The following is a 72089-nucleotide window of genomic DNA, read 5'->3' as shown; positions in this document are numbered from 1 at the left end:
TGCAGAAGGTACTTGCAGCCACATTCTTATTGTCATGTGGACAGCTGGGTCAGCACAGGCACTTAACTGAATGGCCCAGAAATTGGGCAACTTACCGCCACGAGTTACCGCCACAATCCTGTACAAAAATGGCGGCCGTCACTCTAACACCCTTCGCTGGCGTGGGATTCGGCAGGCCGTCATTTTGGTAAGGGCCTTGGTGTTGCAGATAGCAACGCTGGCCCTGAGATGTGTGCAGAGTATGGAGTGTGTAACGTCGCACTATGTTAACTTGGACCTTAGCACTGAGTTTAGTGTTGGGTCCGAAGCTCGTTCAGAAAAGTGAGCTTTCAGCTGTCGCCTTACAAAAAAACAATTCTTTAGGTACTTATCCAATTCCCATTTAAAAGCCACGATTGAATCTGCCTCCGCCACACTTTCAGGCACTGTATTCCAGATCATAACCGCGTAAAAAAAGTTTTCCTCATGTCGCCTTTGGTTCTTCCGTCAATCGCCTTAAATCTGTGCCCTCTGGTTCTCGACCCTTATGCCAATTGAAACAATGTGTAATCTGCAAATTTTGAAATTGTGCCCTGTATACCCAAGTCCAAATCATTAATATATTTCAAGAAAACTAGTGGTCCTAGAACCGACCCCTGGGGAACACCACTGTATACCTTCCTCCAGTCCAAAAAACAACTGTTCACCACTACTCTCTGTTTCCTGTCACTTCGCCAATTTTGTATCCATGCCGCCACTGTCCCTTTTATTCCATGGGCTTCAACTTTGCTGGCCCTTATTATGTGGCACTTTGTCAAACACCTTTTGGAAGTCTATGTACACCACATCAACCACATTGCCCTCATCAACCCTCTCTGTTACCTCATCAAAAAAACATAATCAACTTAGTTAAACATGATTTGCCTTTAACAATTCCATGCTGGCTTTCATTAATTAATCCACACTTGTCCAAGTGACTGTTCGTTTTGCCCCGGATTATCGTTTTTAAAAGCTTCCCTGCCACCGTGGTTAAATTGACTGGCCTGTAGTCACTGGGTTTATCTTTACAACTTTTTTGAAAAAGGGTGTAACATTTGCAATTCTCCAGTCCTCTGGCACTACACCCCCGTATCTAAGGAAGATTGGATGATTATGGCCAGTCCCTCCACAATTTCCATCTTTACTTCCCTCAGAGTGTAGGATGCATCCCATCCAGGCTTGATGACGTATCTACTTTAAGTACAGCCAGCCTTTCTAGTACTTCCTCTTTATCAATTTTTAGCCATCCAGTATCTGAACTACCTCCTCTTTCACTATGACTTTGGCAGCATCTTCTTCCTTGATAAAGACAGATGCAAAGTATTCATTTCGTACCTCAGCCATGCCCTCTGCCTCCATGCGTAGGTCTCCTTTTTGGTCCCTTAGCGGCCCACCGCTCCTCTTACTACCCGTTAACTATTTATATGCCCATAGAAAACTTTTGGATTCCTTTTATGTTAGCTGCCAATCTATCTTCATACTCTCTCATTGCCCCTCTTATTTCCTTTTTCACTTCCCCTCTGAAATTCCTATATTCAGTCAGATTCTCACCTGTATTCTCAACCTGACATCTGTCATACGCTTTTTTCTGCTTCATCTTACTCTCTATATCTTTTGTCATCTAGGGAGCTCTGGCTTTGGTTGCCCTACCTTTCTTTCCCTGTCGTGAACTATTTCCTCTTTAAAGGTAGCCCATTGTTTGATTACAGTTTTTCCTGCCAATCTTTGATTCCAATTTACCTGGGCCAAATCCATTCTCAACCCACTGAATTTGGACCTCTTCCAATGACGTATTTTTACTATAGATTGTTCCCTGTCTTTTCCACAGCTCATCTAAACCTTATGATACTATGATCTCTGTTCCCTAAATGTTCCCTTACTGACACTTTCTCCACTTGACCCACCTCATTCCCCAGAGCTAGAAAAGCTTCCTTCCTCGTTGGGCCAGAAACATACTGATTAAGAAAGTTCTCCTGAACACACTTCAGAAATGCTTCCCCCTCATTTACACCATTACTATCCCAGTCTATATTAGGATAATTAGAGTCCCCCCATTATTACCACTCTATAGTTGCACCTCCCTGTAATTTCCCTATAAATTTGCTCCACTGTAACCTTCCCACTAGTTGGCAGCCTATAGAATACACCTAGTAGTGTAATGGCACCTCTATTGTTTAACTCTAACCAAATAGATTCTGTCCTTGACACGTCCAGGACATACTCTCTCTCCAGCACTGTAATATTCTCCTTAATCAATACTGCCACCCCACCTCCCTTCTTTCCTTCCCTCGTTCCTGAACACCTTACATCTAGGAATATTTAATATCCAATCCTATCCTTTTTTGAGCCAGGTCTCCATTATCACCATGACATCATATTCCCATGTGGCTATTTGCGCCTGCTGCTCACCAACCTTATTTAACCACGCTTCGTGCATTCACACGTATACACTGTAAACCTATCTTAGACCTTCTTTTATTCTCTCTTAGTCTGACCCCACATAATACCGTACTATTTCTTACTCTAGTGGTATCTGTCTCTCCCAATCATTTGTTCACCTCGTTTCTCTTTTGTAATGCTGCATGCTGGTGCCCATCCCCTTGCCAAATTAGTTTAAACCCTCCCCAACAGCAATAGCAAACCACCCCCCGCGCACCCCCACCCCCCAACGCCCCCCCCCCCGCCCCTGCCGCCTCTGTGAGGACATTGATCCCGGCTCTGTTAAGCTGCAACCCGTCCAGCCTGTACAGGTCTCACCTCCCCCATAACTGGTTGCAATGTCCCAGGAATCTAATACCTTCCCTCTTGCACCATCTCTCCAGCCACAAATTCATCTGCTCTATCTTTCCATTTCTATACTCACTAGCTCGTGGCACCAGGAACAATCCAGAGATTACTACCTTTGAGGTCCTGCTTATTAATCACCTTCCTAGCTCCCTAAAAGCTGCTTGCAGGGCCTCATCCCTCTTTCTATCTATGTCGTTGATACCAATATGGACCACAGCCCCTGGCTGTTCACCCTCCTCCTTCAGAATGTTCTGCAAGCACTCAGTGACATCCTTGACGCTGGCACCAGGGAGGCAACATACCATCTTGGAATCATGTCTGCGGCTGTAGAAATGCCTGTCTGTTCCCCAAACTATTGAACCCCTCATCACTATTGCTTTCCCGCCTCCTTCCCCCTGTACAGCTGAGGCACCCATGGTGCCATGGACTTGGCTCTGGCTGTACTCCCCAGAGGAACCAGCACCCTCACCAGTATTTAGAACTGAGAGTGAGATGCACGCAGGGAATTCCTGCACTACCCACCCGGTCCTCCTTGTCTGACTGGCAGCCACCCATTCCCTATCTGCCTGCACACTCTTAAGCTTTGGGGTGACCACCTCCTGAAACATGCTTTCCATGTAGCTCTCAGCCTTGCGGATGCGCCGCTGTGATGCCACTGCTGCTCAAGCTCAAACTCAGAGCTCGAGCTCCTCCAGTTGACGACATTTTAGGCATTTTATTTCAGATTTACAGCATCTGGTCGCAGAAGTAAAAGGAATATGAAGAAGAGGTAGACCCAGAAGAGGAAGACCCAGAAAAGGAGGAAGCAGAAGAGGAGGAAACAGAACAAAAAGCAACCCAGTCAGCCCCTTTCTGACCGGGATATCCAGGATGGGATCATCCGCCTGTGACATCAGTAACCACGACCCCATTTCCCCTTTGAACATTTGTCCCACACCTTACCTTCCTTCTGTTACTGACCATCACAGCGTCCTCTTGGCCAAAATGCTGAATTAAAAGTCACCACAAACTCAAACTTTCTCATCCAACTTTATACATCTATCCATCCAATATGACATCAAAAAATCAACTCATCACCCTTATGCATTTCCTTAGTGACTGTCTTGTCTGTGCCTTTTCCTATCCTTCTGATGTCACACAGAGCTGCCCCAGTGGCTGCTGCATGGCTGGTGGAAGGCTGATGACTTTCAGTGGGGAACACTGCAAATGGCCTTGCTGGTCGACTTTGAGGAGCTGGTGGCTGAGAGTGTCAAATCAAGTGACGGTGTTCCTTCTTCTTCACTCTCCCTCTTCTTGGTCCTTACTGGCTAGGAAGGCTGTGTTTCTTGGGTGTTTAAAATGAGGAAGGTAGTTGTGCTGAGGGGACACACACACATGCACAGATAAACATACCAAAAAAAAAAGCAAAAAACAAAAAATAAAAAAAAATCACAAAATATTCACAAGACACTTAACTATCAAATCGCAAAAGAATTAAAAAATAAAAACTTTAACTTCCCTTTTTTGCAGGTCTTCATACCTACCGCTGTCCCAAGGGCTGCAACGCAGGTTTTTCCCGTGCGCTATTTTTTTTTCCAACTACGGGTCACCGCTGAGCCAAATAGGTTTTCGGATTCGCGACGTCGGATTTCTACAAAATTGGACAGCACCCTCATGGTACTTACTGCTGTAGTCAGTGGGAATGTATTGGTGAAGCTGAACAAAGCATTTGTCACCTTTTGATAAATTGGCTGATATATTTCAGCTCTTTCCTGAGCTAATGGAAAAGAGGAGAGCATTCATCACTGGAGAGAGAGAGAATGAAAGAAAGAGAGAGAGAGAGAGAGAGAAAGAGAGAACGAGAGAATGAAAGAAAGAAAGATAGAAAGCCAATGAAGTACTTTTGAATGCTGTTGTAATGTAAGCAACGCAGCGGCCAATTTGCACACAGCAATCCAACAAACAGCATAAGATAATGATCAGATAATCTGCTTTAGTGATGTTGGTTGAGGGATAAATATTGACCAGGTCACAGGCCACACCAAGTCCTGCTCACCTGTCACTCCTGTCCTCAATGACTCGTATTGGATCTTAGTCCCCCAGTGCTTCTAATTTAAAATTCTAATCCTTGTGTTTAAACCGCTTCACGGTTTCTCCCTTCCCTAACTCTGTAATCTCCCGAACCCTCAACCCTTCCCCTCTAACCCGAACTTTCCGCTCTGGTGACTCTATCCTCTTGTGCATCCTCTCCCTTCACCCCACGACTGATGTCCATGCCTTCAGCCACCCAGCCACCCAGCTTCTCCGAAAGTTATGCGGAAACCCCGGAAAAACAAAGTAAACAACGTTTCGGCAGCACTTCCGCCAAAGTCACCGCATCTGAATGGGAGCACCCCAAAGGAACTTCATGGTGATCGTTTAGCAAGAACTTCAAGGAAGTGATGCATTGTGGGCAATGCTATTGCTTCTTTGTTTGTTCAGATGGTTGTTAATGGTCCCACCACATTTCTGACAAAGACGAGGAATTTCCCTCATGTCTTGCTTAATATTCCTCCCTTAATCAATATCACCAAAGCAAAAGCAGATTAACTGGTTATTCAACTCATTTGGCCCGAAATTGGTGGACATACCGCCGCATAACGCTTACGGACCGCCGACAAACCGCCCAAAATCACGAAATTCATCGAAAAATACTTGCATACCATTCGCCGGAAAATTCATCAGCGACATACTGCTGGGTGGTATGCATACCATCCGCCCATGCACACCGCCAACATACCGCCCAAAATAGCAAAATTCATCACTTACCACCAACATACCACCAACCCTGCAGATCGCCCTGGAAAAGGTGGTTTTAAGTTGATCTTCTGTCGGCGGTATGCAACTTTTTCTGTAAATTTTTTTTTATCTCTCACCTCCCAGTCTCTCCCACCCCATAGTCTCTCCCCCACACCCCGCCCCCCCCCACAACCGCCCCCACCCCGCCCCCCACAGCAATCTCGTAGAAACAAAGAAACATAGAAAATAGGTGCAGGAGTAGGCCATTCGGCCCTTCGAGCCTGCACCACCATTCAATAAGATCGTGCCTGATCATTCACCTCAGTACCCCTTTCCTGCTTTCTCTCCATACCCCTTGATCCCTCTAGCCGTAAGGGCCATATCTAATTCCCTCTTGAATATATCTAACGAACTGGCATCAACTCTGCGGTAGTGAATTCCACAGGTTCACAACTCTCTGAGTGAGGAAGTTTCTCCTCATCTCGGTCCTAAATGGCTTAAACCTTATCCTTAGACTGTGACCCCTGGTTCTGGACTTCCCCAACATTTGGAACATTCTTCCTGCATCTCACCTGTCCCGTCCCGTCATAATTTTAGATGTTTCTAAAAGATCCTCTCTCATTCTTCTAAACTTCAGTGAATACAGGCCCAGTCGATCCAGTCTCTCCTCATATGTCAGTCCTGCCACCCCGGGAATCAGTCTGGTGAACCTTCGCTGCACTCTCTCAATAGCAAGAACGTCCTTCCTCAGATTAGGAGACCAAAACTGAACACAATATTCCAGGTGAGGCCTCACCAAGACCCTGTACAACTGCAGTAAGACCTCCCTGCTTCTATACTCAAATCCCCTAGCTATGAAGGCCATCATGTCATTTGCCTTCTTCACCGCCAGCTGTACCTGCATGCCAACTTTCAATGACTGATGTGCCATGACACCCAGGTCTCGTTGCATCTCCCCTTTTCCTAATCTGCCGCCATTCAGATAATAGTCTGACTTCAAAGTAGATAACCTCACATTTATCCACATTATACTGCATCTGCCATGCATTTGCCCACTCACCTAACCTGTCCAAGTCACCCTGCAGCCTCTTAGCGTCCTCCTCACAGCTCACACCGCCATCCAGCTGAGTGTCATCTGCAAACTTGGAGATATTACACACAATTCCTTCATCTAAATCATTGATGTATATTGTAAATAGCTGGGCTCCCAACACTGAGCCCTGCGGCACCCCACTAGTCACTTTCTGTCATTCTGAAAAGGACCCGTTTATCCTGACTCTCTGCTTCCTGTCTGCCAACCAGTTCTCTATCCACATCAATACATTACCCCCAATACCACGTGCTTTAATTTTGCACAACAATCTCTTGTGTGGAACCTTGTCAAAAGCTTTTTGAAAGTCCAAATAGACCACATCCACTGGTTCTCCCTTGTTCACTCTACAAGTTACATCCTCAAATAATTCTAGAAGATTTGTCAAGCATGATTTCCCTTTCATAAATCCATGCTGACTTGGACCGATCCTGTCACTGCTTTCCAAATGCGCTGCTATTTCATCTTTAATAATTGATTCAAAAAATTTCCCCACTACCGATGTCAGGCTAACGGGTCTATAATTCCCCATTTTCTCCCTCCCTCCTTTTTTAAAAAGTGGTGTTACAGTAGCTACCCTCCAGTCCATAGGAACTGATCCAGAGTCGATAGACTGTTCGAAAATGATCACCAATGCATCCACTATTTCTAGGGCCATAGAATTCTACCATATTAGATTTTTTTGTGTCCTCCTCACACATTGCTTTTCCTCCCATCTTTGTATCTGTTATATATGTGGACTTGTATTTACTCTGTACAGCCACCAGAGGGCTCATTCCCGGAGTCCCAAGGGATCCCATAATCCCTTGGGAGCACAGGTATTTAAGAAGGCTTCACAGGTTGGAGAGGCACTCTGGAGACCTGCAATAAAAGACTAAGGTCATACTTTACTTTACGCTCACAGTGTTCAGTCTGACTCTTTCTCCATACACAACTGAATCATCAGCAAACTTGGCTACGTTATACTCAGTCCCTTCTTCCAAGTCATTAATATAGATTGTAAATAGTTGGGATCTCAGCACTGATCCCTGCAGCACCCCATTAGTTACTGGTTGCCAACCAGAGAATGAACCATTTATCTCGACCCTCTGTTTTCTGTTAGTTAGCCAATCCTCTATCCATGCTAATATATTACCCCCAACCCCATGAACGTTTATCTTGTGCAGTAACCTTTTATATGGCACCTTGTCAAATGCCTTCTGGAAGTCCAAATACACCACATCCACTGGTTCCCCTTTATCCACCCTGTTCGTTACATCCTCAAAGAATTCCAGCAAATTTGTCAAACATACTTCCTCTTCATAAATCCATATAGGAGGGCGGGTATCACTACTGCCCTGTAGACCATAAGCTTTGAGGTCCTGGTCTTCTGAAAATTCAAATATACTACATCAACGGGTTCTCCCTTATCTAGCTTATAAATCACAACCTCAAATATCTAAAATAGATTTGTCAAACAGAATTTTGCTTTCATAAAACCATGTTGACTCTGCCTAATCATATTTTCCAAGTGCCTTGTTACCACATATTAATAATAGATTCTAGCATTTTTCCTACTATTGATGTCAGGCTAATTGGACTATAGTTCCCGGTTTTCTCTCTCCCTCATTTCTTTCTTAAACAGCGGGGTTACATTTTCTACCTTTGAATCCACAGGGACCATTCTAGAATCTAGGGAATTGTGGACGGTCAAAACCAGGATCCACCTGGGAAGGCAGATGGGGCCCCGGTTTAATGTCTCATCCAAAAGATGGCACCTCTGACAATGCTTCAGTAATACACTGGAATGTCAGCCTAGATTTTGTATCTCTCGAGTGGCACTTGAATCCACAATCTTCTGAGATATGGCAATACACAAAGTGGGTGGGAAGCTGGCATGCTCCTTGCATAGCTCACTGAGTTCCTGTCGGCAAAAGTATTCTTCGTAGCATGAATTTCTAAGCTTATTTGTCTTCTCTTTTTTGTCTTATTTTAACAGTGGAAAATACATCAGCATTACTTGCTTACACAAGGGAGTGATCTATCTTTTCTCACTTACTGTACTATTACACTGCAAAGTTTGTCAAAATATAATGAAGCAGGATTCCTATTTACAAATGTGATGTGTATTCATGAGTTTTGACCAGTGAGGTTCTCCTTTAAATGTAAAGGATTGTTTGGACAAATGAATAATGAGGAAACAATGTATACTCCAATTGTAATTTCACAGTTACTGTGTTCTGATACTGCTATTTAGATTTTATGTATTGGAAATGGAAAATTGATTTTTTTTTACATTGACTTTAATTGCTACATAAACAAAAATGAAAAGACAGCACGGGAAAAGAAAACATACACATACACACTTTATTTCCACAAGATTTGATTCCTCACAATATGAAAGCATCACCGGTTCTCATTGCGTAAGCAGCTGGTAGAGTGACAGCTGCTGCTGGGACTCCAAGTACAACCTACAACCACAACAATATGAAACTGGATCACTGCTAATTTTACTATGATATTTATTTAGTGTTAGCAATGGGAAGTCATTTTCCATTGAACTCAAGTCTGGCAAGTGGGAGAAAGGGTAACAGGTTTTCTGTTATTACCAGTTTTCTCAGCATATTACAGGCAGTTCTGAGAGTGCCCGGAAAGCCTTTGCCCCATATATTTCTTTCTGCTATACTATACTTCCACAAAGATGATTTCTCATTCCTAATGCAGAACAGACCATTTTGTAATTCACAGTATTCTTCGTCTAAATTAAAAGAAAACTGTAATCTAATTTATGACCCTGCTGTTGAAATGCTGCTGCAGTCATCACATCACATGAGTTAATGGCTCTTAACATTGCAGTATTAGATTTAAAGGCTTCGAATTCCCTTCCAAAATCTTTCTTTTTAAGATATTTATTGCATTTTCCGGTGTCTACTCCTTTCAATGGTCATGATTCATTACAGGTTAACTTACAGATGCATTTCGAGTCGATCTCACATAGTTCTGTACATTTTAGTATGAACAATAGGCTGCCTTTAAATAAGAGATGGTTCTTATACAGTCGAAATACATTTCCACGTGGGAAAGCTAGAGCAACCAAAGTCAGAGTTCCCTGGATGACGAAAAAGAGAGAGTAAAGGGACATATGACAGATGACCTCGCTGACCTACATTGGCTCCTGGTTAAGCAACGCCTCGATTTCAAAATTCTCATCTTTGGTGTCAAATCCTTCCATGGCCTGACCCCTGTCTATCTCTGTAATCTCCTCCAGCCGCACAACACTCCCCCACACCCCCGCCCCAGCCCCCACCGCCCCAAGATATTTGGGTCCTCTAATTCTGCCTTCTTGAGCATCCCTGATTATAATCACTCAACCGTTGGTGGCCGTGCCTTCTGTTGACTAAGCTCGAAGCTCTGGAATTCCCTGCTTAAACCTCTCCACCTCTCTCTCCTCCTTTAAGATGCTCCAAAAAATCTACCGTTTTGACCAAGCTTTTGGACACATGCCCTAATTTCTCCTTATGTGGCTCAGTGTCAAATTTCTTTGTCTCATAATACACCTGTGAATGCCTTGAGACGTTTCTGTTTTGTATGTAAACTTGTGTATACCTTGTACCCACTATCCCTTGGTAGCACAGGTACTTAAGGAAGCCTCACAGGCTGGAGAGGCTCTCTGGCGACCTGCAATAAAAGACTAAGGTCACACTTTACTTTGAGCTCACAGTATCCAGTCAGAATCTTTATTCATATACAACAATTGGCAATGAGATACAGATGACGGACCCAATGATGCAGAGAACAGTCGGCATCCTGGAGAAATTCTTGGAGGGAGATGATTGGGAAACCTTCGTGGAGCTACTCAACCAATACTTCGTAGCCAACGAGCTGGAAGGAGAAGCGAACGCTGCCAAACGAAGGGCGATTCTCCTCACCGTCTGCGGGGCACCAAAGTATGGCCTCATGAAAAATCTGCTTACTCCAGCGAAACCCACAGAGAAATCGTATGATGATTTGTGCACACTGGTCTGGGAGCATCTGAACCCGAAGGAAAGCGTTCTGATGGCTTCTATACCTACAAGAGGTCTGAAGGCCAGGAAGTGGCAAGTTATGTCACCGAGCTAAGACGCCTTGCAGGACATTACGAATTTCAAGGACATTTGGAGTACATGCTCAGAGGCTTTTTCGTACTTGTCATTGGCCATGAAGTGATACTTCGCAAACTTTTGACTGTAGAGACCGCAACCTTGAGTAAGGCCATAGCGATAGCCCAGGCGTTCATTGCCACCAGTGACAATACAAAGCAAATCTCTCAGCATACGAGTGCTGCTACAAGTACTGTGAACAAAGTGATGTTGTTTCCAAATCGCAACGTACAGGGCAGGCCCCACATACCTGCAGCTGCACGTCCGCAGATGTCTCAGAGTCCACCATCAAGGGTGCTGAATGCAAGGCCATTAACACCTTGTTGGCGCTGCGGGGGAGATCATCGTTTCCATTCATGCCACTTCAAAGGGTATGTTTGCAAGGTCTGTGCAACAATGGGACACCTCCAACGTATGTGCAGGCGAGCTGCAAACCCTGTTAATCCTGCAAACCACCATGTTGCAGAGGAGGACAGATCCACGGCGGATCACGACAACCCAGAGCCTCAGACTGAGGAGGCAGAGGTATATGGAGTGCACACATTTACCACAAAGTGTCCCCCAATAATGCTGAAGGTTGAATTAAATGGACTCCCGGTGTCAATGGAGTCGGACACAGGCACGAGCCAGTCCATTATGTGCAAAAAGACTTTCGATAAATTGTGGTGCAGCAAGGCCTCAAGGCCAGTCTTGACTCCAATTCGCACCGATGTTGAGAACTTATACAAAGAAACTGATTCCCGTAATCGGCAGTGTGACTGTAAAGGTCTCCTACGATGGAGCGGTGCACAAGCAACCACTCTGGGTGGTACAGGGCGATGGTCCCCCGCTGCTCGGCAGGAGCTGGCTGGGAAAGATACACTGGAACTGGGATGACGTCCGAGCGCTCTCGTCCGCTGACGACACTTCGTGTGCCCAGGTCTTAAACAAGTTCCCTTCGCTGTTCGAACCAGGCATCGGTAAGTTCAAAGAAGCAAAAGTGCAGATCCACCTAATTCCGGGGGCGCAACCCATCCATCACAAGGCGATAGCTGTACCGTACATGATGAGAAAAAGGGTAGAGATTGAGTTGGACCGGCTGCAACAAGAGGGCATCATTTCACCGATCGAATTCAATGAGTGGGCCAGTCCGATTGTTCCAGCCCTCAAGGGAGACGGCACCGTCAGAATCTGTGGTGATTACAAAGTAACTATCAATCGTTTCTCCTTGCAGGATCAATACCCACTACCAAAGGTTGACAACCTTTTCGCTATGCTGGCGGGAGATGTTCACGAAGCTGGACTTGACCTCAGCCTACATGACGCAGGAGCTGGAGGAATCATCGAAGGGCCTCACCTGCATCAACATGCACAAACGTCTCTTCATTTATAGCAGATGCCCGTTTGGAATTTGATCAGCCGCGGCGATATTCCAGAGAAACATGGAAAGCTTACTGAGGTCAGTCCCGTGCACGGTGGTCTTCCAGGACGACATCTTGGTTACAGGTCGGGACACAGTCGAGCACATGCAGAACCTGCAGGAGGTTCTTAGTCGACTCAACTACGCGGGGCTCAGGTTGAAACGCTCGAAGTGCGTTTTCGTGGCGTCTGAAGTGGAGTTCCTGGGGAGAAGAATCGTGGCGGACGGCATCAAGCCCACCGATTCGAAGACGGAGGCAATTGAGAATGCACCGAGGCCACAGAATGTGACGGAGCTACGGTCATTTCCAGGACTCCTGAACTACTTTGCTAACTTCTTACCGGATCTCAGCACACTGTTAGAACCACTGCATGCCTTACTGCGTAAAGGAGACGAATGGGTTCAGGGCAAAAGCCAAGAAAATGCCTTTGTAAAAGCGAGAAAATTGTTATGCTCAAACAAATTGCTTGTGTTGTATGATCCATGTAAGCGTTTGGTACTAGCATGTGATAGAAACATAGAAACATAAAAAATAGGTGCAGGAGTAGGCCATTCGGCCCTTCGAGCCTGCACTGCCATTCAATAAGATCATGGCTGATCATTCCCTCAGTACCCCTTTCCTGCTTTCTCTCCATACCGCTTGATTCCCTTAGCCCGAAGGGCCATATCCAACTCCCTCTTGAATATATCCAATGAACTGGCATCAACAACTCTCTTTGGCAGGGAATTCCATAGGTTAACAACTCTCTGAGTGAAGAAGTTTCTCCTCATCTCAGTCCCAAATGGCCTACCCCTTATCCTAAGACTATGTCCCCTGGTTCTGGACTTGCCCAACATCGGGAACATTCTTCCCGCATCTAACCTGTCCAGTCCCGTCAGAATCTTATACGTTTCTATGAGATCCCCTTTCATCCTTCCAAACTCCAGTGAATAAAGGCCCAATTGATCCAGTCTCTCCTCATATGACAGTCAAGCCATCCCTGGAATCAGTTTGGTGAACCTTCGCTGCACTCCCTCAATAGCAAGAACGTCCTTCCTCAGATTAGGAGACTAAAACTGTACACAATATTCCAGGTGAGGCCTCACTAAGGTCTATACAACTGCAATAAGATCTCCCTGCTCCTATACTCAAATCCCCTAGCTATGAAGGCCAACATACCATTTGCCTTCTTCACCGCCTGCTGTACCTGCATGCTCACTTTCAGTGACTGATGAACCATAACACCCAGGTCTCATTGCACCTCCTCTTTTCCTAATCTGCCGCCATCCAGATAATATTTTGCCTTTGTATTTTTGCCCCCAAAATGGATAACTCACATTTATCCACATTATTCTGCATCTGCCATGCATTGGCCACTCACCTAACCTGTCCAAGTCACCCTGCAACCTCTTAGCGTCCTCCTCACAGCTCATACCGCCACCCAGCTTAGTGTATCTGCAAACTTGGAGATATTGCATTCAATTCCTTCATCTAAATCATTGATGTATATTGTAAAGAACTGGGGTCCCAGCACTGAGCCCTGTGGCACTCCACTAGTCACTGCCTGCCATTCTGAAAAGGGCCCATTTATCCCGACTCTCTGCTTCCTGTCTGCCAACCAGTTCTCTATTCACGTCAGTATATTACCCCCAATACCATGTGCTTTGATTTTGCACACCAATCTCTTCTGAGGAACCTTGTCAAAAGCCTTTTGAAAGTCCAAATACACCACATCCACTGGTTCTCCCTTGTCCACTCTGCTAGTTACATCCTCAAAAAATTCCAGAAGATTCGTCAAGCATGATTTCCCTTTCATAAATCCATGCTGACTTGGTCCGATCCTGTCACTGCTTTCCAAATGCATTGCTATTTCATCCTTAATGATTGATTCCAACATTTTCCCCACTACTGATGTCGGGCTAAGCGGTCTATAATTACCCGTTTTCTCTCTCCCTCCTTTTTTAAAAAGTGGTGTTACATTAGCTACCCTCCAGTCCATAGGAACTGATTCAGAATCGATTGACTGTTGGAAAATGATCACCAATGCATCCACTATTTCTAGGGCCACTTCCTTAAGTACTCTGGGATGCAGACTATCAGGCCCCAGGGATTTATTGGCCTTCAATCCCATCAATTTCCCGAACACAATTTCCTGCCTAATAAGGATATTCTTCAGTTCCTCCTTCTCACTAGACCTACTGTCCCCTAGTACAATCGGAAGGTTATTTGTGTCTTCCTTTTTGAAGACAGAACCAAAGTATTTGTTCAATTGGTCTGCTATTTCTTTATTCCCCATTATAAATTCACCTGAATCCGACTGCAAGGGTCTTCACTAATCTTTTTCTCTTCACAGATTTATAGAAGCTTTTGCAGTCAGTTTTTATGTTCCCTGCAAGCTTCCTCTCGTATATTTCCCTCCTCTTAATCAAACCCTTAGTCTTCTTCTGTTGAATTCTAAATTTCTCCCAGTCCTCAGGTTTGTTGCTTTTTCTAGTCAAATTATATGCCTCTTCCTTGGCTTTAACATTATCCTTAATTTCCTTTGTTAGACATGGTTGAGCCACCTTCCCCATTTTATTTTTACTCCAGACAGGGATGTGACATGTGATCTTTAAATGTTTGCCATTACTTACCCACCGTCAACTCTTTAAGTATCCTTTGCCAGTCTATTCTAGCCAATTCATGTCTCATACCGTCGAAGTTACCTTTCCTTAAGTTCAGGACCCTAGTTTCCGAATTAACTGTGTCACTCTCCACCTTAATAAAGAATTTTACCATATTATGGTCACTCTTCTCCAAGGGGACTCGCACAACAAGATTACTAATTAGTCCCTTCTCATTATACATCACCCAGTCTAGGATGACCAGCTCTCAAGTTGGTTCCTCGACATATTGGTCTAGAAAACCAGCCCTAATACACTCCAGGAAATTCTCCTCCACCGCATTGCTACCAGTTTGGCTCGCCCAATCAATATGTAGATTAAAGTCGCCCATGATAACTGCTGTACCTTTATTGCACACATCCCTTATTTCTTGTTTGATGCTGTCCCCAACCTCACTGCTACTGGTAGGTGGTCTGTACACAACTCCCACTAGCTTTTTCTGGAATTCCGCAGCTCCACCCATACCGATTCCACATCATCCAGGCTAATGTCCCTCCTTACTATTGCATTAATTTCCTCTTTAACCAGCAACGCCACCCCGCCTCCTTTTCCGTTCTGTCTATCCTTCCTAAATGCTGAATACTCCTGGATGTTGAGTTCCCAGTCTTGGTCACCCTGGAGCCATGTCTCCGTGATGCCAATTACATCATACCCGTTAACTGCTATCTACGCAGTTAATTCATCCACCTTATTCCAAATACTCCTCGCATTGAGGCACAGAGCCTTCAGGCTTGTCTTTCCAACACACTTTGCCCCTTTAGAATTTTAGTGTAATGTGGCCCTTTTTGTTTTTTGCCTTGGGTTTCTCTGCCCTCCACTTTTACTATTCTCCTTTCTATCTTTTGCTTCTGCCTCCATTTTATTTCCCTCTGTCTCCCTGCATAGGTTCCCATCCCCCTGCCATATTAGTTTAACTCCTCCCCAACAGCACTAGCAAACACTCTCCCTCGGACATTGGCTCCGGTCCCGCCCAGGTGCAGACTGTCCAGTTTGTACTGGTCCCACCTCCCCCAGAACCGGTTCCAATGCCCCAGGAATTTGAATCCTCCCTACTGCACCACTGCTCAAGCCACGTATTCATCTGAGCTATCCTACGATTCCTACTCTGACTAGCCCGTGGCACTGGTAGCAATCCTGAGATTACTACTTTTGAGGTCCTACTTTTTAATTTAACTCCTAGCTCCCTAAATTCATCTCATTGGACCTCATCACATTTTTTACCTATATCATTGGTACCTATGTGTACCACGACAACTGGCTGTTCACCCTCCCTTTTCAGAATGTCCTGCACCCGCTCCGAGACATCCTTGATCCTTGCACCAGGGAGGTAACATACCATCCTGGAGTCTCGGTTGTGGCCGCAGCAACGCCTATCTATTCCCTTTACAATTGAATCCCCTATCACTATCGCTCTCCCACTCTTTTTCCTGCCCTCCTGTGCAGCAGAGCCAGCCACGGTGCCGTGAACTTGACTGCTGCTGCTCTCCCCTGATGAGTCATCCCCCTCAACAGTACTCAAAGCAGTGTATCTGTTTGGCGGGGGGATGACCGCAGGCGACTCCTGCACTATCTTCCTTGCACTGCTCTTCCTGTTAGTCTTCCATTCCCTATCTGGCTGTGGACCCTTTACCTGCGGTAAGACCAACTCACTAAACGTGCTATTTACGTCATTCTCAGCATCGTGCATTCTCCAGAGTGAATCCACCCGCAGCTCCAGTTCCGCACTGCGTTCCGTCAGGAGCTGGAGGCAGATACACTTCTCGCACACGTAGTCATCAGGGACACCGGAAGCGTCCCTGACTTCCCACATGGAACAGGAGGAGCATAGCACGTGTCCGAGCTCTCCTGCCATGACTTAGCCCCAAGATAAACTTAAATTGGCAACAACAATGCTGAAGGTTACTTACTGATAAAGAAAAAAGAAAAGAAAAGCTACTTACCAATCACCAGCCAATCATTTACCCCTTTGGCTGTGACATCACCTCATCACCTTTCGATTTCTTTCTACTTCTTTTTTGCCTTCTCACCCTGCTGCAGCTGTACTGGGCCTTTATAGGCCGCTCGACGCTCCTCGGACTGCCTGAGCTCCTCCGACTGCCGACTCACCGACGCACTGGGCCTTTATAGGCCGCTCGATGCTCCCCGGGCTGGCCGAGCTCCTCCGATGCGTCGTCATACGGTGTTGGGTGTGTATTGCAACAAGCAAATGAATCTGGGAAATTGCAACCGATTGCTTATGCATCCAGAAGTCTGTCTAAGGCTGAGAGAGCCGACAGCATGATTGAAAAAGAAGCGTTAGCGTGTGTCTGTGGGGTAAAGAAAATGCATCAATATCTGTTTGGGCTCAAATTTGAATTGGAAACGGACCATAAGCCATTAATATCCCTGTTTTCCGAGAGTAAGGGGATAAATATGAATGCATCGGTCTGCATCCAGAGATGGGCGCTCACGTTGTCCGCATACAACTACGCCATCCGCCACAGGCCAGGCACAGAAAACTGTGCCGATGCTCTCAGTAGGCTGCCATTGCCCGCCACGGGGGTGGAAATGGCACAGCCCGCAGATTTAGTCATGGTTATGGAAGCATGTGAGAGTGAGCAATCACCCGTCACAGCCCGACAGATTAGAACCTTGATGAGCCAGGACCCCTTACTGTCCCTAGTTAAAAATTGTGTACCAGCGGCGCAAAGATGAAATGTCTATCCAGGCAGACTGCCTTCTGTGGGGATATCGGATAGTGGTCCCCAAGAAGGATAGAGACACTTTCATCAGTGACCTCCACAGTACCCACCCAGGCATCGTAATGATGAAAGCGATAGCCAAATCCCACGTGCGGTGGCCCGGTATCGATGCGGACTTAGAGTCCTGCGTGCGCAGATGTAACACATGATCGCAGTTAAGCAATGCACCCAGGGAGGTGCCACTAAGTTTACAGTCTTGGCCCTCCAAACCATGGTCCAGAGTCCATGTCGACTATGCAGGCCCGTTTTTGGGTAAAATGTTCCTTGTGGTTGGTTGTAGATGTGTACTCCAAATGGATTGAATGTGAGATAATGTCGGCAAGCACATCCGCTGCCACCACTGAAAGCCTGCGGGCCATGTTTTACCAGTGCCGAGTTCAAAGAATTCATGACCCGTAACAGGATCAAACATGTCACTTCTGCCCCGTTCAAACCAGCATCCAATGGTCAGGCAGAGAGAGTAGTGCAAACTATCAAGCAGGGCTTGAAGAGGGTAATTGAAAGCTCACTGCAGACTCGCCTATCCCAAGTTCTGCTTAGCTACCGCACGAGACCCCACTCGCTCACTGGGATTCCACCTGCTGAACTGCTCATGAAAAGGACACTTAAGACAAGGCTCTCGTTTGTTCACCCTGATCTACATGAACAGGGAAAAATGCAGGGAACAGCGCCAGTCCTTATAGATGGCCTTCTTTGACCTTACAAAGGCCTTTGACACTGTCAACCGTGAGGGTCTATGGAGCGTCCTCCTCCATTTCGGATGCCCCAAAAAGTATGTCACCATACTCCGCCTGCTCCACAACGACATGCAAGCCGTGATCCTTAACAACGGATCCATCACTTACCCAATTCATGTCCAGACCGGGGTCAAGCAGGGCTGCGTCATCGCCCCAACCCTCTTCTCAATCTTCCTCGCTGCCATGCTCCACCTCACAGTTGATAAGCTCCCCGCTGGAGTGGAACTAAACTACAGAACCAGTGGGAAGCTGTTCAACCTTCGTCATCTCCAGGCCAGGTCCAAGACAACTCCAACCTCTGTCGTCGAGCTACAGTACACGGACGACGCCTGCGTCTGTGCACACACAGAGGCCGAACTCCAGGACATAGTCGATGTATTTACCGAGGTGTACGAAAGCATGGGCCTTACGCTAAACATTAGTAAGACAAAGGTCCTACACTAGCCTGTCCTCACCGCACAGCACTGTCACCCAGTCATCAAGATCCACGGCGCGGCCCTGGACAACGTGGACCACTTCGCCTATCTCGGGAGCCTCCTATCAACAAGAGCAGGCATTGATGATGAGATCCAACACCGTCTCCAGTGCGCTAGTGCAGCCTTCGGCTGCCTGAGGAAAAGAGTGTTTGAAGATCAGTCCTTCAAAACTGTCACCAAGCTCATGGTCTACAGGGCCGTAGTAATACCCGCCCTCCTGTATGGTTCAGAGACGTGGAGCATGTACAGTAGACACCTCAAGTCGCTGGAGAAATACCACCAGTGATGTCTCCGTAAGATTATACAAATCCTCTGGGAGGACAGATGCAGAAACATTAGCGTCCTCGTCCTGGCCAACATCCCCAGCATTGAATCACTGACCACACTTGATCAACTCCGCTGGGAAAGCCACATAGTTCGCATGCCAGACACGAGACTCCCAAAGCAAGCGCTCTACTCAGAACTCGCCCCCGGCAAACGAGCCAAAGGCGGGCAGAGGAAACGTTACAAGGACACCCTCAAAGGTCCTACACTAGCCTGTCCTCACCGCACAGCACTGTCACCCAGTCATCAAGATCCACGGCGAGAATGGTTCGAGGGATGGGAGACTTCAGTTATGTGGATAGACTGGAGAAGCTGAAGTTGTTCTCCTTAGAGCAGAGAAGATTGAGAGGAGATTTGATCGAGGTGTTCATGAGGGGTCGAGACAGAATAGAAAGAGAGAAACTGTTCCCATTGCCGGTAGGGTCGAGAACCAGAGGAAAGAGATTTAAGGTGTTTGGCAGAAGAACCAAAGGCGACTTGAAGAAAAACTTTTTTATGCAGCGAGTGCTTAGGATCTGGAATGCACTGCCGGAAAGGGTGCTGGAGGCAGATTCAATCGTGGCTTTCAAAAGTTAATTTAATAAGTACCTGAAGGAAAATAATTTACAGGGTGACTGGGAAAGGGTGGGGGAGTGGGACTAGCTGAAGTGCTCTTGCCTCCTTCTGTGCTATAACCATTCTATGATTCTACCTATCTGACTGGACCAGCATCTGCCTTTGGCAGAGGAGAACTTTGGATCAGAAAGAAGGGTGTGGCAGAGACATCACTGGGCACTGGGTATATGTGAGATATGGGCCATGAGCAATTCCTGGGTGTGCTGGTCTGGGTGGCAGGAAACTCATATCTTCCAAGTCATCCGATCATCTCTGGGTCTTTTCAGCTGGGAGGATCATGAAACTGTGGGGGATGAGAGGAGTGTGTTGCACTACATAAAGAAGGCACAAAGAGGTTGTTGTTCCATATATTTAAGATACTTGGCAGAAGAACCATAGGGGAGATGAGGAGAATTATTTTATGCAGTGAGTAGTTATGATCTCCAATGCACTCTCTGAAAGGGTGGTGGAAGCATATTCAATATCAGCTTTCAAATATGTTTATATGTTTGAAAAGAAACAAAATGCAGGGCTATTGGGGAAAGAACAGTGGATTGGGAATATTTGGATAGCTGTTTTAAAGAGTTGGCACAGGATCGATGGGCCGAATGGCCTCTTTCTGTACTACAGGTAGAAGATTCTATGATTCTATCAAAGTAATTGTAATCCCTGTTGGTTGGATGGGAGATGGCAGTCACAAGGAGACAACTAAACTACAAGTTATCAATGTAATGTAGCGATAGAGCATTGGTTTTAAACTTTTTTGTGTCATAAGAACATAAGAACATAAAAATTAGGAACAGGAGTAGGCCATCTAGCCCCTCGAGCCTGCTCCGCCATTCCACAAGAGCATGGTTGATCTGGCCGTGGACTCAGCTCCACTTACCCGCCCGGTCCCGTAACCCATAATTCCCTTATTGTTAAAAATCTATCTATCTGTGATTTGAATACATTCAATGAGCTAGCCTCAACTGCTTCCTTGGGCAGAGAATTCCACAGATTCACAACCCTCTGGGAGAAGAAATTCCTTCTCAACTCGGTTTTAAATTGGCTCCCCCGTATTTTGAGGCTGTGCCCCCTAGTTCTAGTCTCCCCGACCAGTGGAAACAACCTCTATCTTGTCTATCCCTTTCATTATTTTAAATGTTTCTATAAGATCACCCCTCATCCTTCTGAACTCCAACGAGTAAAGACCCAGTCTACTCAATCTATCATCAAAAGGTAACCCCCTCTTCTCCGGAATCAGCTTAGTGGATCATCTCTGTACCCTCTCCAAAGCTAGTATATCCTTCCTTAAGAAAGGTGACCAAAACTGCACGCAGTACTCCAGATGCGGCCTCACCAATACCCTATACAGTTGCAGCAGGACCTCCCTGCTTTTGTACTCCATCCCTCTCGCAATGAAGGCCAACATTCCATTCACCTTCCTGATTACCTGTTGCACCTGCAAACTAACTTTTTGGGATTCATGCACAAGGACCCCCAGGTCCCTCTGCAACGCAGCATGTTGTAATTTCTCCCCATTCAAATAATATTCCCTTTTACTGTTTTTTTTTCCAAGGTGGATGACCTCACACTTTCCGACATTGTATTCCATCTGCCAAACCTTAGCCCATTCACTTAACCTATCTAAATCTCTTTGCAGCCTCTCTGTGTCCTCTACACAACCCGCTTCCCCACTAATCTTTGTGTCATCTGCAAATTTTGTTACACTACACTCTGTCCCCTCCTCCAGGTCATCTATGTATATTGTAAACAGTTGTGGTCCCAGCACCGATCCCTGTGGCACACCACTAACCACCGATTTCCAACCCGAAAAGGACCCATTTAACCCGACTCTCTGCTTTCTGTTAGCCAGCCAATTCTCTATCCATGCTAATACATTTCCTCTGACTCCGCATACCTTTATCTTCTGCAGTAACCTTTTGTGTGGCACCTTATCGAATGCCTTTTTGGAAATCTAAATACACCACATCCATCAGTACACCTCTATCCACTATGCTCGTGATATCCTCAAAGAATTCCAGTAAATTAGTTAAACATGATTTCCCCTTCATGAATCCATGTTGCGTCTGCTTGATTGCATTATTCCTATCTAGATGTCCCGCTATTTCTTCCTTAATGATAGTTTCAAGCATTTTCCCCACTACTGATGTTAAACTAACCGACCTATAGTTACCTGCCTTTTGTCTGCCCCCTTTTTTAAACAGAGGCGTTACATTAGCTGCTTTCCAATCCGCTGGTACCTCCCCAGAGTCCAGAGAATTTTGGTAGATTATAACAAATGCATCTGCTATAACTTCCGCCATCTCTTTTAATACCCTGGGATGCATTTCATCAGGACCAGGGGACTTGTCTACCTTGAGTCCCAATTAGCCTGTCCAGCACTACCCCACTAGTGATAGTGATTATCTCAAGGTCCTCCCTTCCGATATTCCCGGGACCAGCAATTTTTGGCATGGTTTTTGTGTCTTCCACTGTGAAGACCGAAGCAAAATAATTGTTTAAGATCTCAGCCATTTCCACATTTCCCATTATTAAATCCCCCTTCTCATCTTCTAAGGGACCAACATTTACTTTAGTCACTCTTTTCCGTTTTATATATCGGTAAAAGCTTTTACTATCTGTTTTTATGTTTTGCGCAAGTTTACTTTCGTAATCTATCTTTCCTTTCTTTATTGCTTTCTTAGTCATTCTTTGCTGTCGTTTAAAATCTTCCCAATCTTCTAGTTTTCCACTAACCTTGGCCACCTTATACGCATTGGTTTTTAATTTGATACTCTCCTTTATTTCCTTGGTTATCCACAGCTGGTTATCCCTTCTCTTACCGCCCTTCTTTTTCACTGGAATATATTTTTGTTGAGCACTGTGAAAGAGCTCCTTAAAAGTCCTCCACTGTTCCTGAATTGTGCCACCATTTAGTCTGTGTTTCCAGTCTACTTTAGCCAACTCTGCCCTCATCCCACTGTAGTCCCCTTTGTTTAAGCATAGTACGCTCGTTTGAGACACTACTTCCTCACCCTTAATCTGTATTACAAATTCAACCATACTGTGATCACTCATTCCGAGAGGATCTTTTACTAGGAGATCGTTTATTATTCCTGTCTCATTACACAGGACCAGATCTAAGATAGCTTGCTCCCTTGTAGGTTCTGTAACATACTGTTCTAAGAAACAATCCCGTATGCATTCTATGAATTCCTCCTCAAGGCTAACCCGTGCGATTTGATTTGACCAATCGATATGTAGGTTAAAATCCCCCATGATTATTGCCATTCCTTTTTCACATGCCTCCATTATTCCCTTGATTATTGCCTGCCTCACCGTTAAGTTATTATTTGGGGGCCTATAAACTACGCCCACCAGTGACTTTTTCCCCTTACTATCTCTAATCTCCAACCACAATGATTCAACATTTTGTTCATTAGAGCCAATATCATCTCTCATAACTGCCCTGATATCATCCTTTATTAACAGAGCTACCCCACCTCCTTTCCCTTCTTGTCTATCTTTCCGAATTGTCAGATACCCCTGTATGTTTAATTCCCAGTCTTGGCCACCCTGCTACCACGTTTCTGTAATGGCCACCAAATCATACCCATTTGTAATGATTTGTGCCGTCAACTCATTTACTTTATTTCGAATGCCGCATGCGTTTAGGTAGAGTGTTTTAATACTAGTTTTTAAACCATGATTTTTAGTTTTGAGCCCTCCTGCAGCCCCTTTATATTCATGTTCGAGGAACATCTGCAAATACTCGCACATTCTGATGACACCCTGCAAATATTGGCACATTGTCAGGCGTCCCCAACAAACACAGTATAGCCTCACTATAATGAACCCTGCTTATAACGAACCCCCAGTTTCAATGATCCCAACGTCAAGATCTCATTTTTTCAATAGAAATCAGCCCTTCTACAATTAACACTTCAGCAGGATCTACCCAGATACAACAATGCAATTCAAGCCGTGGCCAATTGAAAGATAACTTTTTGTCGTGGAAACTGGCACACGGTAACTGCAGCCGAGCAACATGCGTGACAATGGCAAGCAAGAAATCATATTTGCCTATGAAAACAAAACACGGAACCAGAGAAAACAACTTTGTACTGCGACACATGATGCTCTTGATGAGACCGTCTATTGCTGATTTGAGACAGTCAATGAGCGTAACATTCCACTGTCGGGCGTTAAATTCCACGCAAAGGCCGAAAAATTTGCCACTCATTATGTAGAACTGAGGATCTTTTTGGACAAGATAGAAACAACATGCCTTAAGAAAAGCACCAAAAATATGAAGCAATCTACACTGTATAGTTTTTTTTGAACAGAATAAAATGATGTTCAATTCAAATTGGTCCTATCTTCATTGTTCTGATGTAGCAAATCATCAAACTCTACCATAATAATCTTTTCTGTCAGTCCCTTGGGGATTCAACTGTATTTCCACACTGTCAGGGATCCTCTGTTCTAACTTCCAAAAGACATTGCCAATGACCAGAAGAAAATAGTGTTTTCATTGCAGAAAACTTTAATAAAACCAACATAACAGGTAGGCAAGCAGTGTTGCCGCTCACTGTCTATACAATGATTTCGCCTCTACACAAACGCCAAGTGAGTAACCATTTGATCACACATTATTTTAAATGGCTGTTTTATTTTTAGTTATATTAGATCATTTTTTTGAAAGAATAGTTTTGCTAGGTACATTAACAAGATTATTTTGGTTGAAAAGTAAGCACAGTTGAAATCATGCATCATCTCAAGGGTTAAAAGGGCATCTGAAAGTGACGGCAACAGCACATCATTTAGAGTGGTTTCGAATACAGGCACTATGACAATATTTATTTTCAATGTAAGTATCAAGAAAGCACAAATCATGCAAAACCCACTGCATGTGGCAAACACCTTTTAAAGGAGAGTCTGCAACTAATTGCTTCTTATCCCCATCAGTTGTATTTTTAATGATTGAAAAAAATAAAAACCTATGTTATATTTCATTATTACAAGTATAGACACAAAATGCATATCATAGAATGTCATTACTACCTACTGTCAACCCTTCTAGAAAGATTCCATTTCACTGAGTATATTTACCAGAAGCATACCTTCAGATAGCAGAATAAAGACACCATATACAGATTTTATTAATGATGAAAATGATTAAACTACAACATGAAAAGGAAAAACTTTGATGCATAATTAATCAAGAAGCTGCCTCAGGACCTTTCGAAGCATGTCATTCTGCTTGCATTTTGATGTATAGATGCTCTGTTTTATACAACTATGTGCCAGAACCATCTCGAGTATTTGTTACACATATTTATTTTGCTGCTCCTCTGTCAGCACACTTATCACATAATTAAATTTTAAAGCTGTTTATACCAGACCTTGGGGACTTTCTTGGTGTGCACAGATTGTATTCAATTTACATTGAGCTTTTACAAATGTTTGCACTGTTGAATTGATATCTGACACACATAGCTGCTTACTCAGCCAGCCTGACAATTGTCAATTAGCAGTAATATTCCTCATCCATATTTACAAAAACACATCACTCTGCTTTTCATATATCTACTGTTCAAAAATATCTCAAAGAACAGCAGACATAGTTTACAAACCAAATTTCATCAGAAAGTTGAATTCAACACAGAACTCTTCATTTTGCTAAATTACCATTGAAAGACACCAGGAAAATAATATTACAATTACAAAATGCAAAGATTAAATGGAAAGCACAATAAAACCTAGGTTGAAATAGATATGGTGATTACTTACACTGCTTCTATTTTTCATTAAGAAGAGCAGGTTTCCTTTCAGGCGGCACCATCTTTCTGTTAGTTCTGCGTGAGAAAATGAAACATTAATAAAATGGTATTTTGCTGGTGAAGGAAAGATGGTTCTGAAAGAAGATGCATCAGTAATAAAGGTCAGAGAAGAAAATCATTAGAAAATTCCTGCTCCTGCCAGCAGCTGCGTACATATGACAGCCTGCTAAATGCCAGATAACTCCCCAGAAGGCTCTTCTTACCCTGCAGCTGAGAGATTTGGTGACTGCAGCAGAAACCATCTGTTTTTTCATTGGCTTCCCATCTCACAGGGAAGCAGAAACAGGAACTTGTGTGATTTTATGTAAAACAAGACGTTAGTCTTTTTTAAATAAAAGATAATCATAATAATGTATTACAGTAAGATAAATTGGCTTCAGTTATGTAAATCATTTTCAGCAAGCCACACACACAGGTTAAAATATTAATCAACCAGTTTTTAAAAAATGTGACTATGCAATCTGGTTAATTAAGATGAAACCAATTATTTCCAGCATGCAAAACATCAAATGATTTGCAAAACTAATTTAGCGGTACTCAATAATTAAAGTACAAATCAGGAAAGTCTCCTCTCTGACAGGCATTTGTGAAAATATTCTTTAAAAAGCGACACAAAGCAAAATGGACAAGCATTCCCCCCAACTGAAACACAAGGGCCTTGACTTTCACGGGGTGATGGGCGGGGGGCTGGATGGTTAGGGTGCAAGGGAACCCAGTTGCAGGAGACAAACCTAGCAAGGCCGAGGACGTGGAGGCCCTGCCAATCTTAACGGCAGGGTCTCATTCAAATAAATCGGTACTATCCCGGATGTAATATTCGCTTCTGCCCCTACAGCATCGCTGGGCGTCAACAACAGCAGCTGCAGGAGGCGTTGTCATCTTGGCCAGCCCGTTGGGGAGCGTTAATTAAAGGCAGTGATGGTCAGGTAGGGCAACATTTATTTATGTTCCCATTCTGGTACCTCCTGCTTTCTTTTGACCCCACAATTGCATAGCCCTGAACTCTCAGAGTGGTTGGGGCTGCTGTGCACATAGTGCATAGTGCAAGTTTACGAAGGTAAACTTGCGCAAAACATAAAAACAGATAGTAAAAGCTTTTACACATATATAAAACGGAAAAGAGTGACTAAAGTAAATGTTGGTCCCTTAGAAGATGAGAAGGGGGATTTAATAATGGGAAATGTGGAAATGGCTGAGACCTTAAACAATTATTTTGCTTCGGTCTTCACAGTGGAAGACACAGAAACCATGCCAGAAATTGCTGGTCACAGGAATGTGGGAAGGGAGGACCTTGAGACAATCATTATCACTAGGGGGGTAGTGCTGGACAGGCTAATGGGACTCAAGGTAGACAAGTCTCCTGGTTGATGAAATGCATCCAAGGGTATTAAAAGAGATGGCGGAAGTTATAGCAGATGCATTCGTTATAATCTACCAAAATTCTCTGGACTCTGGAGAGGTACCAGCAGATTGGAAAGCAGCTAATGTAACGCCTCTGTTTAAAAAAGGGGGCAGACAAAAAGCAGGTATCTATCGGCCGGTTAGTTTAACATCTGTAGTGGGGAAAATGCTTGAAACTATCATTAAGGAAGAAATAGCGGGACATCTAGATAGGAATAGTGCAATCAAGCAGACGCAGCATGGATTCATGAAGGGGAAATCATATTTAACTAATTTACTGGAATTCTTTGAGGATATAACGAGCATGGTGGATAGAGGTGTACCGATGGATGTGGTGTATTTAGATTTTCAAAAAGCATTCGATAAGGTGCCACACAAAAGGTTACTGCAGAAGATAAAGGTACGCTGAGTCAGTGGAAATGTATTAGCATGGATAGAGAATTGGCTGGCTAACAGAAAGCAGAGAGTCGGGTTAAATGGGTCCTTTTCGGGTTGGAAATCGGTGGTTAGTGGTGTGCCACAGGGATCGGTGCTGGGACCACAACTGTTTACAATATACATAGATGACCTGGAAGAGGGGACAGAGTGTAGTGTAACAAAATTTGCAGATGACACAACGATTAGTGGGAAAGTGGGTTGTGTAGAGGACACAGAGAGACTGCAAAGAGATTTAGATAGGTTAAGCGAATGGGCGAAGGTTTGGCAGATGGAATACAATGTTGGAAAGTGTGAGGTCATCCACCTTGGAAAAAAAACAGTAAAAGGGAATATTATTTGAATGGGGAGAAATTACAACATGCTGCGGTGCAGAGGGACCTGGGGGTCCTTGTGCATGAATCCCAAAAGGTTAGTTTGCAGGTGCAACAGGTAATCAGGAAGGCGAATGGAATGTTGGCCTTCATTGCGAGAGGGATGGAGTACAAAAGCAGGGAGGTCCTTCTGCAACTGTATAGGGTATTGGTGAGGCCGCACCTGGAGTACTGCGTGCAGTTTTGGTCACCTTACTTAAGGAAGGATATACTAGCTTTGGAGGGGGTACAGAGACGATTCACTAGGCTGATTCCGGAGAAGAGGGGGTTACCTTATGATGATAGATTAAGCAGACTGGGTCTTTACTCGTTGGAGTTTAGAAGGATGAGGGGTGATCTTATAGAAACATTTAAAATAATGAAAGGGATAGACAAGATAGAGGCAGAGAGGTTGTTTCCACTGGTCGGGGAGACTAGAACTAGGGGGCACAGTCTCAAAATACTGGGGAGCCAATTTAAAACCGAGTTGAGAAGGAATTTCTTCTCCCAGAATGTTGTGAATCTGTGGAATTCTCTGCCCAAGGAAGCAGTTGAGGCTAGCTCATTGAATGTATTCAAGTCACAGATAGATAGATTTTTAACCAATAAGGGAATTAAGGGTTACGGGGAGCGGGCGGGTAAATGGAGCTGAGTCCACGGCCAGATCAGCCATGATCTTGTTGAATGGCGGAGCAGGCTCGAGGGGCTAGATGGCCTATTCCTGTTCCTAATTCTTATGTTCTTATGTTCTTATGTAGGTGCTATCACTCGACAGACACAGCCTGAGGATTCATTCAATTCCTCATTGGCCCATCCCTTCAAGGGAGGGAAGGAGCCTGTAAAACCAGCTGCGCTGCCTCAAACATTTTTTTTATTTCAAAATATACTTTATTCATATAAAAATGTGTACAGTACATTCAAAAGCTGTTCAGTACATTTAGCAATCCCACACACTACATTTGGGTGCTGACGGCAGTTCCGTTCGATACATTTCCTTGCTTTTCAGTTCAAGTACAATTCGGTACAATACGGGATACATTGTAGTACATTCAACAAATTACATTACATGTGTCACTATACAGTACACGGAATGGGTGACGTAACATTTACATTTTTCTTTTCAACGTGCATTACGAAACAGACCTTGCATTGTACATGGCACTACATAGGTGTTTACAGATCATAGTGCTCCATGTACACAAAAAAGAAGTTACAAGTACAACCCGAGGGGAGTTTTGTACTGATTCCTGCCCCCGGGTTTACAGTGGCAGAAGGGTTTTAAACTGCGCTGCCTCAAACATTGCTCAGGGCTCTGCCAATACCGCCCCTCTCACTCACTTTAGTGCTCTACGGGAAGTGGTAGCACTTGATTTAGCGCTCCACTTCTCTCTTGGAGCGCTAAAGTGGAAGTTCCCAGGAGAATCAAGTCTTTACCGCCCAGCAATACTTTTGTACTCCTTGAAAGTTTATCGCCCCAAACGGGGCGCTACGCAATTTCTAGCCCTAGGAACGCAATTGCTTCAAACCTTCAATACTCATTGCTCCAAAATTATAAACAGCTATGGCAACAAAGCGAATATAGCAATGTACTCTCCTCCAAGTGCCATGCTATCAAAATGTACAATGGTTTCACTAAATATGCACCTTAATATCAATTCTTGAAATGTCAATAACACACTCATATTTCTACAAACTACTGCATCAATCAATGAAATCAGAAAACAACATCTGGCTTGCTAAACAGTGAAAGATATTTTGTCTTCACTTGTTTGGAAAAATAAAGTATGTCTCAAATTATTAAGTACAACCAGCTCTCTTTATTTCAAACAATATTCAATATAGTGAAAATTGCATTAAAAAAATGTTTTGGAAAAATGAAATACAGAAAGACCTCATTATGAGTTAAAATCGATGGGGGGGCCGGGGGCAGGAAGGGCGGCATGACCTGACCGATTTTAACTGGTGAGTTTCATGATAATATCAATTGCAGCAGGTTGCCCATCCACGTTTACTGTGCAGCGACAGTCCCAAGGCAGGATGTTTAAAGGGTGAATGCACCTCTTCGAGGGAAGTTTCATTCACTGAACTTGAACATTGTTTATCTTTTATTTCTTCTTGTGCTAGATGGTGAATGTGGCAGGAAGGAGGGGAAGGGTCACCTCGAGGTTTTCAGAAGCCTCACTGGAGTTGTTACTGCCAGTGACAGGAGGGAAGTGATTTTTCCATGAAGATGCCCAATATCATCATCATCATCATAGACAGTCCCTCGGAATTGAGAAAGACTTACTTCCACTCGTAACATGAGTTCTTAGGTGGCCGTACAGTCCAATACGAGAACCACAGTCTCTGTCACAGGTGGGACAGAGAGTGATTGAGGGAAGAGTTGGTGGGGACTGGTTTGCCGCACACACTTTCCGCAGTCTGCACTTGATTTCTGCATGCTCTCGTTGATGAGACTCGAGGAGCTCAGCGCCCTCCTGGATGCACTTCCTTCACTTAGAGCTTTCTTTGGCCAGGGACTCCCAGGTGTCAGTGGGGATGTTGCACTTTAACGGTGTCCTTGTAACATTTCCACTGCCCACCTTTGGCTCGTTTGCCGTGAAGGAGTTCCAAGTAGAGCACTTGCTTTGGGAGTCTCGTGTCTGGCATGCGAACTATGTGACCTGCCCAGCAGAGCTGATCAAGTGTGGTCAGTTCTTCAATGTTGGGGATGTTGGCCTGGTCGAGGACGCTAACATTGGTGCGTCTGTCCCCCCAGGGGATTTGTAAGATCTTGCGGAGACATCGTGGTGATATTTCTCCAGCGACTTGAGGTGTCTACTGTACATGGTCCATCAGCCTCTCAATGAAACTAGAGCTGTCAGAGGAAATCAGCAGCAGGAACATCACCCCAAGAATCTGGATCTCGTGCAGGAAGACATTCAATTACCTCACTAGATCAACAAAGGGGCCCACAGCTCCTAGCTTCCCCATCTCTTGCACTACAACTGGACACAGTCCTTCTCTTCCATCCTTCAGCATTCACAGCAATTACCATACCTCCATCACATCCTTCACCACCAATCACAAGGGTGCAATTCTACCACCTCTTATGCTCACTCCTAACACACACTCACCTGCTGCTTGCTTCCTTCACTGCAGCTGCCCATGGCACACTCTTCTCATCTGTTGTTAGTTGCTGAGCCTGCACCACAACTCATGAGTACTTCCTCAAGTCTCACTTAAGCCTCCCTCTCAGCTTATGCACTACATGCAGAAGCCCACATACATGTATTTGCCTTCTCAGTAGCAACTTGTAACTCTCTCCTTCCACTTCTGCAGGAGAAGACAGCACACAAGAGCGAGAAATAAGACCAGCGGTGGAACTTTCGACATCATGGCTCTGCGGGGTCGTAGACTATGAAAACAAGTGGGACATCCACAGCAATTAGCATTAGAGATGATGAAGCTTGTCTTCATCTGTACTCCTTCAGATACCACTTCAAGTATCACAAGCAATTACAGCTTGACCCAACTGCAAAACCTCAACCAGTATAGTCAAGCCTTTCATGTGTGACTATCCAGTCACTCAGTGGTTTCCTAACACTTGTCCCTTTCCTTGTTCCTCTGGGATATTCTCAGCAGCAACAACCTCAAGAGGCTCCTGAAGAGGACACCTTGGAGGAGAATATTGCTCCCGAGGAAGCCTCGTCAGCGTTCCATCCCTCCCAAGAACATAGAGATTCCCACTGCGGGTAGGATAGACAGTGAGTTAGAGGGCCTGCACCTGATGAAACACACAGCACAATGAGCACGAGTAAGTATTCCTCTTCTAGCTCCATTGGGTAGGATAAAGAGGTAGACCTCTGGGGTCCGGCTATTAAAATAAAAATGATTGAGGAACAGCAGCAATTATATGATGCATTGGAAAGCCTGCCTAATACTTTCAGCATCATGTCTGAAAGCATGGAGGAATTCACTTCCAGCAAGTGTGGAGTTCTGTCGTATGGCATTTCCACTCTGAAATCGACCCTGGAGTGTTTGGCCACCTCCAGGAACATTACAGCTGGGCCTTCACAGTTTAAGTCTGTTTTATCAGCCTTTGCAGCTTTGATGAAAGTTCAGATGACTGTCATTCAGACTCTGGGCTCCAAAGTTTACTCCACCTCAGAGAGACTGGTCCACCAGATGAATAAACTGATAGACCACATCGACGGGAGCTTTCAAAGTGTCACTCAGCTCCTGCATTCTGCTCCCACTCGGATTAGGAAGTGATGAGCCACAGCCCCCTGGGAGTAACCATGGTACTGTGAGACAGACAAGTACTACCCTCTCTCAGGATGTCTGCTCCCTCACCACCCCGCAACCAATATCCGCCACGATGCCCAATAACCAGGTGGGTGAGACATCCCCGGCAGCAGCCAAGGAGTTCCAATCGGCAGCTGTGCACTCACAGGCACAAGGTCACTGTCCATGAGCGTCTCAAAGGTCCAAAAATCATCCCCAGCAGCCTACCTCCAGCTCTGCCAGCCAAGAGAAGTTGGTGTTAGCAGGAATAGAATGAGGTGTTGCCTCACTCAAGGCCTTGTCGTACACAAATTCTGGCAGATAATCAGGCCTGGATTTTAGTTTGAAGGCACATGCCGAGCGGCAGGGGGGATTGTTTTGAGATTGGGTAACCTGGAAGTACGGGATTCCTGAACGTTCTGCAGTTTTAACTGCAGGATGTTTTCAAATTGTTTTCTGTAGGTTTCCCGCCCACAGCCAGCCTGATTGACAGGTTAGTGGCCTGTCGGGCAGAAATCCTACAGAACACCGTCACAGCCGAGCTGGCTGGAGAGCAAGAAGGTCTATTGAAGGGGGAGGAGAGATCGCCGGGGTGGAGGGGGGGTCCGATTGCAGAGTTGGTTCGATCACGCAGGAGGGGGTTCCAATGATGGTTGGGGGGACAGATGGTAGTGGGGGTGGGAGTTCCAATGGTGGGGTCGGGAGGGTTTGATGGTGGTTGGAGGTGTCCGATTGTGGTCGGGGGGAAGCAGATGGTGCTCGGGAGACCCGACCGACATGAGTTAAAAATAGAATGACTGTTAAAATGAAGGCACATATTATAATATTTAAATAATAACCCGCCTCCCGTGAGTGGATTGGTCAACAGCCCCTCGTCCTGCCTGCGGTAAAACTGGAAGTTGGCAGGTTCGAGGCAGTTTGGTTTCTTGCTTTAGATTTTTTGAATTGGAAACTCTGGCTCAACCCTAACCCACCCATTTTCTGTGAGTTGATTAATACTTTAAAGAAATAAAATTGCAGTGAGACAAGTTTACCACTTTCTTAGCCTCGAGCATTAGCCTATGGCCATTACTCGGAGTATACATGAATTAAAATGATTATTAAATTTTCAGTACCAACCTTCACTTTCTGCAATTGAATAAAACAGATTTTTGTGCATCACAGCACTCTGAAGTGCACTTTCAAACTGGGCTATAACACAATATAATTTGTGCTGAGTTTGTTGATCTCAATGTGAGCAGCTGTGCGGATGCTGCAGTTGGCTTTAGCACACTCAGATTAAGGATGAAAAGAAACACGGGGCTTCTACTGTTGATCACAATACAGAGAACGGGATTGAGCTTCTCTGATGCCCCCTATAGTTGAATTCTCAGCTGACACTCTCAGTCTATACTGACGCATGAAGAATGGGAATCCGGATGAAGTATTGGAGGATAGATATCACTCCTGGAACCATAGCCCATATAAGTAATTGCCTTCAAGACTACACAGCTTCTAAACTAACCCAGGAAAACATCAGCTCTCTCAGAAAGCTAAGAAGCAGCAAAAGGACCAGAGGAAGCTCTCCTACCCTTAGTAATGCTTTAGAATTTCTCAACTTTATGAGGCAAACATTCTTCTGCTGAAATCCCCATTTAGTATTAGCAGTGGCACCATTTTTATATTACACATCATGCAGCCACTATTGCATAATCTTTTCCTATCCTGAATAACGTTGAGACAACAAGGACAGCCATTACTTTGAGAGAGCTGGTAACTGTATATCAGGATGGAAGATGGATAGAAAATCCATAAAGAAACTATATCCAATTGTTTACTGATGATTCCATTCTACATTCATCAACTTCATTCAGATTGCATGCTCTGAGTGCACACAATTTCTTACAGCGCAAAGACTTAGTTACTGCATCTCTCCAAAGACACAAATTCTTCAAAGTTGCAAATTCTTCATATCTCTCACAAGTCTAATCAACAGCTACCACTTTTTACCTTTGATGACTCCACCCTTAGTCCTTCCTCACCTGTGGGCATTCATTATTTCCTCTGACCTAAAATAGAACTCCCATCTCTCATCCACTGCTAAAGCTGCTTCCAAGAGGCTCATTTTTCTTCTTCTTCTTTTCACTTAAACAATTCTTAAGTCTCCATGAAGCCAAAGTCAATCCAAGATTTCAGCACTTCTCTGATAACTTGGAAGACTTTTCTATTACTTCTATCATACTTCTGCATCGAACACAAGAAAGGCCTTGTTGCTCAATAAGTAATCTCTTTCCATCTCCTTTGTGTCAGCCATGCACAGTTGGCAACGCTCTCGCTTCTGAGACAGATGGTGGTGGGTTCATAGTCCCACTCCAGAAGCTGAGCACAAAAATCTAGGCTGACATTCCCGTGCAATGCTGAGGGAGTGCTGCACTGTCGGAGGTGCCATATTTCAGATGAGACATTAAACTGAGGCCCCGTCTGCTCTCTCAGGTGGATGCACAAGATCCCATGGCACTAATTTGAAGCAGAATAGCGGAGTTATCCCTGGTGTCCTGGCCAATATTTATCCCTCAATCAACATCACTAAAAAACAGATTATCTGTTTTTTTATTATTATTTTGCTGTTTGTGGGAGCTTGCTGTGTGCAAATTGGCTGCCACATTTCCTACATTACAAGAGTAACCATACTTCAATAATTACTTCATTGGCTATAAAGCACTTTGGGACATCCGATGGTCATGAAAGGCACTATATAAATGCAAGTCTTTCTTCCTTCTTTCTTTCCCTCTTTCTCTACTTCTTTCTTTCTCTCAAGCAGATAATAGGGCAACTTCTTTTTCTTTGCTATTTTCTTAGTACTCTAGAGAGTAAATTGCAAACTCTAAAATCCTCTTCCTACACACTGTTCCTCCTCCTTGCATCTGCACTGAATTGAAATTAAGATTGCAATTTATCTTTCACAGAATGGCAGTTTGTGAATTTGAATTCAGTTAATTAAATAAATCTGGAATAAAAAAGCTAGTATCAGTAATGGTGACTATGAAGCTATTGGATTGTCATAAAAACGCAACTGGTTCACTAATGTCCTTCAGGGAAAGAAACCTGCCGTCCTTACTCGGACTGGACGATATGTGAATCCAGACTCACAGTGGTTGACTCTTAGGTGCCCTCTGAAATGGTCTAGCAAGCCACTTAGTTGTATCAAATCACTGCAAAAATATACAACAGGAATAATACCAGACAGACCACTCAGCATCGATCTAGGAGTCGGATTCAGACACGAGATGACAAAGGCAAACCCCAGCCCAGTCGACCCTACAAAGTTCTCTTCACTAACATCTGGGGATTGTGCCAAAATTGGGAGAGCTGTCCCACAGACTAGGCAAGCAACAGCCTGACATAGTCATACTCACAGAATCTTAACTTTCAGCCAATATTCCAGACTTCATCATCATCCCTGGGTATGTCCTATCCCACCGGCAAGACAGACACACCAGAGGTGGCGGCAGTGGTATACAGTTGGGAAGGAGGGGCGCTGGGAGTCCTCAACAGTGACTGAGGACCCCATGATGGCATCAGGTCAAACATGGGCAAGGAAACCTCCTGCTGACTGCCACCCACCAACCCCCCTGAGCTGATGAATCAGTACTCCATCATGTTGAACACCACCTGAAAGAAGCACTGAGGATAGCAAAAAAAAACACCACCTTCTCAAGGGCAATTAGGGATGACAAAGAAATGCTGGCCTTGCCAGCGATGGCCAGATCCCTTGAATGAATAAATAAAGATGTCAAAATCACTACTACCTGATTTATCTTATTTTCTCATTTGCTGATATCAACTATGACAGTGTCCTTGCACTGTGCACTTTAGGTTTCTTAATAAAAGTTAAACAGATGTAAAAATTTGAAAATCAAATACCAAACAAGTTTAACGCACTACAAGAGTATAACTGAGCCCATCGCCTAATTCTTGTGCATGTGCAGTCACAGCAAATTCTGATTAAAAGGAAACATTCACAACTATTTCTTTCATAAAGCAATCCCCATGTTAGAATGCCTTATGTTGTGTACATGTTGTGTATATTAGGCCTAGACTAATAATCCAGGGACAAGAGTTCAAATCACAACATGGCAACTGGGGAATTTAAATTCAGTTCATTAAATAAATCTGGAACTAAACAAAAAGCTAGTATCAGTAATGGTAACCATGAAACTACCGGATTGTTGTAAAAACCCATCTGGTTCACTGATGTCCTTTAGGGAAGAAAATCTACCGTCCTGACTTGGTCTGGCTTATATGTGACTCCAGACCCACAGCAATGTGGTTGATTCTTAACTACCCTAGTGGCTCACCATCACCTTCTTAAGAGCAATTAGGAATGTGCAATAAATGCTGGCCTAGCCAATGAATACATCTCTGATGGAAAATCTACTCACCATTTAAATTCTCTGCCCCAGAGAGCTGTGGAGGCTGGGTCATTGAATATATTTAAGGTGGAGATAGACAACATTTTGAACAATAAGTGAATGGGCAGGGAAGTGAGCTGAGCCCAAGATCAGATAAGCCGTGATCTTATTAAATGGCGGAGCAGTCTCGAAGGGCCAAATGGCCTACTCCTGCTCTTATTTCTTATGATCTTATACATATATATTATTTGCCTCAATCATCTTGGATATTAATCTATGCTTTTTATGAATGAATGAATGGTTGTAGATAAACATATCAGACTCGAATGCATTTTGAGATCTATAGTTCTATTCTAGCTTTTACAATAAATTCTAAGAGAAGGCTTCATTTGATTTACATTACAAATATTTTAAACTATTTTCTTATATCAAAAAGTGGACAAATTAGAAGCATCTGTATTTTATTACTGTAACAAAGGCCCCACAGGAACTGTACAATGTAATAAGCATAAAATGAGAGTGTTTCTTGTGACTTGATGTAGCATGCCATATGGTTAACCAGTCATTACAACCAGGTTTCTTTTCTTTGGTGGACAGAGAATTTGTATCTATCAACAAAATTCCTGTTTTGCATGTGTAGGCATTTTGTGACATTTTGATTTTTTTGTCAAAGATTCTTTTTAATTCAAAATTTCAACAACTAAACCAAGATGTAAAATGCAATTTTTCAGAGTAATTCAAAATCTTCTGATTGCAGAATTAATGTGGTCATTCCAAATAATAGTTCTAAAAGAAAGTGGACCTATAACACTATGCTCATCAAGATATAAAAATATATTTAAATGACTAACCAAACTGCAGCTAAGGATCATTAATATAACACTGGTACAGCATTCCTCCTGACTGTCCCGCCCCCCCCAGGATTAGTGGGAGAATCAAGCAGTGAGGAAACAGGGTCCTGAGCAGGCGCTGTGCTCTCTTTTACATACTGTATATGTACTGGGCATCCATGTGGTTTTGGAATGGGTGCCCTGGATGATTAGAGAGCCCACAAGCCAAAATGGCATCGAGCACACACCTGGTGGACACTGGAAGCCTCACACCCATTTTTCCAGCACAAGCCAGGTGGCCACAAGTTTAAAATTGCCCCAAGTATCTCTATTAACTTCAACATATGTTACTTTTCAACATTAACTAACAACCTACACTACTTGTGACAGTAAATATTTTAAGAAATAATATTTCAGATTGCGCAACAGAAAATGGCCATTTAAAAAGTTAGCAAATATGATACAAACGTTGAAAAATACTTGAAAGTTTTCAGTGACTTTGTCACCATCATGAATGTTAATGTTTTTTACTATTTTTAATCCTTTCTCTTTCTCCCCAAAAAGACCCTAATCATTCAAGTCCTCACAGGTCCGACCGTCAAGACAGCACACAAACAATCTGGCTTCTGCCAATGACCTTTGAGCAACTAACAGGAGGCATGACAATGTCAAGGTTAATGCTTCCTCCATCATTCCTCCCTTCTGGAATCTTCACACACAATTGTGGCTGCAATTAAATCAGTAGCGTGACGAAATAAGCCTGGGCTCCCCAACTGCCAGAGCACTATATCATTTTTTATGGGTTTTAATGTTTCCAATAGTCAACGTGATTATGTAGGTCATTAATTAAGTACTAAAAGTAGAATAAAATTATTAATCTTGGCATTTTCATCGTTTGGTAAACATGGTCAAAGCAAGCAAAATACCAATGAAGACCCTAACTCTTGCTCTGACATAATTCAACACAACTGAGGCAGCGACTGTCAGCAGCTTTTTTTTTAACTTTATGCATCACTTGCACACTTTCTGCCAGGGTGCACTGGATATTGATCAGAAGTAGAAAACTAAATGATTTTCTCTTTCCAGAGGCACTGTCAATTGTTGCAACCACCTGCCATGCTGGCTTAGGTCAGTACAGATGAAAGATTGAATCTTGCGTCTTGCTGATCTGTATGGCTCAGTACCACAGTGAGATCCTTTTACTCAATCTGTCAAAATAAAGACTATTTTGTCCATCACAACCGCCATACCAGGTTTTGCAGTTTCCCAAATGAAAACATCACACTTCTAGCAATGATTCTAGTAGCAAAGTTGGCTTACTTCTAGCTGCCAATTCTGAAATAATCTAACACCTCGTAATTTATGCTCTTTTTTTGGTTTGAGTTAGTAGCACCACACATCTAGCAGACTGCTAGCTGTCTTGAAAATTCCTCACACTATTGATTCCATTTGTAACCTCTAAGTCAGTGCCTTAGCATCTCGCGTCAAACCAGTGGTTCCATTCCATCAACATGTTTACTACTAAGGATCTATCCTTGGCCCCCTCCTATTTCTCATCTATATGCAGCCACTTGGCATCTGAAAACACAGTGTCAGTTTCCACATGTACACTGACGACACCCAGCTCTACCCCACCACCATTTCGTTCTACCCCTCCAAGGTCTCTAAATTGTCAGACTGCTTGTCCGACATCCAGTACTGGATGAACAGTAATTTTCTCCAATTAAATATTGGGAAGTCCGAAGCAATTGTCTTTAGTCCCTGCCACAAACTGCGTTCCCTAACCACCGACTCCATCCCTCTCCTTTGCATCAGTCTGACGCTGAACCAGACTGTTCACAACCTAGGTGTTATACTGGCCATGAAATGAGCTCCCATATCCGTGGCATAACTAAAACCGCCTATTGCCACCTCTGTAACATTGCCCATCTCCGCCCCTGCTTCAGCTCATTTGCTGCTGAAACCCTCGTCCATGCTTCGTTACCTCTAGACTTGACTACTCCAATGCACTCCTAGCTGGCCTCCCACATTCTACCCTACATAAACTTGAGGTCACCAAAACTCGGCAACCCGTGTCCTAAATCACACCAAGTCCCGTTCACCCATCACCCCCGTGCTCGCTAACCTACATTGGCTCCTGGTTAAGCAATGCCTCAATTTCAAAATTCTCATCCTTGTTGTCAAATCCCTCCATGGCCTCGCTCCTTCCTATCTCTGTAATCACCTTCAGACTCACAACCACCCCACCACCACCCCCGAGATGTCTGCGCTTCTCAAATTCTGCCCTCTTGAGCATTCCCGATTGTAAATGCTCAACCATTTGTCGCCGTGCCTTCAGCTGCCTGGGCCCTAAGCTCTGGAACTCCCTCCCTAAACCTCTCCACCTCTCTACCTCTCTTTCATCCTTTAAGACGCTCCTGAAAACCTATCTCTTTGACCAAGCTTCCGGTCATCTGCTGTAATTTCTTCATATGTGGCGCAGTGTCAAATTTATTTGTTTTGTCTTATAACACACTCTGAAGCACCTTGGGACATTTTCCTACATTAAAGGCACTATATAAATACTTGTTGTTGTTGTTGTTGTATCCTTAGAGCGATAGATGCTACAGTCTCAAGACCAGTCAGATTCTGGCCAAATTAAAGACGCATTTAGTGACCCAAATTGATGCCTCTATTGATAGATGTCCCATTTACCACAATAAGGACAAACATAATTATCTACTGCTATATAGTAAACCAAGATTAATTATCTTGATAATTGCTTATGTTGAAATGTCATTCATATACATTCAGCATTCCGGCAACAAGAGCAGGAATACCATTCCCTTTCTGCAGGAATTACTTGCTAATCTTATGGTTCCCAACATATAAGAGGGGGATTGTTAGGGTAGATGCTGAGAAGTTGTTTCCCCTGACTGGAAAGTCTAAAACTAGGGGGCATAAGGGCTCGGTTATTTAATACTGAGATGAGGAGGAATTTCTTCACTCAGAGTGTTGTGAATCTTTGTAATTTTCTAACCGAAAGGGCTGTGGATGCCGAGTCATTGAGTGTATGCAAGGCTGAGATAGATAGATTTTTTGGCTCTAGGAGGATCAAGGGTTATGGGGATTGAGCGGGAAAGTAGAGTTGAGGTCTGTTAAGTCCTGACTCTAATGTACTGACTTACACGAGACACATGCTGAAGTCAAGGTCACTCAGGACCTGCACCTTTAATTCCAGCTCTCCAGTGCTGCACTTGCCTGAGACCTCCCTTTATATACCATTTGTACAACAGGTAGCCTGTTTCCCTCTTTGTCTGTTACTGTCCCTGCAAGCCATTTGTGACCCCGGCCATAGTTTACCACAAACACTTTGTCCCCTATCTCATTCCACCTCCCCCTCGAATTTCGGTTATGGTACTCAGTTAGCTTTTGACGCATAGCCTCAACAATTTTATGCATGTCCAGGAGGATTAACAAGAGCCTGGTCTTTAAGGTTCGATTCATCAATAGGGGAACCCCAGTCAACGAATGCGGATGAGATCTGTATGCTAGCAGCAGTCGTGACAGGTGGCTCTGCAGTGTGGGACCTTGGATTCTGAGCATGCCTTGTTTAATGATCTGCACTGCTCGCTCCGCCTGGCCATTGGAGGCCGGCTTGAAAGGTGCCGTCTTAACATGATTTATACCATGGTCAACTATAAAATTGTGAAATTCTGCTCTGGTGAAGCACGGACCATTATCATTGACCAATATATCAGGAATGCCGTGCGTTGCAAACATGGTTCTAAGGCTCTCCACAGTGGTGGAGGTGGTGCTCGAGTTTAAAATGGTGCACTTGATCCATTTTGAAAATGCCTCAATGACTACAAGAAACATTTTGCCCATGAATGGGCCCGCATAGTCTACATGCACCCGCGACCATGGTTTGGGCCAGGGGCTTAGGGGGGCCTCCCTAGGGGCATTACTGAGTTGGGCACAAATGGTGCACCGACGGACGCAGAGCTCCAAGTCCGCGTCAATGCCAGGCCACCAGACATAATATCTGGTTATGGCCTTCATAAGGGCGATCCCTGGGTGCTCACGATGGAGCTCCCGGACAAATGCCTCCCTGCCTCGTAAGGGCATAATTACTCGGCTGCCCCACATCAGGCAGTCTGCCTGTAGTGAGAGTTCATGCATGTGCCTATGGAAGGGTTTGACCTCCTCGGGGCAGGCATCGCGAGCCTCTTCCCAATCACCGGTTAAAACGCTTCTTTTAACCAGAGATAACGTGGGGTCGCTGGTTGTCCAGGCTCTGATTTGGCGAGCCATCATGGGCGAGCCTGTGGATTCAAAGGCATTGATTGCCATGACCATTTCTGTGGTCGCCAGGGGTAGCGTGCTAAGCGCGTCGGCACAGTTGTCTGTGCCTGATCTGTGCCTTATCGTGTAGTCGTAAGCCGCCAGCATGAGTGCCCACCGCTGAATGCGCGCCGAGGTGTTGGCGTTGATTGCCTTGCACTCGGATAGTAGGGACGAGAGGGGTTTGTGGTCGGTTTCTAATGCAAACTTGGCCCCGAAAAGTTATTGGTGCATCTTTTTGACACCGTACATGCACGCGAGCGCCTCCTTCTCAACCATACCGTACCCGCGTTCCGCCCGCGAAAGTGACCTGCAGGCATAAGCAACAGGCTGCAATTTACCCACATCATTGACGTGCTGTAAAACACACCCGACCCCGTACGCTGACGCATCATGCGTAAGGACTAACTTTTTGCCTGAGTCAAAAAAGGCTAAAACACTCTTGGAACATAGAAGGTTGCGTGCCTTATTGAAGGCGCGTTCTTGGGCGTCCCCCCAAAACCAATCGCACCCCTTTCTGAGTAGCACGTGGAGAGGCTCCAGCAGCGTGCTCAAGTTCTGCATAAAGTTCCCAAAGTAATTAAGTAGCCCGAGAAAGGCGCGCAGTTCCAAGACATTCCGTGCCTGGGTGCCAGGCGAATCGCTTCAGTTTTGGATTCGGTTGGGCGGACCATCAGCGGCAATCCTTCTGCCCAAAAATTCAACCTCAGGCGCGAGAAACAGACACTTGGATTTCTTAACTCTTAGGCCTACCCGATCCAATCGACTTAGTACTTCCTCAAGATTGCGGAGATGAGAGTCAGTGTCTCTGCCCGTGATGTCATCTTGAAACACAACCATCCCCGGGATGGACTTGAGCAGATTTTCCATGTTGCGCTGGAATATAGCAGCTGCCGACCTGATGCCGAATGGACATCGATTGTACACAAAAAGGTCTCGATGTGTGTTGATGGTGGTGAGTAGCTTAGACTCTTCGATCAGTTCTTGCGTCATATACACAGATGTGAGGTCAAGTTTCGAGAAAAGTTTTCCTCCAGCCAACGTGGCAAATAGGTCCTCCGCTCTGGGCAGCGGGTATTGGTCCTGTAGGGAGCCTATGTTTATGGTAGACTTGTAATCCCCACAGATTCGCACGGATCCATCAGGCTTCATGACGGGGACGATGGGGCTTGCCCAGTCGCTGAATTCCACAGGAGAAATTATGCCTTCCCGCAGAAGCCAGTCCAGTTCGTTTTCAATCTTTTCCCTCATAAGGCACAGCTCTAGCCTTGTGATGGACTGGCCTGGCATTCTGTATGATATAGATTCTAACTTTAGCCCCTTTGAAGGTGCCCACACCTGGCTGAAAGAGATGTTCAAAACAGCTTAGAACTGTTGAGCAGGAGGTCCGTTCCTCTGACGACATGGCATGAACATCATCCCATTTCCAATTAAGTTCTGCTAGCCAGTTTCTCCCCAACAGGGCTGGGAGATCCCCGGGGACAATCCACAGGGAAAGTCGGTGCACCATCCCTTTGTGTGTGTCTGAGAGCATGGCACTGCCAAGGACTGGGATGATTTCTTTAGTATAGGTCCTTAGTTTGGTGTCGATCTTTGTGAGTTTTGGTCTGTTGCTTTTGTGCGGCCACAGCTGTTCAAATTGTTGAACGCTCATGAGGGATTGACTGGCCCCCGTGTCCAGTTCCATGTTGATGGGTATCCCGTTGAGTAGAACCCTCATCATAATTGGAGGCGTCTTGGTGTAAGAACAGTGGACATTGATCGTGTTAACCCGCTGTACCTCGGCGTCCCATACACTGTTCCAACCGTCTTCTGGTCCGCTTTCCGACCCTTCCGATTCATATACCAGCCGAGCTGCTGTTTGTCTGCACATGTGAGCCAGATACCCTGTGTAGTTGCAGTTTCTGCAAACGGCATGCTGAAATCGACACACCCTGGTTGAGTGCCTTCCCCCACATCTCCAACACAGACCGTTTCCATTGTTTCTGAAGGATGAGCTGCATCTAGCTGATCTCCCTTGAGCTTCTCTCAATCTGTTGTTGATTGCTCGCATTGTGGGTTGATGAGGTGTGATCGGCCGTTCATGTGGCCCTTGATTTTGATGGCTTCTGGTGCCACTGTCTGCTGTTGAAGGCCTGCTCTCCTGTCTTTGTCTGTGTGTGGGGGTAGCGGTTTGTTTCACAATGTGAACCCCTTGTTCCGATGCCTCGTTGGTTGTCGTACCCGAAGTATAGATCAGCCTCGTTTCTTCTTCGTTTGCCAAGAACGTCTGTGCGACCAGTGCTGCTGTCTCTAGAGTCAAGTTCTTAGTCTCTATAAGCTTTCGGAATATGCCTGCGTGGCCTATTCCTTCAATAAAAAAGTCTCTCAGTACTTCTCTCCTTAGTTCATCGGGGAACTCACATAAACTAGCCAACCTCCGAAGTTCCGCCACGAAGTCGGGTATGCTTTGGCCCACACAGCGTCTGTAGTTGTAGAATCTGTGTGGCCATGTGTAGGCTGCTCGCTGGCTTCAGGTGGTCTCTCACCAGTGTGCTCAAGTCTTCAAACGACTTGCTTGCTGGTTTCTCGGGTGCCAGCAGGTCCTTCATTAAAGCGTATGTTTTCGAGCCACAGCTGGTCAAGAGATGGGCTCTTCTCTTGTCTGCCTTATCGTCGCCCAGCCCATCTTTGGTCACAAAGCTTTGCTGGAGCCTTTCTATAAAGTCATCCCAATTGTCTCCAGCATTGTATTTCTCATCTGAGCTGTTGGTAGCCATTCTGTGGATTCTGTGATCCCGTAACTCGTCGCCACTGTCCTGACTCTAATGTACTGACTTACACGAGACACATGCTGAAGTCAAGGTCACTCAGGACCTGCACCTTTAATTCCAGCTCTCCAGTGCTGCACTTGCCTGAGACCTCCCTTTTTATACCACAGTGGGACAGGTATGGAGTGTCTCCTGCAAGTGCACCCCTGGTGGTAAGGTATGCTTATTGCTACAGGTCATATCCAGTTACAGTCATGTATAGCATGGTAAGATACAATTATATACAATAATGTGAGATACATGACAAGGTCGAAGATCAGCCAAGATCTTATTGAATGGCGGAGCAGGCTCGAAGAGCCGTATGGCCTACTCCTGCTCCTAATTCTTATGTTCTTAATGTCTAGTTCATACTGATCAAGTGGCATACTGCGTTCATGCAAAAGACAGTCAACAACACATCGGCATTTGACCTATATTTTCTGAACTTTAAGATTCATGGAGGATTTTCAACTTCCACCCAAAATGGGCATAACATCAATGGAGCAGCTATGCTGCCCGCCCAAAGCAAACCTTTTTCGGGTTTGGGCTTCATTTGAATGCAACTGATGAGCTATAGATGGCAAATACTGAGCCATCCATCTGGTCAGGCTTTGATGGATTGAGCCAATTCTAGGGGGGTCGAGCACTGGCCAGCAGCAGGCTCACAAATATTCTCCCAAAACTTTTCTGGGCCTTTTCTTGAGTGGTCACCAGAAGTCCTTTGCCCAATTTGCATATATAAGCAACCACTCGCCTAAAACCTACTCCACTGCCCCCCCACCCGCCCCAGCCCCCCGCCCCCAGCCATGATCTTGTGAAAGACCCATGAGTGAACCACTTAAAGACATGGGAAAATGAATCCTCCTTCACCTTAGATTTATGTAGCCCAGCTATGTTACTTCCAGGTAGAAGATAGAGACGGCATATTGGACGCTTCCCTCTGTGTCCTCGCTCAGAAATACAACTGCTACAAGAATATCTGCCGCCTACACCCTCGTGCATCCAACTGCCGTAAAACCAAGTGTGGCCACACAAACAACCTGCAGCCCAAGAAGAAGCTGAAGTAGATGATATCGGGAGGACCTGTTGCCCCCGTTAGACGTGTGTGGGGGTGAGTGCTAAACCTACCTCATATCCCTGCTCGAATACTGCAAAGCAGCAATTTGCTCACATTGCATTCCCAATTGATTTAGTACCTGCAGTTGTGCCTGATCATCCACAGGCCCAGAAGACGATGACGGTCTGGTCTATGCATTGTATATCAATTAAGCAATTAATAATTTGTTGCATAGTTAGGGTCTTCAATGGCCTAACACTTGTTATTAATGATGATCTTTTTCTTTGACCCGCTGTATGTTGTGATGCGCTTCACAAATCATTCAGTGTTCCCAGTTGTGCTTCGTGATCTAAAATAGTCTTCTATTCGTAGAAACATAGAAACATAGAAAATAGGTTCAAGAGCAGGCCATTCGGCCCTTCAAGTCTGCACCGCCATTCAATATGATCATGGCTGATCATTCAACCTCAGTACCCCACCCCAGCCTTCTCTCCATACCCGCTGATCCCTTTAGCCGTAAGGGCCACATCTAACTACCTTTTGAATTTGTCCAACGATCTGGACTCAACAACGTTCTGTGGCAGAGAATTCCACAGGTTCACAACTCTCTGGGTGAAAAAGTTTCTCCTCATCTCGGTCCTATATGGCTTACCCCTTATCTTAAGACTGTGTCCCCTGGTTCTGGACTTCCCCAACATCGGGAACATTTTGCTGCATCTAACCTGTCCAGTCCCGTCAGAATTTTATAAGCTTCCATGAGATCCCCTCTCATTCTTCTAAATTCCAGTGAGTATAAGCCTAGCCGATCCAGTCTTTCCTCATATGTCAGTCCTGCCATCCCGGGAATCAGTCTGGTGAACCTTCGCTGTACACCCTCAATAGAAGCACGTCCTTCCTCAGATTAGGAGACCAAAACTGCACACAATACTCAAGGTGTGGTCTCACCAAGGCCCTGTACAACTGCAGCAAGACCTCCCTGCTCTTATACTCAAATCCATTTGCTATGAAGGCCAGCATGCCATTTGCTTTCTTTACTGCCTGCTGTACCCGCATGCCTACCTTCAATGACTGATGTACCATGACACCCAGGTCTCGTTGCACCTCCACTTTTACTAATCTGTCACCATTCAGATAATAATCTGCCTTCCTGTTTTTGCCACCAAAGTGGATAACCTCACATTTAACCAAATTATACTGCATCTGCCATGCAATTTGCCCATTCACCTAACCTGTCCTAGACCCCTGTAGCCTCTTAGCCTCCTCCTCGCAGCTCGCATTGCCACCCAGCATAGTGTCATCTGCAAACTTGGAGATATTACATTCAATTCCTTTGTCTAAATCATTAATGTATATTATAAATAGCTGAGGTCCCAGCACTGAACCCTGCAGCACCCCACTAGTCACTGCCTGCCATTCTGAAAAGTACCCGTTTATTCCCACTCTTTGCTTCCTGTCTGCCAACCAGTTCTCTATCCCGTCAATACATTACCCCCAATAATTTTGCACATTAATCTCTTGTGTGGGACCTTGTCAAAAGTCTTTTGAAAGTCCAAATACACATCTACTGGTTCTCCTTTATCCACTCCTCTAGTTACATCCTCAAAAAACTCTAGAAGATTTGTCAAGCATGATTTCACTTTCATAAATCCATGCTGACTTGGACCGATCCTGTCACTGCTTTCGAAATGCGCTGCTATTACATCTTTAATAATTGACTCCAGCATTTTCCCCACCATCGATGTCAGGCTAACTGGTCTATAATACACTGCTTTCTCTCTCCCTCCTTTTTTAAAAAGTGGGCTTATATTAGCTACCCTCTAATCCATAACAACTGATCCAGAGTCCATGGAATGTTGGAAAATGACCACCATTGCATCTACTATTTCTAGGGCCACTTCCTTAAGTACTCTGGGATGGAGGCTATCAGGCCCTGGGGATTTATCTGCCTTCAGTTCCTTCAATTTCCCTAACACCATTTCCTGACTAATAAGGATTTCCCTCAGTTCCCCCTTCTCGCTAGACCGTCGGTCTCTTAGTATTTTCGGGAGGTTATTCATGTCTTCCTTAGTGAAGACAGAACCAAAGTATTTGTTCAATTGGTCTGCCATTTCCTTGTTCCCCATTATGAATTCTGACTAATGTAAGGATCTACATTAGGCTTCACTAATCTTTTTCTCTTCACATATCTATAGAAGCTTTTGCAGTCAGTTTTTATGTTCCCAGCAAGCTTCCTCTCATACTCTATTTTTCCCCTCCTAATTAAACCCTTTGTTCTCCTCTGCTGAATTCTAATTTTCTCCCAGTTCTCAGGTTTGCTGCTTTTTCTGGCCAATTTATATGCCTATTCCTTGGATTTAACACTTTCCCTAATTTCCCGTGTTAGCCACGGTTGAGCCACCTTCCCTTTTTTATTTTTACGCCACCCCAGGGATGTACAATTGTTGTAGTTCATCCATGTGATATTTAAATGTCTGCCATGGCTTGAGGAATGGTGCAAGTATCATTCGCCAGTCTATCCTAGCCAATTCACATCTCATACCGTTGAAGTTTCCTTTCTTTAAGTTCAGACCCTAGTCTCTGAATTAACTGTGTCACTCTCCATCTTAATGAAGAATTCTACCATATTATGGTCACTCTTCCCCAAGGGGCTTCGCACAACCAGATTGCTAATTAATCCTCTCTCGTTACACAAGACCCAGTCTAGGATGGCCAGCTCTCTAGTTGGTTCCTCGACATATTGTTCCAGAAAACCATCCCTTATACACTCCAGGAAATCCTCCTCCACAGTATTGCTACCAGTTTGGTTAGCCCAATCAATATATAGATTAAAGTTACCCATGATAACTGCTGTAACCTTATTGCACGCGTCCCTAATTTCCTGTTTGAGCCGTCCCCAACCTCCCTACTACTGTTTGGTGGTCTGTACACAAATCCCACTAACGTTTTCTGCCCTTTGGTGTTTCGCAGCTCTACCCATATAGATTCCAAATCATCCACGCTAATGTCCTTCCTTACTATTGCATTAATCTCCTCTTTAACCAGTAATGCTACTCCACCTCCTTTTCCTTCCTGTCTATCCTTCCTGAATATTGAATATCCCTGGATGTTGAGTTCCCAGCCTTGGTTACCCTGGAGCCATGTCTCCGTAATCCCAATTACATCATATCCGTTAACAGCCACATGCGCAGTTAATTCATCCACCTTATTATGAATGCTCCTCGCATTGAGACTTCAGGCTTGTTTTTTTAACACTGTTTGTCCCTTTTAGAATTATGTTGTAATGTGGCCCTTTTTGATTTTTGCCCTTGATTTCTCTGCTCTCCGCTCTTGTTTTTTTCCTTCCTACCTTTTGCCCCCTTTTTACTTCCCTCTGCCTCCCTGCATTGATTCCCATTTCCCTGCCATTTTAGTTTAAACCCTCCCCAACAGCACTAGCAAACACTCTGCCTCGGACATCGGTTCCGGTCCTGCCCAGGTGCAGACCGTCCGGTTTGTACTGGTTCCACCTCCCCCAGAACTGGTTCCAATGCCCCAGGAATTCAAATCCCTCCCCCTTGCACCATTCCTCAAGCCATGTATTCATCTGAGCTATCCTGCGATTCCTGCTCTGACGAGCACGTGACACTGGTTGCAATCCTGAGATTACTATCTTTGAGGTCCTACTTTTTAATTTAACTCCTAGCTCCCTAAATTCAGCTTGTAAGACCTCATCCCGTTTTTTATCTATATCGTTGGTACCTATATGTACCATGACAGCTGGCTGTTCACCCTCCCTCTCCGAAATGTGCTTCAGCCGCTCCGAGACATCCTTGACCCTTGCACCAGAGGGAGGCAACATGACATTCCTGGAGTCTCGTTTGCGGCCGCAGAAAGGCCTATCTATTCCCCTTACAATAGAATCCCCTATCACTATAGCTCTCTCACTCTTTTTCCTGCCCTCCTGTGCATTCATTTATTGTTTATTTGTAAATCTGGTGACCATAATTGAAAGTGGTCATTCCGACTAGACAAGCAGTATCTGATGACTGTTTGGAAAACATAAACTTTCCTAATTTTTTTTAAAGCGTTGTAGTCTGCTAACTGTTGCATTTCTCTCTTATTTTGCTCATTTTCTCCTCTCTCTGCATTGATGCCTGCTATGGTCTGGTTTCATGTGCACCAATTGCACTCCAGTAGCTTGCACAAGAATCCATTTTTTTGTGCAAGCCACTGGAGTGTAAGCCTAAAAGTTCAATGTTGGCAGGTTATTCTACAATAAGGGGCATCACAGCTGAGACCATTGGTGTCTACACATGTAAACACACACACATTTTCCAGTGAACTGACATCTCACTGCTTCATAATGCTGTATTGTGGGACCACTGAGTGGAAAGATTAGTCTGTTTCCAATCAAATGTTCTCGTCTATTCTATTGTTAAATATTTAAAATATGGTTTTGTAATTGTGATGAAAATAAATGAGTGAAGTGACATGACCTACCTCATTTATATTAATAAATTCCAAAACAAAAATAGTTAACAGAAATGTAAATGATATAAAATTTCAAATGTGATCAAAAATATTACCTTTCAGCAGAAAACTAAATATTCATTAGTTTTTAAAATTGCTTTACACTGTGCGAATATTCACTCTCTTCTTTTTAGCTCTCTTCCTGCACCTCTTAATTCCATCTCCCCCAAAAAATGTATCAACAAGAAATTGGCAACATCTATATTTATACCTGTAGGGAACAGGGAAAACACAGTTCATTCCATAAGTGAGGATGACAAAATCAAGTGATGAAATCCTGAATTGGTTATGAAGATGATCCTCAGAATTGGAATAAAGGAGATACTCCATTCTGTCTTCTGTTAGTACACTAGCTGTGGCAAGATTTTTGTATGAAACACACTTTACTAATTTCTTTTTAATGTTGTTTAATTCAAATTATTTTAAGCACAGGGCCTTTTTTGCCTCTCCCTTGAAACAACTAACCACTATCTTAACGATCCCCTCAGAAGAGATCAAATAAAATCACACCGCCACCCACATCATTGCTTCTTTCAAATGAGTCCGTGGAGGTAGTGTGAATATTTAGCTGCACAATCATACATGTATAAGAAAGTAATTGGCTACCAGCCTCTGTAAGCTATAATACTCCTCATCACTTGAGTTCCATGTGGCAGGTTGTAACTGTGGTAGTACCTCCATAAAAGTCGTCAGTGCAGCAGATTTACAGCATTGTTAAGAGCAGTACAAGTACTTTTAACCACTAAGTTAACACACTGTGTGATAAATTTTATATTGTAATGGAGTATGACAATATTTTTTTTAACTAATAGAATTCACCAAAAGACTCACTAAATTAATAAAAGATAGTTGGAAGGTCATATTAGGTATAATATATTTATCATTGGATTCAATGGAATAAGCACAGAAGTGAAAACAGCACAATATTATCTAATCACACATCACTTCATTTTTTTACTGTGATTTAGTTGCTTTCAAATTAATTTTCATCAAATAACTGGATAATTATTTGGAATGGCCAATGATAAGCATCTCGAACGCACAATGTTTGCCAGGTGGCAGAGATGTCAATCTGTCCATACTGTTCAGATCATGGAGATGTCACAGCATCATTTCCAAATATAGGTTTGGGGCAGTAGAGTTATGGGGCTCAATTTTCCCCAGTTATCTGCGCTGTTTTTTGGCGCACACCACTTTTTTTGGCCTAAATTAAAATATCCAAGTTTCCCTAAAGTTTCTGCGAGAGCGTAACTCATTTAGTTACAATTTTTTTAGGTTCGTATTTTTTTGCGTCATAGGAGACGTAACCTGATATCTGCGGCAGTTTTTCAGATTAAGTTTGGCCAACTTACATTTTTCCCAGGACGGCGTATGTGGCCATTTCCAAAAAACCTTCTGGACACTTAAGAAAAACCAGCACACATTAAAAAATTTGCGCAGAAAGAAGCCATCGTTTTATGCGAAATTTTTGGAGGGAGTCAAGAAGACATTAAATAGGCATCATGAAGCTTAATTTTTTCAAACTTAAAATGGAGAAAATGGAAGTCTAATGCAATTATTTAATTTTGGATTTTTTTCAAAGTGCCCGCCACCATCGAACGTCTCGTCACCCGGCTCGAGGGACAGTGCGTCAGCCAGCAGAATCGCTCCTTTGCCTGGACACAGGGGCTCGGCTTCGAAAGAAACTGGAGGGGGGTGGGGTGGTAGAAACCGAACTGAAGGCATGAGAAGCCTTACACTCTGCCGCAGCTTCAAAAGAAGCCCGGGGAGGGGGGCTGTTTGCTGGGTCCGTGTCCGGGCGAGGGAGCAATTCTGCTGACCAACCCTCGAGCCCGGTGAGGAGACGATCGGTCGGTGATGGGGTGGTACTTAGAAAAAAATCTAAAATTAAAGAATTGCATTAGACTTCGTTGCCCCAAATGTCCTCATTGAATGGCTAGATTCCCGTTCTAAGAAAGCTTATCGCGCATGTGCAGACCAGGGTGTGGCCCAAACTAGGGCGTCAACCTTGGGGAGGGAGAGACAAGAGAAGCTTTAACTTTGTCCTGATGTTTTGAGCTTCTTACAAAGGTACAATTTAATTATGGGGGCAATATTGACAATGTCATACCTCATATAAGCCATCTGCATGATGGTGCTGCGAAGGAGACAATTGAGGAACCTCAGAGCACGTAGGATGATGGGCAGGAGGCCTTACCCAAGTCGGGTATATCGAGACAAGCATTCATACCTGCACCGGAGTGATGCAGATTGTGTGAGAAGGCTGCGTTTCCGCAAAGAAGTTGTAACCGAGATCTGTGAGTTAGTAAAAACAGACCTGCAACCTAGAAGCGTCAGGAAGACTGCTTTGTCAGTTGAAGTGAAGCTTACAGCTGCACTTTCATTCTATGCATCTGGATCATTTCAGGCCACAACTGGGGATGTGTGCACCATTTCTCAACATGCAACACATCTGCATTAAGCAGGTGACTGCTGCACTATATGTCCGGAGGAATGACGACATAAAGTTCACCATGACCGCTCAGGAAATGCATGAAAGGACTGTAGGCTTCTCCAGAATTTCTGGCTTCCCAAAATTACAGAGCTGCATTGATTGTACCCACATCGCCTGCGAGCACCTTTGGAGGATTGCGAGATGAACAGCAACAGAAACGGCTTCCACGCCATAAATGTGCAGCTCATGTGTGACGACATCCATTGTGTCATGTCAGTTGAAGCGAGATACCCTGGGAGCACCCATGATGCATTCATCCTATGCGAGAGTGCTATATCTGCCATGTTTCAGCAGCAAGCAGCAGCCAGAAGAGCAGAGCTGGCTACTGGGAGACAAAGGGTACGGCCTTGCCACCTGGCTCATGATGTCCCTATGCGTAACCCAGATGGAAGCTGACCGGGAATACAACATGTCGCACATTGTGACGTGCAGCATAATAGAGAGGACCATCGGCATCTTGAAACAGCATTTCCGATGCCTGGACCGTTCAGTAGGCTACTTGCAATACTCCCCTGAGATTGTCGATCAGTTCACTGTTCTGTGCTGCATGCTGCATAACTTAGACATCATGAGGTAGCAGCAGCTGGTAGTAGAAGATCCACTTAAGGTGATAGTGGCTGATGATCAGGAAGAAGATGCAGATGATGAGGAGGAGGACGAGGAAGCCATTCAACTATGGGAACCCTGAGCACGACAGCAGAGGTGGGTGGGCCGCTGTGCCCCTTTAACAATTGCTCGAGCCTTGTGCCAGCAGCTCATCCGTGAACACTTTGCTGCCTGAAGGCTCAGCGGCAACTATTCCAAATGGACCATGTTTACTGTTTGGACCTGTTCCGTAATGTTGTGATGTGTAAATGGAACAAATAATGGAAATGATACTTCTTTAATTCAAAAAGTTGTGTTAATAATACAATAAATAATGGAAATGATTCAGTTATAATTTAAAATATATTTTATTCAAAACTTTAACACGAGTTTGTAAACTTAACATTAATAAAAATATTCTTGTATCAAACTTTAAAGTTTCCAGTTAAGATCACATACAAACTTTAAGATCACTTAAAAACTTTTAAACTTGTAAATTTACATCACTTACAAAAAACTTTTAATTTAAGAACAGTTGCAACAGTAACAACAATAACAACAACAACAGCAAGGAAAGGCTGCACCCATCGCTCCTCCACCTTATTTTAAGACCGTCCGCAACGCTTGGTCTTGGTGTCTCCACCCTTGTCGGCAGGCGGTGGCGCAGTGTTTCTAGGGTTGGTACCAAGCTTATTCTTTCGAACATCTCGGGTAATACACACTTCTTGATGGGGGGCATGGGCAGGCGATAATGTGAAAGATCCAACATGAGCCTCTTCAGAGGCTGGTCTGCGGATTGGAGTGGGAGCGGCAATTGATTCTGTCAATGGGAGCGACATCTGAGCATGTTCCCTTTCTGCAGCAGTTACTCCGACATTCCCTCCCTCATGTTCGCTGACAGTGTATCAACTACCTGCAACATTCCCTCCCTCATGTTCACCGACATTGTATCAGCTGCCTGCGACATTCCCTCCCTCATGTGCACCGACATTGTATCAGCTACCTGCGACATACCCTCCCTCACGTTCACCAACAGCGTCTCAACTACCTGCAACATTCCCTCCCTCATGTGCACTGACATTGTATCAGCTGCCTGCGACATTCCCTCCCTCATGTGCACCGACATTGTACCAGCTGCCTGCGACATTCCCTCCCTCATGTGCACCGACATTGTATCAGCTGCCTGCGACATTCCCTCCCTCATGTGCCCGGACAGTGTTCCCATTTCTCATGGGAGTGTTGTTACTTCTCCCGACAGTCCCGATAGCTCATCATCCACCTCACTGATGGTGTCCAGGAATGATCGTGTAAAGTCAATCCGCTCCACACTCATTGCCATCATTTGAACCACATCTGTTAGATCCTGCACCTCAGGAGAAGGCTGTCAAGTTATCCTTCCTCTCCTCACCCTGGGTGTGCCTCGCCGCACCCCACTGGAATCCCCAGCCTCAGACTGTGAGAAACCATGAAATGTCCCAACACTCATACTACCCAGGAAAGGGGCTGGCACCTCAATGAGCGGCACCTGCGCCTCCTCCAGAGTGAGTACAGCAGTGGGGGCTTCATCTATCCCCTCCTCTTGCCCCTCCCCCTCACCCCCATGCTCTTGGTTTGGAAGGTGAGATTGGAAGATGTTCTCCTCTTCAGGCTCGTCCGTGTCTAAATCTTCTTCTGCATCGTCTTCAGCCTCGTCAAGGTTGGCCTCAAGTTCTGCAAAATATAACAGAACAGACAAATGATTCGCAGCAGAGGAAGGGGCAGGGTGGGTGGCATGAGTAGGAACACACAGCGCAGGCAGCAGGCTGATTTGAAGGACCACGATGAATGATAGCACACTGCATCAACCGAAACATAGCTGACGGAGACATCTCAATGAACCAAAGGATATCTAGCCCGTGCAGTACTTAACATTTAGCAAAGCCAGACTGTGGAATTTGCAGGACTTGCCCTCCCCCTTGAGTATGGGCCCAGCTTGTGCAGTTGTGGTAGGACCCATTAAAGCAGCGACCCTTTCTTCCAATGGTGTCAGTGCGTGCAAATTTGCCGGGCCTCCTCCTGTTCAAGTTCTTTCCCTTTTGTTATGTGCCACCTTCCTCTGCAAAGATGAAAATGTAACTTTTTAGAGAGGGTGTCTTTCTGCTGAGTGGGACATATACAGATGGTCACATTTACAATTGCAATTCCATTGAATAAATTAAAATATTACTCACACCAACTACTAGACCAAGGTCCTACCACATCGTTTTCCACTGGCCTCCAGACCTCGGGGTGGTCACCATTGCACAGTAATCTTTTGCAAGTTGGTTCCAGCATTTCTTCATTTTTTTTGGTGAAACTTTTATATGACCTCTGCTGGTGTCCAGCTCGTGCCATCTGGCCTCAATTACAGTAACCAGTGCCTCCGCTTCATCCTGAGAGAAATTCTTGGACCTTGAGCCGCGGTGCATCTTGTATTGCAGTTCCGATTTTTCCACTGAGAATTAAAGTTCTCACACACAACTGGCTCTTTAAAAATGTCCGAATGTAGATGGGGAGCTGCACTGGGCATGCGCGCCAATAGCAGTCACGTAAAAAACGTTCTTTTTTTTACGCATGTACAGAAAGGGAAGCATTGTTTTTTCAGCGCAGACATTAGGCTCTACCTTCTGAAGCTAAAAGGACATACTGCGTGGCGTCAATTTCAAAAAATAGAACGGGGAAAGTTACTAGTTACTTTTTTGGCGTCGTCGGGGCCATAAACATGGGCATAACTCATGCAACACGCCAAAAAATGGCATTGGGGAAAATTGAGCCCATGAAGTGGGGTTTTTCTGTTTTGAAATTAAGCGGGAAATTAGGGATAGTGTTAAATCCAAGGAAGAGGCATATAAATTGGCCAGAAAAAGGGGCAAAACTGAGGACTGAGAGAAATTCAGAATTCAGCAGAGGAGGACTAAGGGTTTAATTAGGAGGGGGAAAATAGAGTATGAGAGTAAGCTTACAAGGAACATAAAAACTGACTGCAAAAGCTTCTATAGATATGTGAAGAGGCAAAGATTAGTGAAGACTAATGTATGTCCCTTGCAGTCATAATCAGGTGAATTCATAATGGGGAACAAGGAAATGGCAGACCAACTGAACAAATACTTTGGTTCTGTCTTCACTAAGGAAGACATGAATAACCTCCCGAAAATACTAGGGGACCGAGGGTCTAGCAAGAAGGAGCAACTGAGGGAAATCTTTATTAGTCAAGAAATGGTGTTAGGGAAACTGATGGGACTGAAGGCCGATAAATCCCCAGGGCCTGATAGTCTGCATCTCAGAGTACTTAAGGAAGTGGCCCTAGAAATAGTAGATGCATTGGTGGTCATTTTCCAAAATTCCATGGACTCTGGATCAGTACCTATGGATTGGAGGGTAGCTAATGTAACCCCACTTTTTAAAAAAGGAGGGAGAGAAAACAGGGAATTATAGACCGGTTAGCCTGACATCGGTGGTGGGGAAAATGCTGGAATCAATTAATAAAGATGTAATAGCAGCGCATTTGGAAAGCAGAATCGGTCCAAGTCAGCATGGATTTATGAAAGGGAACTCATGCTTGACAAATCTTCTAGAGTTTTTTGAGGATGTAACTAGTAGAGTGGATAAGGGAGAACCCATTGGATGTGTTGTATTTGGACTTTCAAAAGGCTTTTGACAAAGTCCCACACAAGAGATTAGTGTTCAAAATTAAGGCACATAGTATTGGGGGTAATGTATTGATGTGGATAGAGAACAGGTTGGTGGACAGGAAGCAAAGAGTGAGAATAAACGGGTCCTTTTCAGAGTGGCAGGCAGTGACTAGTGGGGTGCCGCAAGGTTTAGTGCTGGGATCCCAGCTATTTACAATGTACATTAATGATTTAGACGAAGGAATTGAATGTAATATCTCCAAGTTTACAGATAACACTAAGCTGGCTGGCAGTGTGAGCTGTGAGGAGGATACTAAGAGGCTGCAGGGTGACTTGGACAGGTTAGGTGAATGGGCAAATGCATGGCAGATGCAGTATAATGTGGATAAATATGTGAGGTTATCCACTTTGGTGGCAAAAACAGTAAGGCAGCTTATTATCTGAATGGTGACAGATTAGTAAAAGAGGTGCAAAAAGACCTGGGTGTCATGGTACATCAGTCACTGAAGGTAGGCATGCAGGCAGTAAAGAAAGCAAATGGCATGCTGGCCTTCATATCAAGAGGATTTGAGTATAGGAGCAGGGAGGTCTTATTGCAGTTGTACAGGGCCTTGGTGATACCACTCCTTGAGTATTGTGTACAGTTTTGTTCTCCTGATCTGAGGAAGGACATTCTTGCTATTGAGGGAGTGCAGCGAAGGTTCACCAGACTGATTCCCGGGATGGCAGAACTGACATATGAAGAAAGACTGGATCAACTAGGCTTATATTCACTGGAATTTAGAAGAATGAGAGGGGATCTCATAGAAACATATAAAATGATGACAGGACTGGACAGGTTAGATGCAGGAAGAATGTACCCGATGTTGGGGAAGTCCAGAACCAGGGGTCATAGTCTAAGGATAAGGGGTAAGCCAAAAAGGACCGAGATGAGGAGAAACCTTTTCACCCAGAGAGTGGTGAACCTGTGGAATTCTCTACCACAGAAAGTTGTTGAGTCCAATTTGTTGGATATATTCAAGAGGGAGTTAGATGTGGCCCTTATGACTAAGGGGATCAGGGGTATGGAGAGAAGGTTGGAGTGGGGTACTGAAGTTGCATGATCAGCCACGATCATATTGAATGGCGGTGCAGGCTCGAAGGACCTATTTTCTATGTTTCTATGTTATTTGGGAAAGTGCTACTTTTGGGGTGATAGGAAAGATGAAAAATTTGTGGTCTGTGATTTTTTTTCTTTTTGTTTATGTTTTTACTTTTTCTGATTTCCTTGGAGTTTAAAAAACATTGATTCAATTTTATTGCAACAGTGAGAGTGTTCTTAACCAGATACTGAGATGGAAGACCTCAATCCATCAGCTGCCTTTGAGTCTCACGACGCATTCTTCCTCTATCTTAAATTATGCAAAAATTTTATGTGGCCAGTATTCAATGACTTCAGAGACTGTGGGATAACAATTCGACAATGCTAAAATGTAGTTGACTCTCAACGGCGTAGCAAGCCAGTTGTATAAGGCAGCTCACCACTACCTTCTCACGGGCAGTTGGGATGGGCAATAAATGCTCTCCTTGCCAGCGATGCTCATTTCCCATTAATTAATTTTTTTTTTAAGCTGTAGGTGCAACCACGGGCCGGTGTTCTCGGCCACCAGAAATGGTGGCGCTGGCAGGACTGAAAAATTGGCACTGGGGACTAATTAACATTAGCCCAGCGCTAAACTCACTGTGCAACGCCGTCCTGGTGACATTCAGCTCGGCAGGAGACCCCAATGCAGCATGACCATAGCGCCATTGCAGCAAGAACAGCGTGCTCTGAAAGCAAGGCTGCCATTTCAGAAAGCAGTTCGGTCTCTTAAAGAGCCTTCTGGCATGAAAAAAAATCATTTAAAAATAGGCAGTTTTTAGCCCTTACAGCTCAACTCAACGTGGGAAAAGTGCTTCAGTATTATCACCAATGGCTCAGCAAGCCATTGAAGAGGCTCCCAAGGTTTTGCACACAGCACTCCAGCTTTTTGCAGGGGGTCAAACCTGCAAGAGAGGTCCTCTACCCACAGGGGCCAGGAGGCTCTCCAGAAAGAATGATGTGAGACCCGATTACCAAGGCTGTCACTGCCAGCAGTGTCGTCCACATGACCTGGTTCCAGTGCCCAAAGAAGTTTCATGACCTCTGAACAATGGTCAAGGTCAGTGAATGCATCTTCAAGCGGCGCCTCCTACCAACTGCACCACTAGCCTCACATTGCTCAATGCACGACACCGCACCCCCCCGCCCCCCGCAAATATCAATCACATAACAACAATTTGTAACAAACACGAGGCACACCTCCCATTCCTTGCTTCACTTCATCCCTTTGGAGGTGTGCTGACTATTCCTAGCAGGGGCATGGCTGAGCTGTTGGCCAGCGGCAAAAGATACAAGATGCTGGTATCCTCATATACTATCCTCCTTCTCGCATGCACCTCTTGCTTTCCCACCCTCCCCTCACTACAACTCCACCCTTGTGCCTTCCTCATTTTAAACACCCAAGAAACGCAAGCTTTCCACCCAGTGGTTGACCAAGGAGAGGGAGAGGAGAGTGAAGAAGAAACATCGTCACTTGATTTCACATTCCCAGCCATCAGCTCTTCAAGATCGACTAGCAAGGCCATTTTCAATGACCCCCCACTGAAAGTCAGCAGCCTTCCACCAGCCACGCTGCAGCCACTAGGGTAGCACTGCGTGACATCAGTAGGATAGGCAAAGGCACGTACAAGACAGTTGCTAAGGAAATGCATAAAGTGATGAGTTGATTTATTGATCTCATATTGGATGGATAGATGTATAAAGTTGGATTAGAAAGTTTGCTTTGTGGTGACTTTTATTTCAGTATTGTGGCCAAAAGGTCATCATGAAGGTCAGTAACAGAGGGAAGATAAAGTGTGGAACTAATGTCGAAAGAGGGATTGGGGTTGTGGTCACTGGTACCACAGCCGGGATATCCCGGCCAGGAAGGAGCTGTCTGGGTTGCATCCTTCCTTCGGCTTCTCCCTCTTCTCTCTGTGAGCGAATTCTGTAAATCTGAAATAAAAGTATAAAATGCTGGAAATACTCAGCAGGTCAGGCAGCATCTCAACCTGAGACGTGAACTCTGTTTCTCTATCCACGGATGCCGCATGACCTGCTGAGTATTTCCAGCATTTTCTGTCTTCTCAGAGGCCTTTCTTTTCCATCCAAGGCCTTGCAAGTGTCCAACAGCAACACTTTAAAAAACTTTTAACGTGTACTGCACCAAGCCACTACTTCATAAAATAAAAAAATCCATTTCAAAACCTTCAATGCAAACTTACCTAAAAGATGTGCGTGTCCCTTTAAGAAGTGCTGACAGCATCTGACAGTCTGGTGAACGCTTGCTTTTCAGAGAGAACAAAGGACCCAGCTCTGAACTCAGAGCGAAGGTCCAAGTTCGCAGACGTGGCGTCAAGTTAGCATAATGTCATGCTCTCATCATTTGCATCTACAGGATTAGCAATATCGGCAGCACTAAGGCCCTCAACAAGATGGCAGCTGCCGATTCCCGCACTAGAGAAGGGCGCGAGCGTGACGGCCGCCATTTTGCGTCAGCATAGCAGTGCAAACGGGTGATGATAAGTAGCCCAATTTCTAGGCTTATGTTTTATATATAATTTTTACCAATTCATTTGCCAGACAAAGCAACCATGTTAACTATCTCACTCCCATTATAGTTATACACTGCAATGAATCACAGAAGTCTCAGTCAAATGAAACACTATTTGTCCAGACATTCACTGGCACCACAACAATTTGCGTTTATATAGCACCTTTAATGCAGTGAAATATCTCATGTCGCGTCACTGCTGCGTTATCAAACAAAATTTGACACTGAGCCACATAAGGAGATATTAGGACAGGTGACCAAAAGCTTGGTTTAAGAGGTAGGTTTTAAAGGATGAGATGCAGAGAGGTTTCGGGAGGGAATTCCAGAGCATCGGGCCTTGGTGGAGCGATTAAAATCGGGTAGCGCAAAAGTTCAGAATTAGAGGAGCACAGAGATCTCGGAGGTTTTTTGCGTTGGAGGAGGTTACAGATATAGGGAGGAGGTGAGGCCATAGAGGGATTTGAAAACAAGGAGGACAATTTTAAAATCGAGGCATTGCCAGACCAGAAGCCGATGTAGGTCAGCGAGCACAGGGGTGATTGGTGAACATGACTTGGTGCGAGTTAGCACCGCAGAGTTTTACAGAGGGTAGGGTAGAAGATGGGAAGCCGGCCAGGAGAGCATTGGAATTGTCAAGTCTAGATGCAACAAAGGTACGGATGAGGGTATCAGCAGTAGATGAGCTGAGGCAGGGGTGGAGATAGGCGATGTTATGGAGGTGGAAGTAAGCAGTTTTGACGATGGAGCGGATATAGGGTCAGAAGGTCATCTCAGGGTCAAATATGACACCAAGTCTATTTCAGCCTCAGACAGTAGCCAGGGAGAGGGATGGAGTCAGTGGCTAAGGAATGGAGTTCATGGCAGGGATCGAAGACAATGGCATCTCGTCGGTGCCTCCTGGATGACGGAGCTTCACAGCAGCATGCGCATGCGCACAACTCGAGAGCCGAAGATTCCCAAGTCGAAAAGCCTCCTCCGCCACACACCGTCGGCTGCACTCCGCTCCGACCCACTGCACTCCACTCGGCTTACCGCCGAGAAACATGCGATGAAATTCCCGGTCACTCAGCCCTAGCAGTACCGGGCGGTAAAAAATGGCGCACTGCCGAAAAACGGGCGGTCCATGTGTTTGACCAATTTCGACCCCACAGCATTTATGAAGTTCCTTGATTTTGCAGAGCTTCAGGGACTTCATAAAAAAATATGACTGTGCAAATTTAGAGGGTAGTATATAGGTGGGATCCGCACGTGGTGAGTCATTGGGCACGAGTGGGCTGCAGCCAGGTCAGGGGGACAGGGTAGCTCGGGTGCCAGCTCCCCAGAGGGCGAGTTCGCACACAAGTTCTGCTGCACAGGACTCAGATGATGACATTTTAGACCTTCTCAAGACAGCAGCTGGAAAATCATACAATGTGTGAATTGGACTAGGATCCCATGAAAGGAATGGTATTCCAATTTCCCTCCACCCCCTCGCATGAAAACATAAAAACGTAAACCTGTCTTCATTACAGTTCTCATGATGCAGAAGTAGAATAATGCAGTAAAACGCATTTATAACTTTGAAAATATCTTTTCAATTAACCAAAATGGTCAAAGGTTACATCAATAACCAATCTAAATTTCTGAATTTTATTCTGAATCATTTTCATGGCATTACTTTAATAGTACTCTGTTTTAGCTCACCCTCTCTTGCACAAAGACATATTGCTTTCTGGAAGGATTAGTTGGAGATACTGACACCTTGGCTAATTCATTTCCATTGATATGGAAGCAACTGTTGACACTGTTATAGTGGCCCCAAGTTTCCACACGCGGTGAAAAAGGCACACCTCAGAGCCGGGCGCCTGTTTTTCGCGCCGAAAACGGCGCCGGAAAAAAAGTGCGGTATTCTCGAGCTCCTTGGAGCTCGATGTCTGCTTGGCGTGGCGCACAGGGGGCGGAGCCTACCACTCGCACCAATTTTGTAAGTAGGAGGGAGCGGGTACAATTGAAATGAGGCTTCTTGGTGCCAGCAACCCTGCGCGTGCGCGTTGGAGCGTTCGCGCACGTGCAGTCTGAAGTAAACATTGGCACTCGGCCATTTTTAAAAGTGCTGCAGAAAAAGTGAAGATTTGTTTCTTGGACCCCTGCAAAGGCTTGTATTTTAATTTTCTTGATATTTCTGTGTGTGAGGGAGTGCTTTTAGCAGCACTGCTGAATAAATCACCTGCTGAAATCAGTGAGTTCAGCTTTTCACTGCTAAACTTGCAGAACCGGTGCCTGCAAATTAAGGACTGTGTGTTTGGAGAAATAAGAGTGCCAATTCAACTTTGCAATGGATCAAACCATTGCATAATACGTGGTGTTGACAATGCAGCACCCATTCTGCAAATTTAAATATAAAACTGTCTATGTGGCTGCCTCTCCCTGTCCAAATGGCCTCAGTCCCCCTCACAGCTCGAAGGCTGCTGCTGTATCTTTGGCTGCCGGCCAGCCACTGACGCCGCCCCTAAAGCGTGGCCGAATGTCCTCAAGAACCTTAATGAGCTGCGTGTGTCCTGTGTTCATTCTTCGGCTCCCGGCCAGCCACTGACACCGCTGCAATCCCATGGCCGAATGGCCTCAAGTCCGTCCGGGTGCTGCATCTTCGCGGGGAATGAAGGCCTGCCTCAAGCACCGCAGCTCAGCTCGAAGGCTGCTTGCTGCCTGCCGCTGCCGTCGAGACACTGACGCCACACCGCTGCCTGAAAGGCCTGCCTGAAGCACTTTCACACAGGTAGGAACATGGTTTATTTAATCTTTTCTTTGCTTATAAATTTTTATTCAGGTTGGATTTATTTGTATAATATTTGTATAAGTATAACTAAGGATTGATTGTAGAATTTAATGACTTCCCCCCCCCCCCCCCCACCCCCACCTCGTTCCCTACGCCTAATTTGTAACCTGCGCCTGATTTTTTAAAGTGTAGACAAGGTTTTTTCAAGCCTACAAAAATCTTCACTTGCTCTATTCTAAGTTAGTTTGGAGTACGTTTTCACTGTGGAAACTTTCAAATCAGGCGTCAGTGACCGGAGACGCCCCCTTTTGAAAAAAAAATTCAGTTCCAAAGTGAAACTGTTCTACCTGACTAGAACTGCAGAAAACCAAATGTGGAGAATTCCGATTTCTAAGATACTCCGTTCTACACCAGTTGCTCCTAAAAATCAGGAGCAAATCATGTGGAAACTTGGGGCCAGTGTATGGATGAGTACTATATTGTAAAAAAAATTAAATCTCTTGTAAAAGTGTTTATCTGCCAAAAGAAAAATACAGCTGTCATCTCAGACTGTTACGCCTTCTGTCTGTTGTTGCAAATCTGTTCCCTTGTTCTATGCTGGAACTGATCCTAAAACAGAACCAATGCACTTATTTAGATTCCAATCATTTTATTGGCTCCAGTACCCAACGACTCAATTTTTCCCACGTCTGTAAAATGCAATCTTTGGGGCAAGCTCCTCTTCAGTTTGGATCCAAAAACCACTTGTGTTAATTTCTTCTATGCTTGAGTCAAATAACCAGTGATGTGTAAAATTATGATTACTGATTCAAGTCGTCAAAAAATGCATTGACAATATATCAAAGCTTCAGTCATTGCATTGAAAAATCACCCACAGAAAAGTATCCAGCAGTAAATGTAATTAGCTGCAAAATGTGCACATTCCAAGGGCAGTGAAAATAGAAGAGAAGACTTGAAACCATAATTCTGCCTCCTCTAAAACTATTATTCAAATGACTCTAAAGTCTAGACTGTAAACATCCTTATTGCAGTATGCATACTATCTATAGTAGGAGGTAAGGCACCTTCACAAAGAAGTGATATTCCAATACAAGATACTGTCCCTTTTATTTGTCAGTTGTATCTTCTAAAAAAAATCATATCCAATATAGGAGATATAAAATTCTTCAGAGCACCAGCCTTCAAGGAGATTCATCATTTCAGGGAAAATGCATGTCCTGCAATTTAACAATTCAACAGCTATACTTTGGGAGTCGGGGGCTGGGGGGGGGGGGGAAATAAACTGCTGATGACTGATGAGTCAATGAAATGTTTTCTGACCAAGTCCATAGTTGGTGTTTGCTGAATACATATCAGGCTGATCAATAACTGACCTGAAAGAACTTCCCCAGAGTATTCTTCCTCTTTAAATTAGGTGATTAAGCTATAAAGGTAAGTATGATTATAGTCACAGCCAGCTGGACACAACAATTTTTCTATATCCTCTATAGGTCAAAAAAAAAACAAGCACAACCCACTCAAGACAAGAATTTGGCCATACTGTTGTGAAGAAAGGAATATTCAAGATGTCCTTTTTAGGACATTTGCAATTTCACATACAAAATGTTATGTTTTAAATGTTCCATTATTTGATTAAAAAGTATTGAAACCTGGAATAAAAGCAGAAATGCTGGAAATCTCAGCAGGTCAGGCAGCATCTGTGGAGAGGAAGCAGAGTTAACGTTTCGGGTCGATGACCCTTCGTCAGAATTGGAGAGTGTTCGTAAAGAATAGATTCTTAACCAGCACTGAAAGGGGGAGGGAAAGAATGAACAAAAGGGAAGGTCTGTGATTGGGTGGAAGACAGGAGAGATTAGAGAGACAAAAGGGATGATGGCCCAAATTCAAATGGTAATGCCAGGAGTTAGAAAAACATTAGTCAAGATAGGGTGTGAATGGTGGGATAATCATCAACTTCCATTAGAGACAAGGAGAAAAAAAGAAACAGGCTCTGAGGGGGGAGTGGGTGGGGTGGGGGGGCGGGGGGAAGGGAGCCAAAGATTGGCAGTAGTTACACTCTGAAACTTTTGAACTCTATGTTGAGTTCAGAAGGCTGCAAAGTGCCCAAAACAAAAGATGAGGTGCTGTTCTTCGAGCTTGCGTTGAGCTTCATTGGAGCAGTGGAAGAGACTGAGGACAGAGAGATCAGAATGGGAATGGAGTGGAGAATTAAAATGACAGGCGACTGGAAGCTCAGGGTCACACTTGCGGACTGAACGGCAGTGCTCCGCAAAGTGGTCACCCAATCTACGCTTGGTCTCCCCAATGTAGAGAAGACCACATCGTGAGCAGCGAGTACAGTATACTAAATTGAAAGAAGTGCAAGTAAATCGCTGTTTCATCTGGAAGGAGTATTTGGGGCCCTGGATAGTGGGAAGGGAGAAGGTAAAAGGGCAGGTGTTGCATCTCCTGCACTTGGGAAGGGGAGGGGGTGCAGGGGGTGACTGCGGAATGGACAAGGGCATCACAGGAGCAGTCCCTTCGGAATGTTGGGAGGGGAGGGGAAGATGTGATTGGTGGTGGGATCACGCTGGAGGTGGCGGAAATGGCGGAGGATGATCCATTGAACGTGGAGGCTGGTGGGGTGAAAGGTGAGGACAAGGGGAACCATGTCATGGTTCTGAGAGGGAGGGGAAGGGGTGAGAGCAGATGTGCAGGAAATAGAACAGACACGGTCGAGGGCCATATTAACCATGGCAGAGGAGAATCCCCTGTTGAGGAAAAAGGCACTAGTGTGAAAGGTGGCGTCGTCAGAGCAGATGCGATGGAGACGGAGAAACTAGGAGAATGGAATGGAGTCCTTACAAGATGCAGGGTGGGAGGAAGTGTAGTCCAGGTAACTGTGGGAGTCAGTGGGATTATAGTGAATACTGGTCGAAAGCCTATCCCCAGAGATGGAGACGGAAAAGTCGATGAAGGGAAGAGAAGAGTTGCAGATGGACCATGTGAAAGTGAGGGAAGGGTGGAAATTGGATGCAAAGTGAATTCAATTTTCAAGTTCAGGGCGAGAGCAGGAAACGGCACCGATACAGTCATCAATGTATCAGAAAAAGAGGTGCGGGAGGGGACCCAAGTAGGACTGGAACAAAGAATGTTGCACATATCCCACAAAAAGGCAGGCATAGCTAGGTCCCATGTGGGTTCCCATAGCAACACCTTTAATTTGGAGGAAGTGAGTGGAGTTAAAGGAGAAATTGTTCAATGTGAGAACAAGTTTAGCCAGGCGGAGAAGGATGTGGGGGATGGGGACTGGTTGGGCCTCTGATCGAGGAAGAAGCGGAGCGCCCTCAGGCCATCCTGGTGTGGGATGGAGGTGTAGAGGGATTGGATGTCCATGGTGAAAAGGAGACGGTTGGGAAACTGGAAACTGTTAAAGTGACGGAGGAGTCGCAGATGTAGGTGGGAAGAGAGTGGACAAGGGGAGAAAAAATAGTCGAGATAGGAAGAAATAAGTTCTGTGGGGCAAGAACAGGCTGAAATGATGGGTCTACCGGAGCAGTCCTGTTTGTGGATCTTGGGAAGGAGGTAGAAGCGGGCTGTGCAGGGAAATATCGCCCTCGACCGTGTCTGTTCTATTTCCCGCACCTCTGCTCTCACCCTTTCTCTTTCCCTCCCTCTCAGAATCACGATAGTGTTCCCCTCGTCCTCACCTTTCACCCCACCATCCTCCACATTCAACGGATCATCCTCCATCATTTCCACCACCTCCAGAGTGATCCCACCACCAATCACATCTTCCACTCCCTTCCCTTCTCAGCATTCTGAAGGGATTGCTCCCTCCGCGACACCCTGGTCCATTTCACAGTCACCCCCAGCATCCCCTCCCCTTCCCACGGCACCTTTCAGTGCAAACGCAGGAGATGCAACACCTGCCCTTTTACCTCCTCCCTTCCCACTCTCCAGAGCCCCAAATACTCTTTCCAGGTGAAACAACGATTTACTTGTACTTCTTTCAATTTAGTATACTGTATTTGCTGCTCACGATGTGGTTTCCTCTACATTGGGGAGACCAAGCGTGGATTGGGTGACCACTTTACGGAACACCTCCGTTCAGTCTGCAAGTGTGACCCTGAGCTTCCACTCGCCTGTCACTTTAATTCTCCACTGCATTCCCACTCTGACCTCTCTGTTCTCGGTCTCCTCCACTGTTCCAACGAAGCTCAACGCAAGCTCAAGGAATAGCACCTCATATTTCGTTTAGGCACTTTACAGCCTTCTGGACTCAACATCGAGTTCAAACATTTCAGAACGTAACCACTGCCAATCTTTGGCTCCCTTTCTCCTATCTCCCCCCTCCGCAGCAACCCCCCCCCCCCCCACCCCTCCTCCACGCCCCACCCCTCAGAGCCTGTTTCTTTCTTTCTCCTTGTCTCTAATGGCAGTTGTTCATTATCCCACCATTCACACCCTATCATGACTAATGTTTTTCTAACTCCTGGCATTACCATTTGAATTTGGGCCATCGTTCTTTTTGTCTCTCTAATCTCTCCTGTCTTCCAACCTATCACAGACCTTCCCTTTTGTTCGTTCTTTCCCTCCCCCTTTCAGTGCTGGTTAAGAATCTGTTTTTTGCGAACACTCTCCAGTTCTGAAGAAGGATCATCGACCTGAAACAGTAACTCCGCTTCCTCTTCACAGATGCTGCCTGACCTGCTGAGATTTGCAGCATTTTCTGTTTTTATTCCAGATTCCAGCATCTGCAGTATTTTGCTTATTTATAAGTACTGAAACCTAATGGGTCTGAAATCCCTCAGCCCTTCATACGCATCACCGTCATAGCTCTGGCACGATTGTGGTGTAAGAGCCAGATTTGGACCTGGATTCACAAGATCCCAGGTTACACTGGAATTCCCACTCAGTCTTGTATGGGCCTGAGCCTCTGATCACCCTTTACAAGGACAGTGATGCAGAGGGGGAGGGGACAGGACCAGGGAATCCCTGTAATTTCACAAAAGGTCAGAATATCATTGGAGGCCAGTACACCCAGTGAGAAAGGCATACTAGCTTTTTCTGTGGTAGATGTGAAACCAGTTTGGAAGTCCAGGCCAAGGAAGCTAGGAAGTGGGTTGCTGTTCCAGGGAGGGCCCAACAGCAGCCCAGCAAGGTGCTCGAGACGGATTCCTAGTGACATGAGTACCAACAGCAATATTTGAACTCTCAAGGGCCTCATATACTGCAGCTGGGTCAGTGGCAGAGATCACCATAGGGAGCAATCACAATGTAATTGCTGGGACTGCATCTCCAAGGATTTTCAGGGCACGTTTCTCTGTATAATTTCAATAAGGGCATTAGCAATAAATGAAGATGGCTCCTTCTGACTTATGAAATTATGTTTATTAGTATCTGATGAAGGTGTGGATGGATAAACCTCACTGTAATCTCTGATTTTAATATAAAGTATAAGTTAAAAACAAGCAAATCTAATAGGGACCCAAAAGTTGTTGCAACTGAAAGAAGATTATTGCAAGAATGACTCTTCTACATATGTTAGCCAGCAGTGATTAAAGTGGAACTTTGTTCAAAATGGGTATTCAACACACAGCCCCATATGCTTGTGTATCTTTCACCCTAACCCTTCAATGGTTGCTCCACCCACAACTTCTGAACAGCAGCAAAGCCTGAAGTAAGGGATAACAGCGGGGTAGTATCAAAGTAGATTTCAGGAAATATACTGGTTCCAACAAATCCATTGAACATAAGGTTTCTTACATCAAGAATTGAATGAGCCAACCATTAAATCCAAATGCCCAATGCCTAAAGTGCCTACAATTTGGGTTGGCAATGCTCCCATTACGTTCCAGTACCTTACAAATAATGCACCAAACTGGTCTGATTTACAGAACTTGTATGGATGACATGGTTGTAGCATCACCCACAATTTTGGACCACCTGAAAGAAATGTTCTCCAAGTTGCAGACAGCAAGATAACTTAAATACTAAAAGTATGCCAACTTTGATAAAGGAAATAGCATTCTTAAAAGATACTATTTGATCTCCTGTGGCACTACACATAGTAATTCAAAACCTCTCCACCATCTACAAGACTTAACTCAGGAATGTGATGGAATAATCACCAATTGCCTGGATGGGAGCAGCTCAAACAAAATTGAACACCATCCAGGACAGAGCTGTTTGCTTGATTGCCCGTGATAAACTAACTGGCACACTTCACCAAGAAAAACAAGAGCTGCATTATAATAGGAACACCATGATCTCTAAATTCCCCTACAGGACACATGGCATCCTAGCTTAAATATGTATCGCTGTTCCTTCTTCATCACTGGGTCGAAATCCTGGAATTCCCTAATACCATCAGGAAAGAACCATCACTATAAGGACTTCAACGTTTCATGAAGACAGCCCATCACCACCTTCTCAGGGCAATCAGGAATAAACAGTAAATGTGCCCCTCCAAATATTGCCCATATCTTGTAAAGAATTTGTTTTTAAATGTAACCATGTTATTGTGAAATGTTTTATTTTAAAAAATTCTTTTATTTTGGACATTTGAAATTTCAGTTAAGGAGAACATATGGTAAACAAAGTAAAACAGAAAATGCTGGAAATCTCAGTGGGTCAGGCAGCATCTGTGGAGAGAAAAACAGAGTTAACGTTTCGGGTCGATGACCCTTCGTCAGAACTGGCAAATGTTCGAAAAGACCACATTCTTAAGAAGCACTGAAAGGGGAGGGGAAGAAAGAACAAAAGGGAAGGTCTGTGATAGGGTGGAAGGCAGGAGAGATTAGAGAGACAAAAGGGATGATGGGTCGAATTGAAATGGCAATGACAGAAGTTAAAAAAAGATTAGTCGAGATAGGGTGTGAATAGTGGAATAATGACCAGCTGCCATTGGAGACAAAGAAAAAATAAAACGTAAGATGGGGCGGGGGGGGGTGGTGAATGGAGCCGAAGATGTGCAGTGGTTATGCTCTGAAATTGTTGAACTCGATGTCGAGCCCAGAGGCTGTAAAGTGCCTAAACGAAAGATGAGGTGCTGCTCCTCGAGCTTGCGTTGAGCTTCATTGGAATAGTGCAGGAGTCCAAGGACAGAGATATCAGAGTGGAAGTGGAGTGGAGAATTAAAGTGACAGGTGTCCGGAAGCTCAGGGTCACACTTACAGACTAAATGCAGATGTTCCACAATCTGCACTTGGTCTCCCCAATGTAGAGGAGACCACATCGTGAGCAGCGAATACAGTATACTAAATTGAAACACTTGAAATCGCTGTTTCACCTGGAAGGAGTATTTGGGGCCCTGGAGAGTGGGAAGGGAGGAGGTAAAAGGGCAGGTATTGTCTCTCCTGCGCTTGCATGGGAAGGTGCCGTGTGAAGGGGAGGGGGTGCTGGGGATGACTGCAGAATGGACCAGGGTGTCGCGGAGGGAGCAGTCCCTTCGGAATGCTGGTAAATAAAGTAGCTCTGTTAATAAATGATGAGATCAGTGCAGTCGTGAGAAATGATCAAGATGTAGAATAAGTTTGGGTGGAGATAAGAAATAATAAAGGAAAGAAGTCACTGGTGGGCGTAGTCTATAGGCCTCCTAACAGTGGCTACACTGTTGGACAGAGTACAAATCAAGAAATAATGGAGGCCTGTAAGAAAGATACGGCAATAATCATGGGTGATTTTAATCTTCATATTGATTGGACAAATCAAATTGGCCAAGGTAGTCTTGAGGAAGAGTTCATAAGAGTGTATCCGGGATAGTTTCCTTGAACAGTACATTGTGAATACAACCAGGGAGCAGGCTATCTTAGATCTGGTACTGTGTAATGAGACAGGATTAATAAATTATCTCATAGTAAAGGATCCTCTCGGAAAGAGTGATCATAGCATGGTAGAGTTTCAAATTCAATTGGGGGCTGAGAAAGCTGGGACTCAAACCAGTGTCCTGATCTTAAGGCGATTACAAAGTGGACTGGGAAAATAGATTAAAGTGTAAGATAGTTGATCAGCAGTGGCAAACATTAAAGGAGATATTTCATAACTCTCAACAAAAATATATTCCAGTGAGAAGGAAAGACTTTAAGAGAAGGGAGAACCATCTGTGGCTAACTAAGGATGATATCAAATTGAAAACAATGGCATACAATGTTGCCAAGATTAGTGGGAGGCCAGAGGATTGGGAAATTAAAAATAACCAGCAAAGGGCCACAAAAAAATAAGAGAAGATGGAATAGGAGACTAAACGAGCAAGAAATATAAAAACAGACAGGAACAGCTTCCACAGGTATATAAAAAGAAATAAAGTAGCTAAAGTAAATGTTGGTCCCTTAGAGGATGAGACTGGGAAATTAATAATGGGGAACAGGGATATGGCAGAGACTTTGAACAAATATTTTGTATCGGTCTACATGGTAGAAGACACTAAAAACATTCCTATAATAGATAATCAAGGGGCTATAGGGAGGGAGGAACTTAATACAATCACTAAAGAAGTAGTATTCGGTAAATTAATGGGACTAAAGGTGGACAAGTCCCCTGGACCTGATGGCCTGCATCCTAGGATCTTAAAAGAAGTGGCTGCAGAACAGTGGATGTATTAGTTGCAATCTACCAAAATTCCCTGGATTGGATGGCGCTAAGCATCCAAATCTTTAGCCCAATACATCACCACATGATGATGTTACAGTGAGTCATGACAAGTAAGTCACAAGATTAACACTTAAAATCCTATTAGAGTGTGAATGACTGGCTCTACAAGAAACATAACAAATAAATGTGGACATTTTGACATTGTAATTCCCGCAGGAAATATTTACAATGTTCAATAGAGCAGCGACTTGCTTAAGAATTTTAAAATATTACCTTTAAATTGTCTGTGGAGCTTCTGCCTTTCAAAGGATTCACTCTTTCATAACAATAGGAATGTGTTTACATCTTGTGGGAGGAATAACATCAGGGCCACTAATTTACAATGACTAAATAAGTTAAATTCTATTTTTATTACATGGTATTTTGTTATTTTACATGCCACTTTGTGGCTTGAATTCACAACTGCCCATTACTGTGTGAAAACTGGAAATTAATGTCAACTAAATTTTTGC

At 44.6% G+C, this 72089-nt stretch overlaps 1 protein-coding gene across 1 annotated transcript; it reads left to right on the top strand.

Moving 5' to 3' along the window:
• The first annotated feature begins 32061 nt into the window (after positions 1–32061).
• On the top strand, positions 32062–45367 carry LOC139231354 (ubiquitin-ribosomal protein eL40 fusion protein-like). The gene is made up of 3 exons (XM_070862507.1): positions 32062–32143; positions 32430–32587; positions 45257–45367. The coding sequence occupies exons 1-3, from the start codon at positions 32062–32064 to the stop codon at positions 45365–45367; spliced, it is 351 nt and encodes a 116-aa protein (XP_070718608.1).
• The last annotated feature ends 26722 nt before the right edge of the window (positions 45368–72089 follow it).

This window comes from Pristiophorus japonicus, chromosome 2, assembly GCF_044704955.1.
Source record: "Pristiophorus japonicus isolate sPriJap1 chromosome 2, sPriJap1.hap1, whole genome shotgun sequence".
Taxonomy (NCBI): domain Eukaryota; kingdom Metazoa; phylum Chordata; class Chondrichthyes; family Pristiophoridae; genus Pristiophorus; species Pristiophorus japonicus.
This window is presented reverse-complemented; position numbering and strand designations above follow the sequence as displayed.

Coding starts and splice junctions, on each gene's coding strand:
- LOC139231354 (XM_070862507.1), top strand. CDS start 32,062: ATGCCCAATAACCAGGTGGGTGAGACATCCCCGGCAGCAGCCAAGGAG. Junction 32,144..32,429: donor TGTGCACTCACAGGCACAAG/GTCACTGTCCAT, acceptor TGTTTTCTGTAG/GTTTCCCGCCCACAGCCAGC. Junction 32,588..45,256: donor GGGGTCCGATTGCAGAGTTG/GTTCGATCACGC, acceptor GTCCTCGCTCAG/AAATACAACTGCTACAAGAA.